The 65,888-nt window shown below is 44.8% G+C and overlaps 2 protein-coding genes across 2 annotated transcripts in view; one reads left to right on the forward strand and one right to left on the reverse strand.

Moving 5' to 3' along the window:
• The window catches only part of LOC310778318 (uncharacterized protein), a gene marked incomplete at its 5' end in the record, with an annotated part of 85,202 nt that extends 79,305 nt beyond the window's left edge, over positions 1-5,897 (reverse strand). Inside the window, one exon of the mRNA XM_083638702.1 lies at positions 5,708-5,897. Coding sequence (XP_083494828.1) covers positions 5,708-5,897 — 190 coding nt within the window. The remainder of the gene's footprint in view (positions 1-5,707) is intronic.
• Positions 5,898-34,307: 28,410 nt separating this feature from the next.
• On the forward strand, positions 34,308-57,338 carry LOC310777707 (5-hydroxytryptamine receptor 4; the record flags this gene model as incomplete). Its single annotated transcript, XM_083638081.1, has 6 exons — positions 34,308-34,476; positions 35,463-35,589; positions 37,149-37,349; positions 41,126-41,279; positions 49,215-49,480; positions 56,948-57,338. 6 exons carry the CDS (start codon positions 34,308-34,310, stop codon positions 57,336-57,338), a joined length of 1,308 nt encoding a protein of 435 aa, XP_083494207.1.
• Positions 57,339-65,888: the final 8,550 nt, after the last annotated feature.

Raw genomic sequence — 65,888 nt, forward strand, 5'->3', positions numbered from 1 at the left:
GACACGCCCACACAGTCTGCGGGAGAAAATACACTCTAAAATCTAATTGATTCTCATAACTTTTGCCATGACTGTCAAACCTAAATTTATATACTTTGCGGCGTTCATCGGTTTCCAGGGACTTTAAGTGTCTAGCCAATCTGCTCCCACAATTGAGCCTTTCTGTCTCTGTTGCGATAGTTTCTCCATATGATTAGTTGCCAGAAAAGGAGCACCCGACCCGACACCAGCGTCTTTCTGAAAAGTTACAATATTTTCAGCTGGGAGCGCTGGGAGTCGGGCGCACAAAAACGCAGGAGCGCTGTGAAAATAGATGCTGGGCGCAGCGCACTTTCAACAACGGAAACAACTGAAAAAAGACATTGGAGCTGATGAAAAGACGCTAGGTCGACACAGGCCCTAAGTCAGGACTCCTTTGCGTCACTTTTTAATGCGCTGGGTATTTTTTTCGTCACCCCTCAATAGACGGGTTTTAACTTGACGACAAAAACATTCTTCTAAATTGAACCCCAGCTCACTTTCCTGTTGCAGTGTTTTACAGAAGAAGAAGAAAGACAGAGACAGAAGAAGAAGAAGAAGACATGGCAGAGCCGATGCTCAAGATTGTAAACTGCACTACACCCTCCCAACCACTGAGCACCGAACCGATACATCCGGCGCTGTGGGGCACCTAAAAACTTCGGCACTGGCATGTGAGAAAGGGCTCGCTATTGGAAAGTACGCACTATTTGGGAGTGCCAGGGCACCCGCACCATGGATAACAACATTGTCTCGGAGGTGGGTACAGTTCTATTGTGATTGATAGCGTGCATATTGCGTGCAGCCACGGCGTTGTCGGCGTTGCAGTGGCTGTAGGGACCGCGCGTCCGAGACCCTGAAGGAAGAATGACTGATGAGTCTCGCGTTGAGGCTAGCTCCGGACCAGACGACAACGCTTCCTGCTACCCAGCGTGTGCACGTCTTTCCGACAGGGGTGGTGGTTATGGCAACTATCAACAACTACTACTACTACTACTAACTACTACAAGACATAAAGACCGAAATAGGCTACGTTGTTACTGTGTCTGTCGGAGACACGGCCTAACGTTAAAGGAACACTCCGCCCATTTTCAACCAGCTTTGTATCATTAGAACATCAGTAGTATATCAGAAAACTGTAAACTGTTTTGAAGTCTGTCATTTAATTTGACAGTTATTGAGTGTTAAAGTGTGGACCAGTGACATCACTGGTCCACACTAACTCAAAATCATAACTCATTAACTCAAATCAACTCTCAATAACTGTCAAACTATTCATCATTCATCTAGTTTGACAGTTATCGAGAGTTGATTTGAGTTAATGAGTTATTAATTTGAGTTAGTGTGGACCAGTGATGTCACTGGTCCACACTTTAACACTCAATAACTGTCAAATTAAATGACAGACTTCAAAACCGTTTACAGTTTTCTGATATACTACTGATGTTCTAAATGATACAAAGCTGGTTAAAAATGGGCGGAGTGTTCCTTTAACATTTAATATGAGCCGAATATCAGCCTGCGATCAGCTACTGTATGTATACAGGAAGTAAACCGGATATTCAGGTGGGTTGTGACGGTTGTTATTGTTGTCAAGTTAAAACCGTCTATACACGCGTGCAGTACTAGGGTCACACTCTCACTCATGCTTCATAAGGCAATAGGAGGGAACGGCTGTTCCAAACGCTCTCCTACCCGTCTCCGACGTCCGATTGCAGATCCTCCTACGGAAGCCAGTAATTTGGCCGGGGCGGTTAGAATGATACTGCTGCGTGAAACAACCGTTTAGAAGCAGTCTTTCCACAGCCTGTGCCGTATATAGGAGAGGAGAAGCTTCCTAGTGCCGACAGGAACCTTGGGGAGTTTGAGTATTTCATGTTTTGCTTCCCAGGTGCGCTGGATTTGATGATTTGATCAGTGTGCCGCCGTCTCCGTGTGACTGCATCATGTGTCGTTTGCTCGCCGCGTGCAAGCGGTGCACCATGATAGTGAGATCAAACACACCCTGCTGTAAATTCAGCGCAGGCTGTGGAAAGACTGCTTCTAAATGGTTGTTTCACGCAGCAGTATCATTTTAACCGCCCCGGCTAAATGACTGGCTTCCATAGGAGGACTATCATATCTTCAGATCTGCAATCGGACGTCGGAGACGGGTAGGAAAGCGTTTTGAACAGCCTATTGCCTTAGGGCCTGTGTCCACCTAGCGTCTTTTCATCAACTCCGGCGGCTTTTTTCAGTTGTTTCCAATGGGGGGAGGGCGTATGCGGGCACACACGGACGTCTAGAGAAAGTGCGCTGCGCCCAGCGTCTATTTTCAAAGCGCTCCGTCGTTTTTGTGCGCCCGACTCCCAGCGCTTCCAGCTGAAAATATTTTAACTTTTCAGAAAGACGCTGGTGTCGGGTGCTGCTTTTCTGGCAACTTATGCCTATTGCCTACCCCACACTACAGGATTTTCAAATCCTTGAAGATTATAAAAATCTTGAGAGCCCACACACTACAGGACAGAGAGAGCCGATTTTTTAACATTTCAATCTTGGGACACACACACAATCGCGTCTGTTCAAATGCAACCCCACACACTAGAAGATTATGCCGAAGATTCACCTTGGAAGCAGGGCTCGACGTTAACTTTTAAAATGCCTATTCAGTGTGCGCACCGGGTGTAGTAGTAGTAATAATGATAATAATAATAATAAAATCCCCCAAATGTACGATAATTTCATCATTTTGTGACACAGTCGAATCCTACGTCTATCACTCTATCTGTTTATACAATCATCTCTTCACACAACGTCTTTGCAGCCAATACGTGCTTGAACGTGAGTTGTTGTTGCAACGCAGGCTGAGATCACAGTGTTGAAACATCATGCCAAGTCCAAAAAGTAGCCTGTGATCAGCCAGCCCCCCCGACATAGGCGCGCCGCGCTGGGGAGGGGGCGTACGATAATTTCACTCCAAAAACGATAATTTTGACCCTCTGGTACGATAATTCAACATTTGCCATCTGGCAACACTGGTTGTAGGCTACATGCTTTGCAGTATAGCGTTATGCTGGAATTATGCTTGAAGTTTGGGCTGTCACACGGAAATGAGAGACACTGAATCTTGACGAGGAAACGTGTGGAGCTTTTATACACTGTGTGGGTTTCTGCTCGCGGAAGTCTTGAAAACTCCACTTTGTCCGCCCAGCCGCGTCCATTCGGGGTGTAGGCCTACTGTGCACGGCCAGGCGAAAACCGTCTGCACAGGTGCCTTGTGGAGGGGCGCGTCTGCTGATTTGACTCACTTTTCCGTGCGGACACTCGCCGATGCGGGAAGCATATGAGACCTAAGCGCTTGTTGTAGGCTACATGCTTTGCAGTATAGCATTAGTTTTCCGTCCCGTTCAAAGACGCACGGGTATTTCACCTCGATGACAATTTCCTCGTTCTTTGTTTCTGTGCGGGGCTGCGGGCGGACGCGGACCAGATTATTTTGCGAAAAACTGTAATGGAAACGCAGCTACTACTGGCTCTCTGCTCAAGATGCAATCGCCTGTCGGGTTGTAAATATCTAACATGTTAGATATGCCCGATTCACAATCGGGAAGAGGCAGTCTTCCCGATTGTGAATCTTTGAACCCCACACACTACAGGATCATTTGGGAAGATTATCTGCCCGACGCGCCTCAAATCGTGAGCCCCCCCGAGAAAATCGGGAGGGGGGAATCTTGGCCATAATCTTGCAAATTATCCTGTAGTGTGGGGTAGGCATTAATCATGGAGAAACTATCGCAATTGTGGGAGCAGATTGGCTATGAAATAGATGAAAACATGCACATCCAAGGACCGAGACTTCGGGTAGGTGCTGAGACGAAAAAAACAGTGAAACAAATGAAAAAATCGCTCGCACACTAAAAGGACTCCTTTTTGATAGCTTTATTGCACCAAGTGCAGTGGTAACGTTTCGAGCCAAACAGCTCTTCGTCAGACAGTTAAACAGAGGTGAGACGCCATCTTAAATACAGTAGTCACCTGATTCACCTGATTGACAGTAGTCACCCAGCAGATTGGCTAGACACTTGATATTTCTGGTGAGTGTTGAGCTAAATCACTGTATGTGTGTTGTTTGCTAATGTTAGCTGTCAGCAATCAAGCTACTACCGCACTGAACTAACGTTAGTTTCAAACTGCTTCCTTGTATATTGTGCGCTGAGATCAGCGCTCCCCAGCGCACTCACAGCGTTTAACGGTCAGAAAAAAATCAAACCTTCCCTTGACCCCCTCCAGTTCGCCTACCAGCCCCGACTGGGAGTGGAGGATGCGGTCATCTACCTTACCAACCGCGCCTACGCCCACCTTGACAACCCGGCCAGCACTGTGAGAGTCATGTTCTTTGACTTCTCCAGTGCTTTCAACACCATCAGGCCGGCTCTACTGGGTGAGAAGCTGACAGCGATGTGAGTGGATGCCCCCCTGGTGGCCTGGATTGTGGACTACCTGTCTGGCAGACCACAGTATGTGCGCCTGAAGAACTGTGTGTCAGACAGAGTGGTCAGCAATACGGGTGCACCACAGGGGACGGTCTTCTCTCCCTTCTTCTTCACCATCTACACCACGGACTTCACCTACCAGACAGAGTCTTGCCACCTTCAGAAGTTCTCTGATGACTCTGCGATAGTGGGATGTATCAAAGATGGTGACGATGATGAGTATCGGGATGTGGTGGCCAACTTTGTCACTTGGTGTGAGCTGAACCACCTGCAGCTCAACGTGTCAAAGACAAAGGAGCTGGTGGTGGACCTGAGGAGGGTCAAGGCTCCGGTGACCCCTGTCTCAATCCACGGGGTCAGTGTCGACATAGTGGAGGATTACAAGTACCTTGGAGTGTACATTGACAATAAACTAGACTGGGCTAAGAACTCTGATGCACTCTACAAGAAGGGGCAAAGCCGTCTCTACTTCCTGAGACGGCTGAGGTCCTTCAACGTCTGCCGGACCATGCTGAGGATGTTCTACGAGTCGGTAGTGGCTAGTGCCTTCCTGTATGCTATTGTGTGCTGGGGCAGCAGGCTGAATTTTTTATTTATTTTTTTATTTTTATTTTTATTTTATTTATGCTATGTGTGTTCTGTGAGCGAGCTACTGTAACTTGTCCCAATTTCCCCCCGGGGATCATTAAAGTCTTTCTGATTCTGATTCTGATTCTGAAGACGCTATAGGTGGACACAGGCCCTTAGGGAGCTGAGTGTAACCCTAGTACTGCACGAGTGCACAATTATATTAACATTTATTATATTGAAAATAATTCCAAACAGCCAATTTAGGTCATCTCATTAGATGTATTTGTTTTAGCTTCCAAAGTAAAATGTGGTTAGGGTTAGGGTTTGTAGACCTCCTGGGCCAGGCAGAACCATCATGAGGGCACTCATGGCCTGCCTGCAATTCTATAGAGTTTAATCTCACAAGTTCTCCTACTACAACGATCTGATCATTGTAGTAGGTACTGTTCCACTCAAACAAAGGTCATTAAGCGGTTGCCTGGCTGTTCACACACACACGTAATTCCTTACCCCCCCCCCCCTTTGCATTGCTTTTGCCCTTTGCATTGCTTTTGCCTTCTTCTTTTTTTACCTGCGCTAGCACACACACACACACACACACGCACGCACGCACGCACACACACGCACGCACACGCACTGTGGCTCACCGTGCAGCAGCTCCGTGGCCCCCTGCACAGAGCAGATGAAGGCGGTGGGGGTGTTGAGCAGACGGGACTCGAACACCCTGCTGCGGTGCTTGTGGATCCTCTGCCGGCAGAAAGCCACCGGGGAGCGGTAAAACTCCACAGACCTGTCCCCCAGCACCGACACGCCCGCGCCGCCCGGTAACCGAGACATGACGAGCGGAGTCTCACTTCACTTCACTTCCCCGTGCGACGGACTGACTCCTACAACTGTATTCCGATTCCGAATGAAAGCAGACACGGGGTTAAATCCTCCTCTTGTCATCGCCTTTTAATCCGTTTGAGTTTTGATCGTGGCTCAGCGGGCGGTATTAAATTACTGCCGACCGTCTCATTGTTAACAATGACAACAGACCCGGTTTTCTACGAGGCAAACCGAAACGAAAGTAGCTCCATGACCAGCAGTGAGGGAGGCGTTCAGGGACCGTCGGTATTCAGACCCACATTTATTTTTATTACCGTATATATATATTTTTTTATTCAGACCCATATTTATTGCTATAATAGGACGAATCAGCGTGACGTCACTTGCCACCCAGAAATGCGGAACATCGCGGCAGATAATAGTGTGAGTTGTGCCAAACAAACCTTAATATCTCAAAAACTATACATGACATTGCTTATATTTTTGACATTCTGAGTGAGAGCAGAAGTAGCTCGAGAGTTTGATGTATAATATTATGCATGTCGTGTTAAAGTTGTGTACTGTGAACTGTCGCAGTTTTTAAAATGGAAACAGAGTTAACTGGCTAGAGTCAGACACTCAAGCCTCGCGCCACTTGGGCGCCATAGGGTTCCATTGCCGTTGCCACCCAGTTTGTTTACCAAAATGCTGCTCGACTGATCCCTATTGTATAGGTATTGTTATAACTGTATTGTGAATTTGAATTGAGGAAATCTTTTTTCAGTCAATCATCCCTTTTTTATATCCTCAAATAACTAATTAAAAACAAACTGATCAGAAAAATTACCACTTCACAGGCATTAACATGATAATAACTATCTAAAATGATACAAAGCACCTTTGGGAAAAAAAATCTGACGTATACTGTGATTGTTTCGGTTGTCCATTTCCCCATACACTAACATGGGAGGCGGGCCTTCTGACCTAGTGGATACAGCCACCAGAGCGGCGATCTAACACTTCACTAAAAGGGGACCAGGCAGATCCTCCGTCCATTTTATTTATGTCGATGAGTTGGACGGCGGTCTGGCATTTCGGCTTTGGAAATAATTTGTGTGGGATAAGGTGCGTAGGCTATATGTGTGCACTTCTCAGTGATTTCTCTTTGCCACTAAACTTCTGGGGGCGCTGGACTTAAAGAGGGGTCAGGGTTTGTGTATATTATTTGCGTAAATTGTCTTGTTTACTTTTAAAACGTTTTGTTTTGTTTTGTTTTTTACATCTAGGCTGTGTGGGATACCTTTGCAAGACGATACTGGGTGATGAAACACGGATTGGATCGATCGAGTTGGAGCTTTCCAGGAGCACTTGAAGGCAGCAAAAGCTCTTCTACTGCAGATGAAGTTCCGCCCCTTTCACAGGTGGCCCACTGGAGCAGTGGTGGAGAGCAAAAGTCGCTCCCCCTTCCGCGGTAGGCATACGAACCAAGAGATTTCATCCGCAATTCTAGACATCTCGTAGAATGCGTATACAAATTGTTTTACTTCGTACGATCTGCTCTCTGGCTCCCTAACTGATCAGCTGCCTTCATCTCTTCTATGGAGAAACAGTGATGTTAGTTTGTTTCACAATCAAAAGCTTGCACTGTCACCAGAGCAAGAAGGCCCTGGGTTCGATTCCGGCCCGGGTCACTGGGGTGTGTCACAACATGGAGGCTCTAAGGTTTTGTAAGGTTCAGCAACTTAACTCATTCACCGCCAGTTTAGGACTGCCAATATTTAGCACAGGCCAAAGATTTTCATAATTGTTGGTCATCTTTCAAGACCCACAGTAAATTATCTATTAGCACCAGAGTGATTTGCAATACCTCAAAATGAAGATGTACGTCTCTGGGTTCACCAGGAAAAAAAAAGTGAGCTTTTAGCATGTTCTGTACTCTACTTATAGCCATTTATATACACCCTGTTTTCCCCCAAAATGTCTCTCTGAGAAAAGAAATTGCAGAAAATGGCATTTATGTATTTATGCACACAATCTCATGCAGAACTCGCTCTCAATTCTTTTATTTTGAACTGTATTGACATCAGACATGTAAATATTATTCGTTAGGACACAAATGACAAAAAAAAAAAAAATATATATATATATATACACATGAAGTGCTTTTTTTTTACATTCAACAATACAGTTTACTCGGTGTGAGTGTGCAGACAGACAGACAGACAGACAGACAGACAGACACACCGACAGACAGACAGACAGACAGACAGACAGACAGACAGACAGACACACACACACACACACACACACACACACACACACACACACACACACACACACACACACACACGATCCCCCTTTTAGATTTCTAACCCCACATATGATAAGCAATAACCACGCCCTGTGGCGCTGGGATTGGCCAGGAGCAACACTGGAGGGCACGCAGCCCAGCGATTACATGAACCAACTGAATAGCTCTTGAGAAAGGACAGCGGGCTGCTCTGACTCCCGCTTCTGCCTTGTGCCTTGCTGTTGTGTGTTTATTTTGCACCCGTCCTCGTCCCCCTGTCATATCCCCTGCTATCTGATCGTTCCCGTTTTCCCCTCGGCTATTCAACACGTCCTCACCGCCCTCGCAAACTGATCGATCATTTCCTCATTCCTCCGATGATCAAACACATCTCTTGATTACTTTCTCCCGGCTGGCACAGAGGAAGGCGACTCCAGCTCGTACAGCGCGCCGAGGCGCGTTTCAATGGCGTTTCTCCTGTCTGCACAAGGAAGCGTTACCAGTTTTCTGCTTTTCCTCCTGCTCAATTTCAAAACAACAGCTGCGGTATGTGTTTGTTCACGTGTTGTCTTAGATGATAGGGACCTGATACCATGTGACAGGCTGGGGAAGTGTTTAAACTACGCCCTGCAGTAATAAAAACAAAAACACGTCAAACACGTCATTGGCGGGGAGGGCTATTTCTGATAACACGTCAAAGACGTCATTGGCGGTGAATGAGTTAATGGAGACTGGAACAAAGGAAAGCTTCAAGCGGTTTGTGTTGCACTTTGGCACCCGGAGTCTCCTGCCTGATGGCAGAGTTTCATATTCAGAGAAGAGGGGATGTCGTCAGTCTGCTTGTTTGATCACTGCTTGCTCATAGAGTTTTTCTATGGGCTCATATTCTTTCTTACCTATTATTTTTGTCATCAGTTATTTATGACAGACACTGATGATGACAATAATAATAACACAACCCAGCGAGGAGGGAACAGAGACACCACCCGTACACACGACTGACTCAGCAGGCTCCCCCTGGTTTCGCCTCTGGTGGAGATAATTAATAAACAAATAAATAAATAAATAAATAAATAAATAAAGCTGGCAGTGAAATGAGGAAATGGTGATCCACTTGAAATTATTCAGGTTAGTCAAAGAATAATGGCTTGCTGGACAATCAAGGGAACTATTGTGCATTATGTTACGTAGCTATACTTAAAATTAAATAAAACAAGAACAAAAAAATACTATCTCTCTCTCTACTCTGTACTACTTTGTCACTCCTCTAGATGGCGGCATCTCTCTTCTTCCCTCCCTCCCTCCTCTCTCTCCCTCCCTCCTCTCTCTCTCTCTCTCTCTCTCTCTCTGTAGTGGCGGGGCAGCTGGTGTGGACTGACGGCCGTTGTGCGTGTGGACCAAGATAGACGGTGTGGACAAGCGACACGGTCCCTGTGCTGGAATATGAGAGGTGCTGGAGCACCAGGGGCGCTGCTGCTGCTGCTGCTGCTGCTGGAGCCAGAGCCACCCGGGGAGCGGAGGCGCACAGCTCAGACAGGTGAGCCCGGCCCCGGCAGAGAGCTGCCTGCATGGAGCCGAGGAAAAGTTTCACTTTCTGCTTTAGATAGATAAAGTAGCAGGAGAGAGAGAGAGAGAGAGAGATAGTTTGTTTTGTCTTTCACCCTTTTCCCGCACCGAGTTGTTTCTGGCAAGCGATAATCCACGGTTTATCACCAGAGACGGGGACTTCAACTTGGATTTGAGACTGGACTTGTGTCACACACTTAACACGCAGTGACTTGAGCCTTGACTGAGACTTGTCCTCAAAGACCTGAGACTAGACTTGGACTTGAGATTTGGGACTTGTGAAAATTCTTTATTTGCCTGTATTAAGGAAAGGTCTCTAGGCTACTAATTCTGGATGGCAGCCAGGCAGCAGATGATAGAAGGCTCATCCGCAAGAGACGAGACTTGACTTGGAGCTCAAAGACTTGAGACTTGACTTGGAGCTCAAAGACTTGAGATTTGACTTGGACTTGCAAAAAATGACTTGTGAGCATCTCTGGTTATCACCATTTCCTATATAATTTAAAACTATATATCAGCTTTATTCGTTCTTTAGGCTCACTCATAGCCACAACTGCAATCTTGTCATCCTGACAGTAGAGCCTAATCTAGTAGAAATATAGCCTAATAAACATATTACGCTAGGCTATATGACTGAAGTAACAGCACAGTGACATTCAGGCATAATATTAATACCAGTCGTGGTTATTTGACTGTTTATCAGTCAGCCTATATGTTTATAGAGCACATATTAATATTTAGAACACGGCTCTCTCGAATACTCGATTCTGATTGGTCAATCAACAATATTCACCGGTCATTATTTCTCGACAACCGACCGCTGCTCTGCCACACCTGGATTAATCAGTTGGTAAGAGCATTTTGTCCGCAGACGCTACTAATTAGGCCAACCAGTTGCAGCTGTCGTGTCTTGTGTGCCAATTACGAATGAAACCGCTTTGTGTTGAAAACGCTATTAAAAAATCTATTTGAATAATTATTTTTGTCAGATTATTGAATGATTTAGTTGTAGGGCCTAGGCCGTGTTCTAAGCAGGATAATGTATACTGAGCCGGTGATTACTGGAAATAATGACCTTCAGGTGAATATTAAGCCCTCCGCTGCGCGTCGGGCTAAATCATTCACCTGTCGGTCATTATTTCCACAGTAATCACCGGCTCAGTATACATTATCCCTTACATAATTGCCTATTCGACTTGTCAAAATCAGGCGCGTAGCCACGGGTGTGCTAGGGTGTGCCAATGCCACCCAGACAGGCCGCTGGCACACCCAAAAAAAATGGGGTAAAAAAGGTTTTTTGTTTTGTCTGCAAAACACATCAACGCTGTCATGCACTGTGTCCAACTGTCCGCCTGCAAGTAAATCCATAGAGAAAATAAGTAGCAAAGAGCGTTCCCATCTGCAACGAAAATCACTTCCTTGTTTGCCTGAGACGCATGTGTACCCATGCGTCTCAGGCAAACAAGGAAGTGATTTTCGTTGCAGAGAGGTAACCCTCTTGGAACCACTCTTGCTGGTTCCTCTCGCTATGGATTTACTTTGAAAATGACAGTTTCGCGTACTTTGGATTATTATTTGATGATCGCATGGTGAGTACACAAGTCACAACATGTATGTGATTGTTTCTAGCGCTGTTGTGTGTGCTTTTGGGGGAATGAACGGCGGTAGCATATTAGAGACTGCCACACTACTGTACTATCGTTAACAGTACTAGCAGCCCCCATGTATCACTGTGAAACGCACTTTCTAATGCACGCCACGCACAGTGAAGATGTTGGCGGCGTGTCCCTTCGCATTTAACGTTAGCCAGGAGACTTTTCAGTCATGCATCTGCATGCGTCTCAGATTTCTAATAATATACGGGTCCACACGAACATGCCAACCAAATTTGCGTTCTTTCCCGACTAGAACACTCATTGGAAAAAGTAGGTGAGACTTTTTTGAGATACTAAACAAAGTGGTTTTACATGTTGCCAAAAAATACAATTTAATTGACTGCTTCTACCTGCTAATAATGAGTGCGAAAAGGAGCAAACAACACACAAATATTCCTCTAAATCTGGTTTGAAAAGACCCAAATTTTTAAATGGTTCGCCCCCTGGCACACCCTGGCTTTCTGTGGCACACCTAATGAGCCGAGTCTGGCTACGCTAGTGGTCAAAATGACACTGATTTAAACAAAAATAAGTAATCTCATGGCGTTTATTTGAGGTTTTTCCTCATCTTAAAACAGCCTCCCTATCTTCATATAAGACTGTTTCACCAGCACACTGACGGAACAAGTCCATTGTGAAATGTTCTGATGATTCTGCCTATCTCTGTTGACCAGTGTTGGGGGTAACTCATTACAAAAGTAACATATTACATGTAATATATTACTTTTAGCAGTAACTCAGTAATATAACTTATTACTTCTAGGATTTCAGTAATATTATACCAGTTACTTTGTCAAGTAACTCAAGTTACAAATTGAGTTACATTTTATTAAATCAAAGCACATATTTAAAAAAGATACAATCATTTCCTAACCAAACTGTGTGTTTTTATGCAAATAACCACTATAGATGACAATAACAAAGGAAAAGAATAATATTTAGAATTTTGCATTGTTTACGCTGACTTCAAGGCGGTTGAAATTATTTTTCGGGATGGTTCCGGGGCGGCGATGTCATTCTGCTGCTGCTGTTGTTTTGTTAAAAGTAATGAAAAAGCAGTGTAATAAGTAACGAGTTACTCTACACAGAAAGTAATATTGTAAAGTAACTTATTACTTTCAAATGAAAGTAACTAGTAATATGTAGTATATTACATTTTGAAAGTAACTTGCCCAACACTGCTGTTGACAGATAAAGACTCTAGATTAGGCTACCAACTTAGTGTTGACAGCTTAGTAGAGTGGTGTGACCAGAATGACATTTGCTCTTTCACTTGATTCTTACCCATCCTCAGTCATTCACAATGAGGAAATCAAGTAAGTTCCATCACCTGTGGGGGTACACGCAGGTCCTGATATCACCTGTGGGGGGTACACGCAGGTCCTGATATCACCTGTGGGGGTACACGCAGGTCCTGATATCACCTGTGGGGGTACACGCAGGTCCTGCTATCATCTGTGGGGGTACACGCAGGTCCTGATATCACCTGTGGGGGTACACGCAGGTCCTGATATCACCTGTGGGGGTACACGCAGGTCCTGATATCACCTGTGGGGGGTACACGCAGGTCCTGATATCACCTGTGGGGGCTACACGCAGGTGCTGATATCACCTGTGGGGGTACACGCAGGTCCTGATATCACCTGTGGGGGTACACGCAGGTGCTGATATCACCTGTGGGGGTACACGCAGGTCCTGATATCACCTGTGGGGGTACACGCAGGTCCTGATATCACCTGTGGGGGTACACGCAGGTGCTGATATCACCTGTGGGGGTACACGCAGGTCCTGATATCACCTGTGGGGGTACACGCAGGTCCTGATATCACCTGTGGGGGTACACGCAGGTCCTGCTATCACCTGTGGGGGTACACGCAGGTCCTGATATCACCTGTGGGGGTACACGCAGGTCCTGATATCACCTGTGGGGGTACACGCAGGTGCTGATATCACCTGTGGGGGGTACACGCAGGTGCTGATATCACCTGTGGGGGTACACGCAGGTCCTGATATCACCTGTGGGGGTACACGCAGGTCCTGCTATCACCTGTGGGGGTACACGCAGGTGCTGATATCACCTGTGGGGGGTACACGCAGGTCCTGATATCACCTGTGGGGGGTACACGCAGGTCCTGATATCACCTGTGGGGGGTACACGCAGGTCCTGATATCACCTGTGGGGGTACACGCAGGTCCTGATATCGCCGTGTTGGTGTCGTTCCTGGACCAACATTTGCTCCTAGTACCGGCCGGGAAAACCCCGCCCCGAACTCATTTGATTGGTCGCCGCAATTGCTTCTTCCTAAAAACGTGTGGCAAGTAAAAAAGATGTGTTTAAGATTAGGGTTAGGGTTTTCTTATCTAACCACGACCAGACCCAAACCCTAACCCCATCTAACCACGACCAGACCCAAACCCTAACCACATTGTTGTACTTGTCTAGACCTAATGTTTTATAAAAAAATTGCGTGATTCGACCCGGAGTCGAACCCCAGTTCTGAGATTGGGTTATCTAAAAGATTAAAGATTATCCATTTAGCCATAGGACCGAGCTCGCTGACGGCTGCACTTCCCTGCCACATGTTTTAAGCAAGAAGCAATTGCGACGACCAATCAAATGAGTTTGGGGGCGGGGTTTTCCCGGGCCGTACTACTGTAGGAACAAATGTTGATCCAGGAACGACACTGACACGATGATATCAGGAGGTGCGGGGGGGCACACATAGAGACTGCCCCCACACATAGACTGCCACCATTGTCTTGTAGTCCAGCAGCGTCTTTCTCTTCTTCGTACGTTGAGTGAGGTCTTTTGGGGTTAGTCAGATTTGACTGATGTTTTTTCTCATCCATAATCCAGAGCATCACAGCGTGGTATACCCGTCCAGCTCCAAGCCAGGCTGTCCAGACAATATTGAGAATTTGTTCCAAGACTGTTGGCTGGTGCAATCAGGGACTCCTGTGTGCAATAATTACACGCAAACATACACCCACATACTGTACACACACGTGTGTGTATGTACACACACACACACACACACACACACACACACACACACCTACACACACACACACACACACACACACACACACAAACACACACGAACACAAACACATACACAACATTTTGTTATTTTGAGATGCATTGAGCTGAGCAGGTTAGGGTGTTGCTGTGTCTATCAGCTGCTTTGGATTTGAACTCATTTATAGGGGTGTCACGATACACTCAGTTCGAGTCGATTTGTAAATTGAGGGGGCATCCTCCACGCTAATTTGAGTAATTTCACCATTTTCATCCTCCGTGTCTGTAACGTCCCTCGTCTGTTCAAGCAAAGCAATGAAAAGGAGAGCGAGCAATCAGATGCAGGTCAGTGCCACCATGTTCAGCTTCTTTTTCTCGCGATATGAGATTTCATCTCAACGATACGTATTGTCAGGTTTTGATATCCCGATATATTGTGGGACGATATATTGTGACATCCATACTCATTTATTATCGTTGTGATAAACTTGTAGCCTAAGCAGCCGGTCATGTGAACTCACAATTCATTTCGGTCTACCAGACTGTCTGGCCTTAAAGGATGGCTTTTCTGTGGTGAATATGAAGATCTATTAAATGTAACGCACCTATGGAGTTGGAATCCGTTGAAATTTTTTGAATCGATGGTTGCTAGCCAGAGAAATCAACGAAAATGCACTCTGTGGGGTGGGGTGGGGGTGGGAGGGGAGGGGCGGGTGCGAAGGGGCAGAAATACTCCACTTCCCACAATGCACTGGGCTCGTGGCCTTCTAATAAGTCCACGCCCAGCCCGCAGGCAGGCCCTTCCGCTATGAACACATCAAACTCCAGTAGGTGGCGGTAATGCGCAAAAAGTTGTTTGCCAACCACCATAAAACAATAGTAGAAGAAGAAGAAGGCAGGCCCTTCCACTATGAACAAAGAGCGTGGAAGGAAAGAGACGACATTCCGGCCATTTTTAGAAACAGAATGCGCCTCGCAGTGGTCAGCTGCGGTAGCGCTGGCCCCTATAATCAGCCTCTCTAAACAGTAACTCAACGGGAGAACACTCTAAACTTTGGGGATTCACATCTTTTCCGGGTGTACTGCAAATCTTGATTGAAGTGGTGTAGTGCAGGGATGTAAAACAACAACCATATTGTGGAAACTAAGCAACATTTTTAGTTAAATTTTAAAAATTTTTAAAAAGATAAATAGCTAATGAAAAGGACCCGAGGTTCAACTCCCGTTGAGTTACTGTTTAGCGAGGCTGATTATAGGGGCCAGCGCTACCGCAGCTGACCACTGCGAGGTTCTTTTGGCGCTGTCACGTTTCCAAAAATCAAAAATGGCGGAGGCTGCTGGGCGCTGATGTTGCAAGGGGGCAATATGGATTCTTTCCATAAAAGTTCTTTGCTATGAAGACATCAAACTCCAGTAGGTGGCGGTAATGCACAAAAAGTTGTTTGCCAACCGCCATAAAACAATAGAAGAAGAAGAAGCAAGCAGGCCCTGCAGGGGCGCTGCCTAAAACAGTATTCACGCAATCTTGCTATTACTCAACTTTACTTTGTTATGCCTCCGCCGGCGAAGCCAGGCCGAAGGCATTATGGATCCGGGTTGTCCGTCCGTACCTTATATTTACAGTCTATGGTCCGTACGTACGTACGGCCGGCCGTCCGTACGGATGTCCGTCCGTACGGATGTTTGTTAACGCCATATCTGAGGAACGCCTTGACAGAATTTCATCAGATTCGCCTTAAACATTCACTTAGGCTCAAGGATGATCTGATTAGATTTTGGTGGTCAAAGGTCAAAGGTCAAGGTCACTGTGACCTCTCCAACGCCATTTTCAAGCTTGTTAACGCGATATCTGAGGAACGCCTGGACGGAATTTCATCAGATTCGCCTTAAACATTCACTTTGGCTCAAGGATGATCTGATTAGATTTTGGTGGTCAAAGGTCAAAGGTCAATGTCACTGTGACCTCTCGAACGCCATTTTCAAGCTTGTTAACGCGATATCTGAGGAACGCCTGGACGGAATTTAATCAGATTCGCCTTAAACATTCACTTAGGCCCAAGGATGATCTGATTAGATTTTGGTGGTCAAAGGTCAAAGGTCAAGGTCACTGTGACCTCTCGAACACCATTTTCAAGCTTGTTAACGCGATATCTGAGGAACGCCTGGACGGAATTTCATCAGATTCGCCTTAAACATTCACTTAGGCTCAAGGATGATCTGATTAGATTTTGGTGGTCAAAGGTCAAAGGTCAAGGTCACTGTGACCTCTCGAACGCCATTTTCAAGCTTGTTAACGCGATATCTGAGGAACGCCTGGACGGAATTTCATCAGATTCGCCTTAAACATTCACTTAGGCTCAAGGATGATCTGATTAGATTTTGGTGGTCAAAGGTCAAGGTCACTGTGACCTCTCGAACACCATTTTCAAGCTTGTTAACGCGATATCTGAGGAACGCCTGGACGGAATTTCATCAGATTCGCCTTAAACATTCACTTAGGCTCAAGGATGATCTGATTAGATTTTGGTGGTCAAAGGTCAAAGGTCAAGGTCACTGTGACCTCTCGAACACCATTTTCAAGCTTGTTAACGCGATATCTGAGGAACGCCTGGACGGAATTTCATCAGATTCGCCTTAAACATTCACTTAGGCTCAAGGATGATCTGATTAGATTTTGGTGGTCAAAGGTCAAAGGTCAAGGTCACTGTGACCTCTCAAACGCCATTTTCAAGCTTGTTAACGCCATATCTGAGGAACGCCTGGACGGAATTTCATCACATTCACCTTAAACATTCAATTAGGCTCAAGGATGATCTGATTAGATTTTGGTGGTCAAAGGTCAAAGGTCAAGGTCACTGTGACCTCTCAAACGCCATTTTCAAGCTTGTTAACGCGATATCTGAGGAACGCCTGGACGGAATTTCATCAGATTCGCCTTAAACATTCACTTAGGCTCAAGGATGAACTGATTCCATTTTGGTTATCAAAGGTCAAAGGTCAAGGTCACAGTGACCTAACAAATGCCATTTTCAAGCTCGGTAACGCCATATCTCAGTAACACCTTGACTAAATTTCTTCACATTTGGCTCAAATATCCAATTCTGCAAAGAAACGCCTTGATGCAATTTCTTCCTATTTGGCTCCAACATCCACTTGGACTCAAGAATGAACTAATGGCGGAGGCATAAGTCCGCGTTGCGGTCGTTCTAGTTTGTTGATCAAACGATAATGGCAAGGGTTAAATGTGTAGTTAGCGCGTGCATGGCGAAGAAGAGGAGAGAAGCAGAGGAAACAGGCAAAGCGCTTATTTCGCATTTTTTCCCAAAACATTGAGCGCCTAACGCTAGGTAGCTAGCATTAGCATAGGCCTCCATTAGCTTGGACCTGTGAGTTTGCAGTAACCTAGTCATTTCAAAGAGGACTATCAACGTTCTTTTCTAGCCACGGAGACAGCTCAGAGTCGGAAAAGACTGAGTTGGCTGGTTGCAATAAAACACAATGACAGAATGTGGCTATTTTGGTCATGGGTTTCATACACTTTCTGTAATAAAACATCTAAAGCAAAAATCGTATCAGATGTGGTGCTCTGGAAAATAATATTATCAAATGAGGGTCAGTGGTCTAATTTGGCACAGTTTAGGGGTCCTTGACATGAAAAGTTTGAGAACCATATACTGTCTTAGAAAATGCAGTAGGATTTCTATGACAAACTGATCTGTGATTTCTACTGGCATAAATGAAGACATTTTATAGGTTGGTGTGAAAATCAACAGCTCTGCATCCCATGTGTTTATACTTTGTTTTTACAACAGTAAAAAGTTCACGTTTCTTTGGTTAACACAGTAGTATTGATGCAGGTGCAGAAATAATAGATGCCAGCACTAACTGCTCAAAGACCTCAAATAATCTACTGCATCTAATGTAAATATCAACCTATTCGCTAGAGCTTTTACAACCCCATACCGGCATGACTGATTAAAGTGGCAAATAACCAAAGCAACATATATTTTAAATTTTAATACAGGTTCTGACAATATATAAATACTATGCAAAATATAATAATAAGATGTAGCCTACAGAAAATGAAAAATCTAGTGTATGTCTAGCTAATTCTAAGATTTCGAAAATGTTCTCTATGTCATGGATTGTTTGCTGGAAGCCACGGTATTGTTTATCAGGTGAAGGGTACATGGATCGCCTGCACAACACGCTGGCAAAACAATACGACGATGCCTCCCTCTCTCGCACTGTAGTCCCCACTGGAGGAAATGTCGATAGGCTATCAGGACATCACGACACTGTCAGAAAACAAACTAAAACAAACAAAGAAAAAACAGTATTAGAACGGCAAGACTATTTTCAGTGTAACGTTTGACTTACATACAAATGTTCTGCTAAATATTATTATGCATTTTCCTTGAATTAAACATAGCTAAAAGGTGTTGTGTGATTGAGAATTGGCGAGAAGAAACATTTGGATCTAGCTGTCAAGAAGTAAGTTGGAGTGTTCATCTTCCATATATACGGTCTTTTTGTGCAACACGCAACCATGCACGCGACATAGGAGAACGCCAGGATTGGAGGGGGGGTTTCTGTTTTCCCCCGTCTTGGGCGTGGCTTCTGAATGATGACGCGTTACGCAGTGTCTCTATATGCGTGTTGCTTTCGTCTTGATTTTGGGGGAATTTGTTCCTTCCACATATTATATAGGCTTGGTTTCCCGACAGAGTGTGAGGAGGAGGAGGAGGAGGAGGAGGAGATGATATTGGTGTAGACAGCGGTGCCATGAGAGAGTGGAACACAGATCAGTCCCAGCTAAACACATGAGCAAGGATCCACCAGGCGATGGCTCGAATAGGCAGTATTTCCACAGTCTGCCTGTCATATGTGGGAGAGACCATCTGTGCATGTGCGACTGTGTGTGTGTGTGTGTGTGTGTGTGTGTGTGTGTGTGTGTGTGGTTTTACTTAAGTCAAAAATTGGGTACACACACAGGTGATTGGGGACAGCTTGTGCAATTGGGAACAAAAGCCGTGAGCTGATTTTGGCGTCAGTGGTTAAGGTTAGGCTTAGGTTCAGGTTCAGGTTCGGGTTAGGTATAGGGTTAGGTTAAGGCAGGCATGTCCAAAGTCAATTGCGGCCCGCGGCCCGATTTTAAGCGGCCCTCGGCTTGTCTCTCAAAATAGACTATATGTGGCCCTGCACACAGTATTGGTTAATCAAGCAAGTTCACTTTGTGTGTTTTTTCTGTTCACCTAACGATGACAGCACTGAATACAGTTTGTAGACAAGCACCAGGAACAACACAGACGGAACTAATGTTTTCAGATGCTAAACAAAATCCTTAGAGGACATTTTGTATTGTATGCATTTTTTTTTTAATATAACCCATATGATGTGAGAAGCAGATGCCCCCTCTATCTGCTCTATTTCACATTATCTAATCTGGCCCCCATTCAAAAAAGTTTGGACACCCCTGGGTTAAGGTTAGGCTTAGGTTCAGGTTAGGGTTAAAGTTAGGGTTACGGTTAGGCTTAGGTTCAGGTTAGGCGTGCGTGTGTGCGTGCGTGCGTGTGTGTGTGCCCTCGCATGTGGGTGTGGGTGTTTTATTTCAGTGTGTTTTATTCCGTCCTCATTCTCCTTTTAAACCCCTCATCCGGTAAGCTGGCACCCTTATTGTGACCAGCCCAGCACGGCCAATTACCCGCTCACAACCCATTACCCTCACCCACACAGCTTGATTCATAAAGCATGCGTCTCTCTCCACACAGACTGGCATCTGGCTGCAGCCATGCGTGCAGTGGGCAGGCGTGGCTGCAGCCATGCGTGCAGTGGGCAGGCGTGCAAAGTCGTGCATCGCTCTGAGCACATGGAAAACTCAACGCCTCTTTACCGACAAAGAAAACGAGGCACATTTCTGAATAATCAGTAATTATATAGGTGGCACCAGAGCCGTGTAGATAGAAGAGTCCCGACATCTCCATTCACTCCAATGGACCAGTTTTTTACTCTCAAGAGTTCCAGGAAGTAAGGTCCTGGGTTAAGCAGCACTGTCGAGTTGCAGCAAAATAGACAGTTTGTGTTGTACTCTGAAAGGGTTTTTCCCCCCTTGAATCAAATTGTACATTATCAGCTTTATTTTAGCATGCAAGGGTAGCGCGAGACCCATTCCTGGCTGTTCATTGGCTAATGAGTCTCGCATTTTGGTCCTCCGCTGACGCCCCTCTCTCTCTAGAGCAGTGGTTCTCAAATGGGGGTCCGCGGACCCCCAGGGGTCCGTGGCACTTTGCCAGGGGGTCCGCGAAAAGTTTTCAGGTATTTTTTTTTTAACTCATTGAGTGCCAATGACGACAATCGTCGTCAATTGCTTTAGTGACGTAGAGTGCCAATGACGACGATTGTCGTCAATTGCGTTTTTTGACGGTGGGACGTGGATCAAAACCTAATATATCTCCTGTAAAATTTTGGGGCATGTTGAATGTGTATAACCTATTTTACCGACCCATTAGGTGGCGACAGTGCTCTCCAGATTAGAGAAAGTTAAGTAAAAACAGCAGAAAAAGCCGTGATGAAACCATTCTCATGTCATGCTTTTCGCTGTCGCGCTGGGAGCCGGCGCACAACGGTGGGGGGCTCCGAAAATAGACTCTGGGTGCAGCACACTTTGAAACGTGCAGCAGAAAGCCCAGAAAGCCCAGAATCGGACGCAGCTTCATCCTAGCTCACAACCGAAACCCCAGAAACGAGCGAGCCTGATCCAGACTGCCCCGACGAGCGGCCGCCATCCAGGCAGCAGAGACTCGCCTGACACAAGCAGCACTCAGAGCGAGCAGAGCCACCAGAGACACACCCACGGAGGAGGAGTTTGCAGTAGAGGGGGGGTGGGGGTGCTGTTATATTGAAGGAAATTACTGTTCAGATGTTTCAGGTCAGAAAATATTAGCTTCAGAGTCAGTGATTTGCTTGAAATGCTATATTTCACAAAAGGCTCAATATCTCAGCTTCTAGATGGAAATGCCTGTATTTGCTGTTTTTGACCTATCTTCTCCGGCTGATAACTAAAGAACGGAAAATGATATCAATAAACTTTTTTTTGCTGCTGATACAATAGAGTCTCATCGTTCTTTGTGCGTGTTCGGTGTTTACATAGTAATATCACACAATATTATGTGGGCCTCGAGAAATCACTGAAAACGCTCTGAAACTCTGGCACTGGGAGCGTCCGTTCTCCAAAAGTGGCTGGCACTCAATGAGTTAATAATAATAATTAAAAAAAATAATAATAATAATAATAATAATAATAATAATAATAATAATAATAATAATAATAATAATAATAATAATAATAATAATAATAATAAATAAATAAAAATGCTACATGTTACTTATTCCTTCTCAAACTACTTCCTACATGGTGCTAGTCTATCAAAATATCTTGGCTGTCATTGATTGTGTTGCATAGTGGTTTTCTGTACTGTTGACAAATTGTGCTATTGTAAGTCGCTTTGGACAAAACAAAAGCGTCTGCTAAATGACGTAATGTAAATGTAATGTAATAAAAAAATATATATATATATATTTTTTGCAAAATCTTCATAGTTCAACGAAAATTGTTTATGCTTTAAATCTAAAATGGTTCATGGATTACATTCTAATAACAAACCTATCAAATTAAAAGTCAAGCACGTTACCGTGGAAACAATTAAGCTTAGCCCAAAATCACAAATCAGAATGAGGGGGTCCCCGGTATATTTTCTATCTTGTAAGGGGTCCTTGGCTGAAAAACATTTGAGAACCTCTGCTTTAGAGGACACTAGGTACGTTGGCAGTGCACGTACCTTCCAACGTTAGGCTGTGAAAAAGAGGGAGCTTTTCTAGGGCATTGGTTCCCAAATGGTAGTCCGTGGGGGTCCGCCTGGTGGCCCGCCAGAGAATTGTATATATATTTTTTTTTACAGACAACAGTTTTTACATACACATTAACCCTGAGCAGTTGCCGTGTTGGGCCGATTTTCAGAAATATATATTTGGGAAACATCACAATTTTGAACATTTACTTTCAGAGGCTGCAGCAGGCTCAGTTTTAAAGCCAGAGTGAAGTTTCAGGTATCGTATGAAACTAGAAGATTTAAGGAACCCCTGTTCTAGGGTATCGGTAAATGATCCCCCCCACCCCCCACCCTCCTCCTCGATTTATGCTGCCTTGTCGGAAAAATGCTCATGCTACCTTATCTGTAATGGGGAGACTCGTGGGTATTCATAGAACCCATTTTTATTCAGATATCTTGAGGTGAGAGGTCAGAGGTCAAGAGACCCCTTGAAAATTGTTTTTACCTGGACAAAATCTAGCCTATATTTGGAGCATTATTTAGCCCCCTCCCCTTCAGCTAGCATGACATGGTTGGTACGCATGGATGCTGTAGGACGTTTCATGTGATACCACTAGAGATACTTCACTCTGGCTTTAAAACTCAGCCCGCTACAGCCATTTGATTGAAATCGTGAGATTAACGGGTGAAATTACCAATCGGGAGCGCAGTAGGAGAAATGGTTAAAAATAGGAAGACTCCCGCAAAAATCGGTAGTGTGGGCAGGTATGGTGATGGTATATTGATTTACATTATTCAAATCAATACTGTCACCATACCTGCCAACACTGAGAAATGCAGAACTGTGTCATTGCACTGAATCTGTAAAATTCAGGACAATTTTGTTCCAGTGTTGACAATTGTAAAAAAAAAAAAGTATTTATTTTTTGAAAACCTTGTTATCAACAACAGTAACTTTAAAATATACAATTTACTATATTTAATTAACTTTTTTATTTTCCAAACGGACTATGAATGGCTCTGGAACAGATCTGTCTGTGGAAGCGAAGGACATTCACTCTCTTCCTCCTTTACTCTCTTCCTAGTCCTGTAGTTGCTATCCTAAGCCAAGCACCTGGGACAAAAACCTCCGGCTGTACGAGTGCCTCTGCTGAAGAGAAGGAGCCTAAAATGTCACGATACTTTATTGTGACATTTGTCTTAGGTCCTAACAGTTCCGCTCCACATATCATACATGACACTTACACATACAAAAGGAAAATAACTGTTCTATTCACCAGACACTCTGGCTTTTGGATTCATTCACTCTCTCTAGCCACTAAATATGATTGTTAGAATGGAATAATATCTCCAAACACTAGCTTTATTTTCCAAAGTGGCTGATAGATAGAAGTTGCTTGGTCGCAGGTAGTTGTCATGTTTCTTACTAATTTTAGACCCCAGTTGCCGTTAATTGGTTAATTCACTTTAGATCCCAGTTGCCCTTAATTGGTTAATTATCCTCAGACTTTATCCAACAGGACCAACAGAAACTATTCCAGGCTGATGGCCCATTTGTCCACAGAAGGTCATGAGTTCAAGGTGCAGAGTGCAGAATTCTCCCCTGCAGCTATCTTGCATTAGTTCTGCACTAAGTTATACTGCAGCAATTAATCTTGACATACATAGACATAGAAACATAGACATTAAGCATAAAGCATAAAGAAAAGAACTGTTATATAACTGCCACAATGTCACAAAAAATCTATGAATTTGGCATATTCCTGTGACATAGTTCAGTACAAAGCACTAGTTGTTTATATGCACAACACTCTCTTAATGCCAAAGGACATGAAACTCAAAGCTGTATTTTTCTAACTGCTTGGGCTTTATTCAATTATAGTGTTATTCGTTCTGCACACTTTTGAACCAGAGACACACGCGGAAAATACAGCTTGGAGCTCACAGCCAAGTCATTTGCTGTGATGTCTTTATTCATGTCAGGTCAAGTCAAATGTATGTATCGAGTGGTTTGTCACAAGGGTTTTTCAAAATAACAAACCAACAGTTGCTTTATTTGTACATTACAGCTTGAATCACAGATTATAATGTCAGGTTGTACTTTATTGTGTCACTCAGTGTTGTGCTATAGACTCTAACCCAACAGTGAACCAACCTATATCTAGTTGATGAGGCTTGTCTGTTAGTGTCTGGTAGCACTTTCCCCATTCCCAGTTTGGAATCCACTAATAAGAATGCAACGTCTCTGAGGCCCCTATCTTTGCATCGGCGTAGTTTCTAGGCCGAGCGCCTGGCGCAGTGGGCGTGGACCAGCGCACTTGATATCTTGGTGTTGGCGCTCCACGCAGCCTAAAGCATTACAACCACACCTTTTAAGCGTAAAAATTATGCACCGTCATGCTCATTGGATAAGTGCAATAAACGAATCGCACGCTTGCCTTTTAAGCTCCAATTCCAGTGGTCCAGCAAAACCAGACAAAAGCCAAGCGCTCTGCCCCCCCCCCTCCCTTCATCCAGTCTGTCTGTCTCCATATATAGGCTATTATTCCATATTATTATGCTTCTCAAACCAATCTAACTGCAGTTTAAATACTGCAAGCATGTAAATACCCTACACTATAGCAATATCAAAGTGAAAAGAATGTTCTAAATGCATCAGCTATAGCCTATTAGATTGGTGAAAGTTTGTCCAGAAAGATATCATTTTCTCTCGCCTGCTGCAGGAAGGATGATGCACATAAATATACCCTACATTATCTAAAGTCATTGCATAAATGTGTTTTTATTGTAAAACTAAATGTGAAGTAGGGCCAAGTTATTGGAGCGGACATCACAGTATAGCAGATGACAGTAGAAGCGCGTTCCGCTGTCACTTATCTAAATCACGTTAAATCGACAAAAGAGATATACATGTATATAGGCCCAGGAGGACATATATGTTTCACATAGGGTGGTGTTTTCATTTCGATGTTTTATTTGGTCCAATATTGAAATGTTCTACAATTGCAGGTTGTGTTACCATTACACATTATTTAGATCCTCCCTTAATATAGGTTTTCGGCTCATTTGGTTGCTATTTAGTAGCGAAATGGAGAAGCACAATGCATGCTGGGACATTCACATTGCAGTGAACTTACAACTTATTTTTTCTATGGGACGTGTTGTGTCTGTCTGAGCGAGGGAGTCAGAGAGAGAGAGAGTCGTATTGTGCCTGTCAGACTGATATGAGCAAGAGAGAGGGAGTGACACAGAGAAGGGTGACAGAGGAGAGCCAGAGGAGTGCTCCGCGCAACCAGCGCACTGAATAGGCCTGCTTTTCAAAAGCGCAAAGCGCTAAATTTACGCCAGGTGGGAAGATATCATTACGCCGATATTTAACGCCGAAACGCCCATTCTCGCCCATTCAGGGAGTGCGCCACGCCCAGGCCCTGGAGAGGGTGTTTACTGTTTAATTGATCTTTTATATGCTTATGCTTTTTTCAGCCTTTATAATGGGAAGAAGAAGAAGAAGAAGAAGCCTACTGCAGGTTTAAAAGCAGGATGGTGGACTGGCCATCTGCTATTGGCTATTCTGCTATTGCCGGGTGGTGATGATGATGATGATGATGATGATGACGATGATGGTGTCATGACGCTGTGTGTGGGAAGCGTGATAATCAGATGTGTTTGGGTCAGATCAAGGAAACCATAAAGAAGGAAAATACATCATGTCATAGCGTTTGGGAGAGGAGCTGGAGATTTTGGTTCTGCAGTGAGCAGACTCTCACCAATCACGACACATGTAAACATAAACGAGGCAGGTGATTGGGGAAATGAGCGGATGTCCCGCCTTGCGTTTGACCAGCTTTCCCCTCCAGGAAGTACAGGAGCCAACGCGTCTGTTTTAAGAGACTACAGGAAGTACAGGAGCCAACGCGTCTGTTTTAAGAGACTGTCATTTTAGGAGCAAGGCCATTTGCAAATTTTTTTTGCAATTCGCAATTTCTTTTAGGGCGCAAGGCCACTTGCCAGGGCACAAAGGCCATTGCTGACATCATGAAGAGTGATATTTCTGAAATGCATGTTAAAATGAGACAATCCTTTGCATAGGCTACATTAAACTGAGAACACTGACGCTTAAAGCAGCTACGAGCAAGATTTTCGATTGTTATTAAAGGATGGCTTTCCCGTGGGGAATATGAATATATATTAAATCTCACGCCCCTAAGGTTGTCGAATCCGTTGAAATTTTTGAAATTGCTTCTTCACAGCCAAAGATATCAACAGATATCCACTCTGTGTGTGTGTGGGGGGGGGGGGGGGGGGGGGCTGGTGGGGGGGAGGTGCGGGTGCGGGGACTCGAAATCCTACATTTCCCACAATGCACTGGGCTCGCGTGGCCTTCGTTTCCATGCCCACCACCCCTCAGGCATTTGGCTGATATCAAACTCCAGTAGGTGGCGCTAATGCACATATATGTTTGCCAACCGCCATAAAACTCAAAGAAGAAGAAGAAGAAGGCTTCGACAATAATACACTATGAGAAGAAGAAAAAATAGAAAATAAAATTGCCTCCAAATTGCACCAAATTTAAACCGAAGTATATATGTCGGGAGATGTCTTCATAAAAAAAAGTTCATGCATTTTAAGGCATTTTTGTAGGAGTTACGCGCATCTGATGTTGTAACTATTTTCTGTAATAATGTGTAAAAACGGGCACATTGCTCAGCGTTGATTTCGTTACTTCAACGCACCTACTACTAGATGTAAAATTTGACGAGCTTTCCAATGCCGCCAGTCCCGTGTCTGTTAGTGCTTCCGTTCCCGAGATATGGTCTCTTTGCAAGGAGCTATGGAAAGCTAACCTAGCTACAGCAGGCTAGGTGGTGGAAAAAGATGGCTGCCTTTTGCTTTTGTTCAAGACATCTGAAGGGGCGTGGAGGACCTCTAGAGGCGGGACCATGGCTCACAACAATTGTAGTTCATAGGTCCTCGACTTCCGCAAGGCTGGCCCTGTCGCTCTGATGCGTTTTGCGTCAGAGCGACATGGAAATAATGTGAGAGATGCTTGATATCTCTGGCTGTAAACAACCAATTTCAAAAATTTCAACGGATTCGAAAACCTTAGGGGCGTGAGATTTAATATATATTCATATTCCCCACGGAAAAGCCATCCTTTAAACAGTATAATTACAATATTGATGCATCACATCTTGCCTATAATAGTAGCTGAGACCAAAGCCGTGTGAATCGGAGATTGCTCTCTTGATGATTATAGAGTCTGTGTCTGTCTACTAACCTCGCGTCACCAGGGGGCTCTCTCTCTCTATCTGTCTACCAGCGGGCCGGATAAACCCGGAAGTGAAACGAAACGGTTTACGGCAGCTGCCTGCCTTCCGCCGTTTCGCTCTGCCTAGCAACAGACCATAAACACGGAGAACGCCATGCAGGGGCTTGTTACTCTCGCGAACATCTCTCATTATATTCTAACAGTTTTTTTGGAAGTATGATAAACACTACATATAGTTCAATATATGATAAAACACTACATATATAGTTCACTATATGATAAACACTATATATAGTTCACTATTATGATAAAACACTACATATAGTTCACTATATGATAAACACTATATATAGTTCACTATATGCTAAACACTATATATAGTTCACTATATGATAAACACTACATATAGTTGATAAACACTACATATAGTTCACTATATGATAAACACTACATATAGTTCACTATATGATAAACACTACATATACAGTAGTTCACTATATGATCAACACTACATATAGTTCACTATATGATCAACACTACATATAGTTCACTATATGATAAACACTACATATAGTTCACTATATGATAAACACTACATAGTTCACTGTGATAAACACTACATATAGTTCACTATATGATAAACACTACATATAGTTCACTGTGATAAACACTACATATAGTTCACTATATGATAAACACTATATATAGTTCACTATTATGATAAAACACTACATATAGTTCACTATATGATAAACACTATATATAGTTCACTATATGCTAAACACTATATATAGTTCACTATATGATAAACACTACATATAGTTGATAAACACTACATATAGTTCACTATATGATAAACACTACATATAGTTCACTATATGATAAACACTACATATACAGTAGTTCACTATATGATCAACACTACATATAGTTCACTATATGATCAACACTGCATATAGTTCACTATATGATAAACACTACATATAGTTCACTATATGATAAACACTACATAGTTCACTGTGATAAACACTACATATAGTTCACTATATGATAAACACTACATATAGTTCACTGTGATAAACACTACATAGTTCACTGTGATAAACACTACATATAGTTCACTATTATGATAAACACTACATATAGTTCACTATATGATAAACACTACATATAGTTCACTGTGATAAACACTACATATAGTTCACTATATGATAAACACTACATATAGTTCAATATATGATAAACACTACATATAGTTCACTATATGATAAACACTACATATAGTTCACTGTGATAAACACTACATATAGTTCACTATATGATAAACACTACATATAGTTCACTGTGATAAACACTACATATAGTTCACTATATGATAAACACTACATATAGTTCAATATATGATAAACACTACATATAGTTCACTGTGATAAACACTACATATAGTTCACTATATGATAAACACTACATATAGTTCAATATATGATAAACACTACATATAGTTCAATATATGATAAACACTACATATAGTTCACTATATGATAAACACTACATATAGTTCACTGTGATAAACACTACATATAGTTCACTATATGATAAACACTACATATAGTTCACTATATGATAAACACTACATATAGTTCACTATATGATAAACACTACATATAGTTCACTGTGATAAACACTACATATAGTTCACTATATGATAAACACTACATATAGTTCAATATATGATAAACACTACATATAGTTCAATATATGATAAACACTACATATAGTTCAATATATGATAAAACACTACATATATAGTTCACTATATGATAAACACTATAGTTCAATATATGATCAACACTACACATAGTTCACTATATGATAAACACTATATATAGTTCACTATATGATAAACACTACATAGTTCACTATTATGATGAAACACTACATATAGTTCACTATATGATAAAACACTATGGGGAATAGTGAGCCTCTCCTACGCCATGTTTGTGGATCTATTTATTCCCACCTCTTCCTGCTCTTCTCCTAAAGTTGAACTGTTTTCTACCCCTAGAGTGTTCTGCCCAAAAACACTAGCGTTTCCTCAGGATTCCATTGCTAAGCAACACATGAACTGTTTATAATCGAGCAGCTGTAAAGTATAGACCTACAGTAAAACGCCCCAGTGTGCTGTTCAACTGTATATCAGCACTCACGCCTCCTGACGGTTTGATAGTTATAGCTGTAGTGTGAACACAGACACTCTGTTTACGGAGAGCGTTTTTACGACGGAGATCTTTTTATAGTGAGATTTATCTTTTTATGGTGATATTTATATTTGTATAGTTCTTCTGAATGTGAACGGGCCTTTAACCTCCTGCTGCTGTGTGTAACCTCAGTGTCCTCTGAGTCACCTCAGGCTGTTTTTAACCTCCTGCTGCTGTGTGTAACCTCACTGTCCTCTGGGTCACCTCAGGCTGTGTTTAACCTCCTGCTGCTGTGTGTAACCTCACTGTCCTCTGGGTCACCTCAGGCTGTTTTTAACCTCCTGCTGCTGTGTGTAACCTCACTGTCCTCTGGGTCACCTCAGGCTGTTTTTAACCTCCTGCTGCTGTGTGTAACCTCACTGTCCTCTGGGTCACCTCAGGCTGTTTTTAACCTCCTGCTGCTGTGTGTAACCTCACTGTCCTCTGGGTCACCTCAGGCTGTGTTTAACCTCCTGCTGCTGTGTGTAACCTCACTGTCCTCTGGGTCACCTCAGGCTGTGTTTAACCTCCTGCTGCTGTGTGTAACCTCACTGTCCTCTGGGTCACCTCAGGCTGTTTTTAACCTCCTGCTGCTGTGTGTAACCTCACTGTCCTCTGAGTCACCTCAGGCTGTGTTTAACCTCCTGCTGCTGTGTGTAACCTCACTGTCCTCTGGGTCACCTCAGGCTGTTTTTAACCTCCTGCTGCTGTGTGTAACCTCACTGTCCTCTGGGTCACCTCAGGCTGTTTTTAACCTCCTGCTGCTGTGTGTAACCTCACTGTCCTCTGGGTCACCTCAGGCTGTTTTTAACCTCCTGCTGCTGTGTGTGACCTCACTGTCCTCTGGGTCACCTCAGGCTGTTTTTAACCTCCTGCTGCTGTGTGTAACCTCACTGTCCTCTGGGTCACCTCAGGCTGTGTTTAACCTCCTGCTGCTGTGTGTAACCTCACTGTCCTCTGGGTCACCTCAGGCTGTTTTTAACCTCCTGCTGCTGTGTGTGACCTCACTGTCCTCTGGGTCACCTCAGGCTGTGTTTAACCTCCTGCTGCTGTGTGTAACCTCACTGTCCTCTGGGTCACCTCAGGCTGTTTTTAACCTCCTGCTGCTGTGTGTAACCTCACTGTCCTCTGGGTCACCTCAGGCTGTTTTTAACCTCCTGCTGCTGTGTGTAACCTCACTGTCCTCTGGGTCACCTCAGGCTGTTTTTAACCTCCTGCTGCTGTGTGTAACCTCACTGTCCTCTGGGTCACCTCAGGCTGTTTTTAACCTCCTGCTGCTGTGTGTAACCTCACTGTCCTCTGGGTCACCTCAGGCTGTGTTTAACCTCCTGCTGCTGTGTGTAACCTCACTGTCCTCTGGGTCACCTCAGGCTGTTTTTAACCTCCTGCTGCTGTGTGTAACCTCACTGTCCTCTGGGTCACCTCAGGCTGTTTTTAACCTCCTGCTGCTGTGTGTAACCTCACTGTCCTCTGGGTCACCTCAGGCTGTTTTTAACCTCCTGCTGCTGTGTGTAACCTCACTGTCCTCTGGGTCACCTCAGGCTGTTTTTAACCTCCTGCTGCTGTGTGTGACCTCACTGTCCTCTGGGTCACCTCAGGCTGTTTTTAACCTCCTGCTGCTGTGTGTAACCTCACTGTCCTCTGGGTCACCTCAGGCTGTTTTTAACCTCCTGCTGCTGTGTGTGACCTCACTGTCCTCTGGGTCACCTCAGGCTGTTTTTAACCTCCTGCTGCTGTGTGTGACCTCACTGTCCTCTGAGTCACCTCAGGCTGTTTTTAACCTCCTGCTGCTGTGTGTAACCTCACTGTCCTCTGGGTCACCTCAGGCTGTTTTTAACCTCCTGCTGCTGTGTGTGACCTCACTGTCCTCTGGGTCACCTCAGGCTGTGTTTAACCTCCTGCTGCTGTGTGTAACCTCACTGTCCTCTGGGTCACCTCAGGCTGTTTTTAACCTCCTGCTGCTGTGTGTGACCTCACTGTCCTCTGAGTCACCTCAGGCTGTTTTTAACCTCCTGCTGCTGTGTGTAACCTCACTGTCCTCTGGGTCACCTCAGGCTGTTTTTAACCTCCTGCTGCTGTGTGTGACCTCACTGTCCTCTGAGTCACCTCAGGCTGTTTTTAACCTCCTGCTGCTGTGTGTAACCTCACTGTCCTCTGGGTCACCTCAGGCTGTTTTTAACCTCCTGCTGCTGTGTGTGACCTCACTGTCCTCTGGGTCACCTCAGGCTGTTTTTAACCTCCTGCTGCTGTGTGTAACCTCACTGTCCTCTGGGTCACCTCAGGCTGTGTTTAACCTCCTGCTGCTGTGTGTAACCTCACTGTCCTCTGGGTCACCTCAGGCTGTTTTTAACCTCCTGCTGCTGTGTGTAACCTCACTGTCCTCTGGGTCACCTCAGGCTGTTTTTAACCTCCTGCTGCTGTGTGTAACCTCACTGTCCTCTGGGTCACCTCAGGCTGTGTTTAACCTCCTGCTGCTGTGTGTAACCTCAGTGTCCTCTGGGTCACCTCAGGCTGTGTTTAACCTCCTGCTGCTGTGTGTAACCTCACTGTCCTCTGGGTCACCTCAGGCTGTGTTTAACCTCCTGCTGCTGTGTGTAACCTCACTGTCCTCTGGGTCACCTCAGGCTGTGTTTAACCTCCTGCTGCTGTGTGTAACCTCACTGTCCTCTGGGTCACCTCAGGCTGTGTTTAACCTCCTGCTGCTGTGTGTAACCTCACTGTCCTCTGAGTCACCTCAGGCTGTTTTTAACCTCCTGCTGCTGTGTGTAACCTCACTGTCCTCTGGGTCACCTCAGGCTGTTTTTAACCTCCTGCTGCTGTGTGTAACCTCACTGTCCTCTGGGTCACCTCAGGCTGTGTTTAACCTCCTGCTGCTGTGTGTGACCTCACTGTCCTCTGGGTCACCTCAGGCTGTGTTTAACCTCCTGCTGCTGTGTGTGACCTCACTGTCCTCTGAGTCACCTCAGGCTGTTTTTAACCTCCTGCTGCTGTGTGTAACCTCACTGTCCTCTGGGTCACCTCAGGCTGTTTTTAACCTCCTGCTGCTGTGTGTGACCTCACTGTCCTCTGGGTCACCTCAGGCTGTTTTTAACCTCCTGCTGCTGTGTGTGACCTCACTGTCCTCTGGGTCACCTCAGGCTGTTTTTAACCTCCTGCTGCTGTGTGTAACCTCACTGTCCTCTGGGTCACCTCAGGCTGTGTTTAACCTCCTGCTGCTGTGTGTAACCTCACTGTCCTCTGGGTCACCTCAGGCTGTTTTTAACCTCCTGCTGCTGTGTGTAACCTCACTGTCCTCTGAGTCACCTCAGGCTGTTTTTAACCTCCTGCTGCTGTGTGTAACCTCACTGTCCTCTGGGTCACCTCAGGCTGTTTTTAACCTCCTGCTGCTGTGTGTAACCTCACTGTCCTCTGGGTCACCTCAGGCTGTTTTTAACCTCCTGCTGCTGTGTGTAACCTCACTGTCCTCTGGGTCACCTCAGGCTGTTTTTAACCTCCTGCTGCTGTGTGTAACCTCACTGTCCTCTGGGTCACCTCAGGCTGTTTCTGGCAAGGGGCAGCTTCCGCGGCTGAAAAATTAAGCCAATGCGGAAGTGCCTTAAACATGCATTCTTTCTAATGACCACCAGGGGCTGAAACCACTGGCTGCAAAAAGAAGTCTGATTGTATTTGTTATTTTGGGACAGGCTGACCATAACAGTTACTATCATGATTCTGAGTTTCTCTCTCTGTGTGTGTGTGTGTGTGTGTGTGTGTGTGTGTGTGTGTGTGTGTGTGTGTGTGTGTGTGTGTGTGTGTGTGTGTGTGTGTGTGTGTGTGTGCGTGCGTGCGTGCGTGCGTGCGTGCGCGCGCGTGTGTGTGCGTGTGTGTGTGTGTGTGTGTGTGTGTGCGTGCACTCGTGTGTGTGATCAGGGCCAGAGTGTGGGGTGATGCGAGGCCTCTCCTCTGCTGACCTCCATGCAGATGACCAGTGATGGCCACAGCATCCCCTCTGCAGTGAGTGTCGTTCAGCCTCAGACTGAACACCCTTCATAAGGGGTTAACTAACATGATTCCTCAGTCTGAACACTCATCATAATCCACCACTATCGCCAGGTATCTGTCCAGCTCGACGCGGCGCTCGGGGTACACTGAACATATTACGTCGCGGAAAATTCCGAACGCGGCCGTGAACTCGATCATCGAGAGGTCCTTGGGGAGGCGGGGGTCGGACGAGCTTAGAACGGCGGTGTCCGCGCCCGTAATTTTCTTGCTGCATTCCGTGGAAGGCAGGAGAATGCTGACTAAGTTAACGTCCCTGCCCTGCAGGATTTGGGACCTTAGCCTAGTAGAGATGCCAGCAGAGAGGGGAATATACTGTAACACCTACCAAAAGGAATAGCGGGCAAGGCTGATGCCAGGGAATACATCTGGGCGGGAGGAGCAGGTAGCGCGCTAGGCTGTGCTGCGGCCACGGCCGGTTGGATGGGAAGGAATGGATAAGGCATGGCGGGTAGAGCGGGGAGCATGCTGGGCTGCGCTGCGGCCACCGCTGGTTGCATGGGCACTGCCTGCTGGGCCGGCGGCTGCACTGGGACCATGGTCTTCAGGCAAGCCTGGACCTCACTGAGGGTCCCTGCTATGGGGGATGAGGGTCACTGCGCGGGGCCGGGGGACCTGCTGCAGAGGATGGAAATCCTGTGGAAATTTTCGGCCCTATTGACATCTCAAACCATCTCAAAAACGGCACCGCGACGTCAAGGACACAGTACTGAAAAAAGTGTGTCACGACGGGAGGGACTGCATCTGCAGCTAGTCCGGCCGATCACACAGCCAGCCCTCCTCACGGTGAAAATTTCCAAATAGGCATTATTCTGATAAACTGGTCACAGATTTGGAATGTATGTTACGTTCTCATCCGAGAAAATATTAAAACGTTATAACAGACAACTTTTTGGTCTAGAAGTCTAAAAATGAAGAGGTCGAAGAAGAGTCTACTTCCGGGTCAAAAACGGAAAACCGATTCCAAAATGACGTTATGTGGAAGCGTCCTGGTATGGGTAAATGATAAGGTGAATAACCAACTATATATCACATCAACTAAGCCTTAATAGGAATGGGTAGCATTTGTTGAATTATGTCCTTCTTGGCCTCCTGTAGTTATACGTCAGTGTGTTCAGTATTTACATGCATGAACATACACAGGATATTAAATCATTACAGCATGTAAGGTGCAGTAGGTACTAGTAAACTGCAAAAATATTGATGGAGCTGTAGCTACTAATCTTCTCATCACATGATGCTAAGTTGATCGTTGGGATAATTGGCTAAAGTTATGGCATAATCCTTTAAAGATGCTCTATACACTTTTCTCATTCTGTTATCACTAGATGGAATTAGTGACTGTGACTACTCATTCGTTTCGCTCATATCGTAGTCTCAGACGACCCCCTGCGAATTCCACTGCGGGCTCCATCTTAAAAGCTCCTACATTAATTTTCATACATGTAGCATTCACAGTGCTTGCCTTAAAACCCAAGGTTGGTCGAAATGGGCTATTTGTGTTAAATATTGCAGTTGGTTTTCAATACCGAGCTGTTTTTGTCACATGAAAGTGTGTGTGTGTGTGTGTGTGTGTGTGTGAGTGTGTGTGTGTGTGTGTGTGTGTGCGCGCGTGCGTGCGTGCGTGCGTGCGTGCGTGCGTGCGTGCGTGCGTGCGTGCGTGCAGTTTGTTGGAGAACGTCTTGACCACAGAGCAGCAGCAGGTTCTGAGCTCCCTGGAGAAGATCGTGCTCACCATCTTCCTCTCCATCATCATCATCATGACGGTGTTGGGCAACCTGCTGGTCATGGTGGCCCTCTGCAGGGACAGACATCTGAGGTGAGTGAGTCACTGTGGAAGGTGGAAGGATTAATGCAATGTGGTGGTCTCCAAGCGTCTTGCTTCCTCAATGTCAGGAGGAGAAAAGCAATCTCCTTTGTTGCGAGGGGCGGAGCCAGGAGATGTAACGATCTGTGATGTTGTAATGGGTTAAAAAATAAAAATAAAACAGTGCAATAGCCTAGCCCAGGGGTTCTCAACCTTTTGTAACTTAAGGCCCACTTCTGATTGTTAAAACATTTCCGAGGACCACCTTCCCAGATAAATGAGAGAGAAAAAAGTAATTGAAATTGTGCTTTTTAATTGGGAACTTTTTGATTTATATAAATTCTTGAGCATATTTAGAAATAAAAAATAAATAAATAACTAGCTTTAATCATGATTTTTTTTGGGGGGGATTAATCTATTGGCAATACCACTGCCTCTGTTGCCCACTACACGGTGCTCTGGGGCCCACCAGTGGGCCACGGCCCAGTGGTTGAGAATAGCTGGCTAGCCTATGTATTTCTTTTCTACCAAACATCACAGATCGTTAAACAAAAGCAATCTACATGTGCCAGTTCAAAGATAAACATTCTTGCTATTACTAAGACGCAAGATACATGTAAACATACCTGTGCATTGATGTCTTGGAAACTTATTTCTCCATGGAAACTTATTTCACTTACAACAAATTTGATTACGTGTCAGTAGTTTTGTTCTCAAGTCTTCCTTGATTTCATTGTGGAACATTTTGCTCTCAAACATATTCTGTTTGATTGCATGATAAAGACGCAAAAGTAACCCCATATATTTACAATAAAACACAAACCACTTTTTACAAAGCATTTACAAAATACTTTAATACTTTAATACTTAAATATGTTGACACCAGACTAAAGCTTAATTTATACTTATTAGAAAGTGTCGCTCAGCACATGGTCGCAGACGAAAAAGAAAGTGTCGCTCATGGTGTTGCATTTATACTTCAGTGAATGTTCGCCTCGGTTCAACGGTCACGTGACACTCGAACGCTATAAGCAGACAGCCAAGAGAAGAGAGGGAACGCACAGTGAAACCACCTCGGAGGCAAGATGTAACGTACTTGGCTGCAGCCGCATATAAACGACACACAACCACACAACTCACCTCCTCTCTCTCTGGGAAATTGGTCACGATGTTCTTTGTGATTTTCATGAAGTCATACATCAAGGACAGGCTGATAAAAACTGCGGAGACACGTTCATTCATTTCAATCGAGTGAAAACCAAAACAAGGAAGTCAAGCGCATCACCAGGTAGCAGACTAGTGACAGATTAGCTGGTGCCACAAGCATCAGCTAATGGGGATCCTTTTTAAATAAATAAATAAATAGACACTGCTCGCCGACACTTGAAAGTGTCGACTCAAGTCCTCATTTCTGTTGGCGACTGTTTCAAAAGTGTCGGCAGACAAAGCATAAATTGGGCTTTAGTATGTACTCATTACGTTCTCTTGTCTCCTCTTTTCTTTCATTTTCTTCTCTCCTCTCCTCTGTCCTGTCCTCTCCTCTCATCCATTCTCTTCTCTCCTTCCTGCAGGAAGAAGAAGACAAACTACTTCATTGTGTCCCTGGCGTTCGCTGACCTGTTGGTGGCGCTAGTTGTGATGCCGTTGGCGGCGATCGAGCTGACGACGGGTCAGTGGCGTTACGGAGAGATCTTCTGCCTCGTCCGCACTTCTCTGGACGTCCTGCTCACCACCGCCTCCATCCTGCACCTCTGCTGCATCGCACTGGACAGGTGTGTGTGTGTGTGTGTGTGTGTGTGTGTGTGCGTGTGTGTGTGTGTGTGTGGTAACAGTCACAAATATGCTAGTCTCGCTTGCCAGACTCTCTCCCTACAACGGGGAAGAGTCTGGCTGTACTGGCTGGCACGCTGGCATAGCGGGGGGGAAAGGCTTTGTTTACCTTTACAAACATCCACCGAAAGTAGCAAGCAGGCACAATCCAGATCCAATCGTTTTCAGCGTGTAGCAAGGAGCTAGCATTGTTATAGCATATTATTGTTTCACAGCGGCACAGGCATTTGAGATCGACAGATTCGGCACGCACAGTGGCAGAGGCATTTGAGATCGACAGATTCGACATGCACAGCGGCAGAGGCATTTGAGATCGACAGATTTGACACGGAGGGAGCGGAAAGGAAATCCATATATGGCCGCAGCCGGTCAGTCAGAGCGGGTCGCAGCCAATGGCAGAGCTCGCAGGGAGCGGAAAGGGGTTTTCTTCCACTGCCGTATGAAATGGACGGCACCAATGGCAGAGCTGATACCAGCAGCCTGTTTCCATGCAGCCAGACTACAAATATGCTACTAAATTGCTTTTGGAACATTGTTTGGTTGCAGCGACAGATTAATCCAGTGGGTGGCGTTTCTTGTTTATATTGAGTTATAGCAGTGGGTTGATTAAGTGCCATTGATTGTCTCCAGACAGGTGGCTGTCAAGTAGTTGACAAGTAGGTGTGTGTGTGTGTGTGTGTGTGTGTGTGTGTGTGTGTGTGTGTGTGTGTGTGTGTGTGTGTGTGTGTGTGTGCGTGTGTGCGTGTGTGCGTGTGTGTGCGTGTGTGTGTGTGTGTGTGTGTGTGTGTGACGTGTGTGTGTGTGTGCAGGGGCATAGCCAGGGATTTCGGGCCCCATGAAAGGATATCACATCGGGCCCACGGATGCCGCCGTCCGAACGCCATTTGAAGCCCAATTTAGAGGAATATCTCAGAGTTCCCCAAACTTTTGAGTAGCCAGTCAGATTTAAAAAGTAGCCGGCTCATGTTCGCGGCGTTTGTTCCAGTGGTCCTTTTCCCAATTAATAAACAAACCTCAAATATGTATCGATGAGTGTGACAATTGAAATAATACAAATAAACATTCTTATAAAGGCCCAATGCTCAATTTAATTGTAAATAAAACAATATCCATATTGCAAAACACAAACAGGCAATGTATATAAGAAAATACTAATAACTGTATGTTTCCCACAGGATTTGGAGAGATTGTGGTGGGTAGAACTTGCTTGGACCCTCTTGGGGGGTTCGGGGGGCCATCCCCCCTGTAAGAAAAATTTGTAAATTTTAAACTAAAATGCATGAATCTGGTTCACTTGTCGATGATGTCACACACCAGCCCAAAGCCCGCCTGTAGCTGCCGCTGATTGGTCGACAGCTGGGTGTTCGGCGGCTTCAGCCACTCGCGTAAAGCCGAGCTTGATGACAAGATGGATTCTCTCGCAAATCTCGCGAGAGAATCCAGCTTGCTTGCAAGGTTGCAGAGGTCTGCCATTGGCTCTGAAATTTGCCCGACCCACAAAAGTTCACCCTATCCAAATGTGGAGTGGGCAGATTCGAAAGCCTCAAAACTGCCCGCCCTTTTTTGAAAAACTGATATGACCCACGGCTGAGATCCGATCCGGGTCAATTCAACGGAGTCGTTTGGGGCCGTAGCAAAAAGGGGCCGTAGCTCCAGGAAGGTTGTAGAGCAGGGGTGGGCAACTATTTTTCATGGGGGGCCACATGAGAAACCCAGATTGTTGCCGGGGGCCGAACAAATATTGTCATGCCGTAACCCATGGATGGGCAACTTTGATGATAGAGAGGGCCACAAAAAAAATTCCTCGCTACCAGATTTTGCTGAGGGCTGAACGGCGCCAGCACGAAAAATTTGGGGCATTTGAAGCCAGGTTTAGAGGAATAACTCATTTTAAATTAACAGTTGTGATGTCATTATTCAGTCTTAACCACCAATATTTGATCCTTTTCCTCACTCACTCCTATGTCACCACCTGCTCTCCCTGCAGGGCTTGAAATTAACTTTTTTCACCACCTGCCAATATGGCTGCTAGATTTTAAAGTTACCAGCCAATTAGAATTTCCACTAGCCGAAATGTTTTTCTTGAAATAAACCAGAATATGAGTGTGTTAATTTAAGCATAAGTATCAGTAAGTGGCCCGGGATTCTCAAAGCCTGTGTTGAGGGTCACACAAGAACAAAAATGCACTCTTGAAGCTAAATAAATCCAAAACCAACAAGTTAATTATTTAAATTTCTACTTCAATGTAGAACAGCCATTTCTTACACATGAGATTACTTTTAGCCTTTTAGTCATAAAGATTATTGAAAGATATTCCATATTTCAGACTGAAATGCTATAACAGAAGAGTATTGCCCAGAATGACATGAACATTTGGACACTTATTCAGCGGGTATATTGCATGTTGCGTTCAAGTGCACTGTAAAAAAAAAAAAAAAAATTTTTTTTTTTTTTTTTTTTTGCAATTCCATCGCGGGCCACACAGGGGGCGCCCGCGGGCCGCATACGGCCCGCGGGCCGTATGTTGCCCATGTATGTTGTAGAGAGTTGCGGTTCGAGGGGTGGGTAGGGGGGTGACTAGGTGGGTTATCTCGTCGTAAGGCCCTTTCTCTCTGTGTGGAGTTTGCATGTTCTCCCCGTGCTCCCCCAGGGGGTTCCTCCGTATATAACCCCCCCCACTAAAAACATGCAGAAGATCAGATCGTCATCGTCATCCGACCAGTGACGACAACATCCGAAGTTGGTCCCCGGGCGCTGTACGAGAAAGCGACCACTGCTCCTGGCCTGCCCCCCGGAGGAAAGGACATGCCTGGATGGGTTAAATGCAGAGGACACTTTTCACCGGCCACCGTCAGCATGAGTGTGTTGTGGCCGCATGCATGTGTTGTAGTGTGTCGTGTGACAATAAAAGACGGGCTTGTCCGTTACGAGAGGTGTATAGAGCTCAATAGTCATGTGACGATCCCTTCACCCCAGAAGTGAATTCCCCGTTCATTCGGTCATAGTGACCTCATAGTGACCTCATAGTGACCTCATAGTGACCAGTCATAGTGACCTCCATAGACATTTAGAAAAGTCCTATAACGAGTCTTAAGGCTTGAACCAAGCCAACCAGTCTTCCAGAGAATTGTGAGTGACCATAAAACATTTCACTTTCAGCAAAAAACAGCGGGGGTGGGGGGGAATCAAATTTTCGATTCGTCTATTACAGTACCATTCCTGTTGTGTTAGGACGGTGGCCTCCGTTATACATGGCTGTAGTGATGACGGCAATAAAGACCCCGTGGTTTGTTTCTATCTCTACCGTCCACAGACGTGAAGGGAGCGAGACTGAGGATACGTCAGCACACAGGAGATGTGTGGATAGTTAGGAGAGACAGGTGAAACTTTCTGCCAGCTCCTCACAGCAAAGTCTGTTCACCTCGTTTTTTCTTTTGTTTATTATTACAGACATTAACGGCAGCATACAAACAACAACTCTGGGGTTTTTATTGATGTCATCACCATCGCTATTTTGTAATAGACCATAACGCAACAGAAACGACAATAAGGCCGTTGCTAGTTGTCAGCTGAAGCGGTGTGCGTGCAGGACGGTATATATGTCAACAATTATGATGACTGTGATGATGCTGATTGAATACTATCTATTGTGATATGATGACTGTGATGATGCTGATTGAATACTATCTATTGTGATATGTTCCATTTTGATTGCAGGTACTATGCAATCTGCTGCCAGCCTCTGGTCTACAGACACAAGATGACCCCGGTCAGAGTGGCGCTGATGCTGGGAGGCTGCTGGCTCATCCCCGCCTTCATCTCCTTCCTACCCATCATGCAAAACTGGAACGCCATCGGCATCGAGGACATAGTGAGTCTCCAGCAGGCCCGGATTAACACTAGCCTGGGTAAACCCAGCCTCCACGTGACCTGCTCTCAGGCTGACCCTGCTCTGTAGTGACTGAGAGCAGGGTAAGCCTGAGAGCAGGTCACGTGGAGGCTGGGTTTACCCAGGCTAGATTAACACAGCGTGGTGCTGTGAGTGAAAATTGATTGATTGATTGGTTGCTAATCGTTATTTACTCTGTTCAATTGTGGTCACCCTGGGTGCCCCCAATTGAATCCTTCCACTGTACATGTAAAAAAGTAAAAAAAAAAAAAAAAAAAAAAAAAGTTATACGTCGTTTATAAGTCATTTATAAGTTCAAATGATAGTTTTTTGTTTCTTTTAATCAGACAAATGTAATAGATGTTTTTTTAACCTTGACAGTTTCGACTGACAACTGCAGTCTGTCTTCCTCAGTACCACCCTGCAGTCTGTCTTCCTCAGTACCACCCTGCAGTCTGTCTTCCTCAGTACCACCCTGCAGTCTGTCTTCCTCAGTACCACCCTGCAGTCTGTCTTCCTCAGTACCACCCTGCAGTCTGTCTTCCTCAGTACCACCCTGCAGTCTGTCTTCCTCAGTACCACCCTGCAGTCTGTCTTCCTCAGTACCACCCTGCAGTCTGTCTTCCTCAGTACCACCTTGCAGTTGTCAGTCGAAACTGTCAAGGTAAAAAAAACATCTACTACACATTTGTCTGATTAAAGGAAACAAAAAAAAACATCATTTGAACTAAGAAGACATAATGAACCTGATTGAGTCATTTATAAGTTGTTTTTATGAGGTGAAGTTGAGAAAAATGGTCTCACTACATTGAAATGGCTACTATGGGGACTAACATCATCACATAATTGGGCTCATTGAATCTGCAAGCAACTCAGCTTTCCAGTGATCCGCAATTTATGCAATTCCAAGATGTTTAGGGAGGATGCCAGTACACGGCCTGGTTGAATGCTCCATCCCGATGAGTCAATCACAGCATTCAGCAGTGTGTTATTTCTGTAGAACACACCACTTCTACTGTAGCAATATCAGACCGGTGCCATGCACAGAGCCCACGTCAGTCATATTAATCAGTACAACAAGGGAGTCCCGTCAATATGTCAAGATTTTGATTGCAAAACGCATGAAAATATAAATGAATGGTCTTGTTTTGTTTCTTTGGCAAGTGACCACGGTATAAGCGGGTTAATGCACTTCGGAGGTGTCCATTATCAGAAATGAATGGACTTCGCAGAGGCAACCGGTTCACGCCTGAGCGTCGTCCATTCATTTCTGATAATGGACACCTCGTAGTGCATTAACCCTTACATAATGACCAGATCGCTGTACATTAACCCTTACATAATGACCAGATCGCTGTACATTAACCCTTACATAATGACCAGATCGCTGTACATTAACCCTTACATAATGACCAGATCGCTGTACATTAACCCTTACATAATGACCAGATCGCTGTACATTAACCCTTACATAATGACCAGATTGCTGTACATTAACCCTTACATAATGACCAGATCGCTGTACATTAACCCTTACATAATGACCAGATCGCTGTACATTAACCCTTACATAATGACCAGATCGCTGTACATTAACCTTACATAATGACCAGATCGCTGTACATTAACCTTACATAATGACCAGATCGCTGTACATTAACCCTTACATAATGACCAGATCGCTGTACATTAACCCTTACATAATGACCAGATCGCTGTACATTAACCCTTACATAATGACCAGATCGCTGTACATTAACCCTTACATAATGACCAGATCGCTGTACATTAACCCTTACATAATCAATCAATCAATCAAGTTTATTGAGCAGACTCAGGGTCCATAAAAAGTACATACAACATTTAAAAAAACACACAGGGACATAAAAGACAAAAACACAGAAAACTCATTGCACAAGGCACCGATACCAATATGTCCAAAGCTGGGAACCATATCTGACAGTGCTAAACTTGGGGTTAGTCAGCACCTGGATTACACAGTTCATAGACCCATTTAGACGGCATATAAATGTATACATCAATTTCCTCAGGAGAGCCTCAAAGGTGTGAATTCTGGCCGTACAGAATAGTTCACTGGCACTACTCCACCTGGGCTTGTTCAAGAGTATCCTAGAACAGTCATTGTACGCAACCCGTTACCCGTAGTTTGTGATGGCTCTCTTTCCTAAACTTCACCCACAAGGCTTCACCCATAATGACCAGATCGCTGTACATTATGCCTTATACATTCAAATAGAATCGGCAAAAATAACCCATTCATACAACATGCAAAAAAAAACGGCATGGGATTAGTGGCCACGTCTGTAATGGTATGGTAATGCATAGTACGGCTCGTCTCAACTCGGGCTTTACTCGTCCCGACCTGATAACAGTGTCTGCTTCCACCGCAAGTTTACTCGCCTCCACCCACCTCCGCCCACAACTGGTCGTCATAGTGACCGTTTAACTGCCCTCCGCCCCTCCGTTGTTAACGTTCAAATTAAATCCCTACACGGAACTTTGAAACTGGTTATGAAATGCCGGTGCCTCCATGTGACCTGTGCTGTGTGTGCCCCGCTCAGTACAGCCGAGGACGGGGAGGAGGCAACAGGGAGGAGAGCAGCCGGGCTCAGTGAAGCTCTGCCCGGGCCAGTCGCCACAAAGAAGTGCCGCGGCTCGGCTGCCGGCCTAGCGGGAGACTTGCATCTTTTATTTCTTTCAAAACAACTGAAAACGGCCGTCTTGTTACGGCTGATCAAGGAGATGGATTTTATTTCACCAGAGGCTGAAGCATAGATAGTATAATGGCTGAAGGCAGCAAAAGACTGCTGGAAATAACAGGAGAGTTTAGGAAATAATGTTAGACACAAGAGAGACTGGTATCCAGAGACACAGTAAACATAGCCGTGACACACGGCTCAACCTGGGTTGTCCTGGTTTTTGACCGGTGGGGGGAAAAAAGCCAGTTTTTCCCTAGCCAAAATGTTGCCTACTAGGGGTGTCACAATATATCGTCCCACGAAATTTCGCGATAGTAAAACGTCACGATATGTATCGTTGAGATGAAATCTCATATCGCGATTTTTTTTTTTTTTTTTTTTTTTTTTTTTTTTTTTTTTTAGACTAAGAAACGTCTTTGTTTGTTGAAGTTCAATGTGTGGAAAGTAGTTCAGTTGAACAAGTCTCTGAAGAGACACATGAGAAGTTATACAGGAGAGAAAGCATTCAATTGAGTTTCTGGCAAAACTGTTTACTTGACAGGAAAAACTGAAGATGCATAAAAAATAGACTAAGAAAAGTCTTGTTGTTTGAGTTTGAAGAAAAACTGAAGATGCATAATGAGAATTTATACTGCTGAGAAACCTTTTAGTTCAAAGTAAATCTAAGTGACGGTGTAACTCATTCTATTTCAAGATAAGCCTTATCTCCAATCTCATGTTTTTAGGGGTCCAAGCACGAAGTGCGTGGATCCCTATTGTATCTGTTCCGATTATTTTTTTTTTTCTTCTTCTCCGGTAAAACTGTATGTACAGCAGAAACTGTAAGGCTCAGCGTAGCCAGACTGGGCACATAGATTGTAAATGTGCCTCACTACTCAGAAACAAAAAATTACCCATATCGGCCAGATGGTGGCGCTATAACAGACCATTTCGCGTTATGGTCCATATCTTCTGAACAGTGAGGCGTAGAATCAAAATTCCACTTCGGCTGTATTCCCTGGATCAATACGCATCTATCCATATAGGCCACGCCCATTTGCGTGTGCCTAGATTTTCCGCCATTTTGAATTTTATCAAAAACCTACTTTTGCGAACTCCTCCTAGACCGTTTGGCCAAATCACATAGGAATTATTCTGGGTCATCTATGGACTACCCCGACCCAAAGTTATTAAAGGATTTTGGATACGTGAAACCGTTTTGAAATTATAAATGTTTAAACTTTTGTGTATTTACTTTTGTTCTTTTCCTGCCCTAAAAGTGTGTGGATCTCAGAAACCATACACCCCCCATCACCCAAACTTTCCACACAGGTTCACGACATCACCCACTACTCAGAGTAAAAAAATTACACCAATCCACCAGATGGTGGCGCTATAACAGCCAATTTCACGTTTGTCGGTCCATAACTTCTGAACTGCGAGCTGTAGAATCAAAATTCCACATCTACTGGTTTCCCTGGAGCATCATGTATCTAACCCACTAGGCCACGCCCATTTCTGTGTGGTAGATTTTCCGCCATTTTGAATTTTATCAAAAACCTACTTTTGCGAGCTCCTCCTAGACTGTTTGGCCAAATCACACAAAACTTTTTCTGGGTCATCTATGGACTACCCCGACCTAAGGTTAGTAAAGGATTTTGGATACGTGAAACCGTTTTGAAATGATAAATCTCGAAACTTTTAATGAAACACACGCCAACACTAAATTGCCCACAACTCATTAACCGGTCAATTACAACTACTGCTGCTACTACTGCTACCACTCCCACTACTACCAACACTACTACTACTACTATTACTACTTCTGCTACTATTACTACTACTACTACTACTACTACTGGAAGTTGGAATGTAGCATTTTGGGTGGGGTTAATGTGTTTTGGGGTTCTGCATCTGCTGTAGCATAATACATAGTTGGTTTAGATGTCACACAGTAATGCCCGATCCACAAAGACTTGACACCCACGTTTGAATAAAAACAAGTTTATGCCATAATAAGGTTATATCCGTGCCTTGTCATTGCTGTGGAAGGATGGTGTAGGGGTAAAGTAGCAGACACCAAAGCTGGAGGTCCTGGGTTCAAACCACAGCCAGGTAACTGTTTTATTTTTTGAAAATGTAGAATAAAGGTTAATCTGGATATAATTATGTATAACGCTGCTGAATACACACTGTGTACATAGCAGAATAACTGAATATGCCTATTTATGGTAACGTCATATTTCGACGTCCTCTTGACATTCCTGTGTAGATGTCTAAATGATCCCCAAATCGGCTGTGATTTGGCCTAGTCCTGGACGTCACTGAAAGATGATATCAGAACATCATCATGATGTAATTGTGTTTGCTGGGAGCCTTCTTTCAGATATATGAAAGGAAAAACATTCCAATACATTATTGTGTCTTCAGATGTGAAAGGTCCAAAAAGAGAATTAAATCTGAATTATCCTTGTCACTCATGTGTCCAGCTCAGTGGCCTTGTGGTCTGAATGTCCGCCCTGAGACTGGGAGGTTGTGAGTTCGATCCCCGGCCGAGTCATACCAAAGACTATAAAAATGAGACCCATTTGCCTCCCTGCTTAGCACTCAGCATCAAAGGGTTGGAATTGGGGGGTTAGATCACCATATGATTCCCGAGCGTGGCGCACGCTGCCGCTCACCGCTCCCCCAGGGGATGGGTCAAATGCGGAGAACAAATTTCACACATTGTGTGACAATCAGTGGGACTTTACCTTTACTTTACTTCCATTGTAACAGCACAACCCACACCAATTAGTTCAAACACCTCCATTCAGGGCAGACTTTTAATGTAAAGTGGTGGATTATGTGTGTAATACAGACATGTCCTTAATGGTAAATGGACTGCATGACAAGCTGCAATGCAGGGTGCTGGCTATAGTCATCAAAAGCAATTTCAGGGATAAACCCCATCAACCTTCTGTAGTGGACGCCACTACGCCCTATGGTTTGATGTGTGTGTGGGAAAGACACAATGACAACTGAAAATTCTGATTTTAGAACACAAAAGCTCCATCATGAGACAAGAACTAACCTCTCCTGTTGCAAAACACGTTCTTGAACACAGCCACGCAATCTCCAGCTAACATTTCCAAGATATTGAAAAAGTTCATGAAACACCGCAAAATAAGGAGGCAGCATGTGGGGTTTTAATTACTGTTACTGACTTACCTGTCTGAAGTTGAAAGTTTTTCATCCCACGTGGGGTTTGAACTTTGAGCGGCAATGGTCTTTAGTTAGCATAAGTCACGTGCTTTACCAAGTGAGCTATCCAGACTGTTGTATTTAACTTTGTAGACCATATTATATGTATCTGCAGAGCCAGAGAAGTACTTGTCGTATTGACAGTATGTTCTACCCAAATACCACTTTCTGTCCAGATACTTAAAGGGATATTGTACACAAAAACTGCTTTCTATCCAAGTATTACTTCAAGTTTCAAGACATCACCCACTACTCAGAGGAAAAAATTACACCAATCTACCAGATGGTGGCGCTATAACAGCCAACCACCACTACTACTGCTGCTGCTGCTACTACTACTACTACTATTGGCTACTAGTGGCGGCTGTGGCTCAGGAGGTAGAGTGGGTTGTCCACTAATTAGAAGGTTGGTGGTTCGATCCCCGGCTCCTCCAGTCCGCACGTCGAAGTGTCCTTGGGCAAGACACTGAACCCCAAATTGCTCCCGATGGCTGTGCCAGCACCCTGCATGGCAGCTGGCCGCCTTCGGTGTGTGAATGGGTGAATGTAGGCACATTGTAAAGCGCTTTGGATAAAAGCGCTATATAAATGCAGTCCATTTACCATTTACCATTTACTATTCTTAGTACTTCTGCTGCTACTACTGCTACCACTCCCACTACTACCAACACTATTACTACTACTGCTACTACTACTACTACTACTAGTACTGCTTGGAAACCGTCAGGTCACCGGATCTCAACCAAACTTTGTTTACTTGTGCATATACCAAGTCTGAATAAATGTGCACTATCTGACATATACCCTCCAAGTCACCGGAAGCTTGGACCCCGCATCGCCGCTTGCGGCTATATTTTCTAGTTGTTATTGTAATAACAATTTCCCACAACAGCATGTTTTGTATTTGTGCATTTCAAATAAAATACTACTTTTCCAGTCATATATTGTCATTATTCAAGTTTAAAAAAATATTGGTAAAATCGTATCGTATCGTATCGTTATCGTGAACCCAGTATCGTGATACGTATCGTATCGTGAACTGAGTGTATCGTGACACCCCTATTGCCTACCTTTGGAGCGTTATTTAGCCGCATTCCCGACAAGCTAACATGACAAGGTTGATGTCAATGGATGCATTGGGTCTGCTAGTTTCCCATGATCTTCACTCTACTATACCTTTAAAATTCACACCCAGGTATTGAAGTAAGTGGCAGGTCAGAGCCGTGCGTGCGTCCATGTGTGTGTCTCTGCATCCGTGCGTGTGTGCTTTTGTTGAGAAGTGAACATGTCGAGAAAGGTTGACGACGAGCACAGACAGTTTCAGGAGAAGTGGGAGAGTGATTATGTTTTCGTCTAGTTCAAAGGGAATGCCGCCTGCCTCATTTGCAAAGAGAAAACCGCCGTACTAAAAGAATATAACCTGAAGAGAATAAGAATAAGAGAATAAGCAGGGATGCAAACTAGTCACCTTTAGGTAACAGCGAGTCACCTTTTCCTCCCAAAATAGGGCACTTAAGTGAATGATTTTGTGTCTGCCCTGGTATCTGTCACCTTTTTAACTATCCATGACTTTGCATCCCTGAATAAGAGTCTAATAATTACTATGTATTTTATCATTGTGTTTTATTTGGAGACTAAGCAGCCATAGGCTTTCGGTTGTATTAAAGCCTTTATTTTTTGTATTGAGTGATACACGTTACTAAAACACTCATATCATATTATAATACCCCAAGGTGTGCATAAACTACAGGTTAAGTAAAGACAAAAATGTGAAATTATTATTGGGTATCGTATCTGTTATCGGACAGGAGAAGCATATATTTACCGGTTATCGTATCAGCTGAAAAAATCCCCCCCAAAGTCTATAAATTTCCCTTATCTGAAGAACATAAGGGAAGAGTTCCCCCCCAGTTTGCAAAGTGAATTTTAAGCCCTGATATAATAAACTATCCCTTTAATCCTGTTTCTGTCCCAGATTGCAGAGCGGCGCGCTGCGGCCGGCGGCTCTAACGACACCAGCTGTGTGTTCCTGGTGAACCGTCCATATGCCCTCATCTGCTCGGCCGTGGCCTTCTACGCCCCGCTCGCCCTCATGCTGCTCGCCTACCAGAGGATCTACGTCACTGCCACCACCCACGCCAGGCAGATCGACACGCTGCAGCGCGCCGGCTCCGCCCCCGTCTCCGGCTCCGCCCCTGTCTCCGGCCCCGCCTCTGACCAGTCGGACGACTACCACCTCAGGTCAGTTTTGGGAGGGTTACTTTTAAAATGTATAGAGTGCCGCAGGAACGAGTCCAGAAGACCTGGGGTCTCATCTATCAAACCCTGCGTAGAATCCCTGCTAAAGCTTCCCACTACTGTGTTGAAAAGGATGACTAACCTATCAGTGACCGCGCACACTGATAGGAGTCTGTGGAGTCTGTCAGTGAAGTCTCACAACCTCGAGAAATTGTGGTTTGCACTCACCGACTTTACGCATACGAGCGGGGAACATAGGACCCGGGGAACATAGGACCCTTTTTCTGGAGTGGGGAACATAGGACCCGGGGAACATAGAACCCTTTTTAGCAGGAGCGGGGAACATAGAACCCGGGGAACATAGGTACGCTCCCCCTGGATGTTAGCACTTCCGGTTCCCTTGTCTCAAAGTCAGCATTTCTGTGGGGTCCCACCGCTATGCCGATGTTAGGTTTAGGCATGGGGGGTGGGAGAGGTTAGGTTTAGGGTTAGGGTCTGGGGGAGGTTAGGTTTAGGCGTGGGGGGTGGGAGAGGTTAGGTTTAGGGTTAGGGTCTGGGGGAGGTTAGGTTTAGGCGTGAGGGGTGGGAGAGGTTAGGTTTAGGGTTAGGGTCTGGGGGAGGTTAGGTTTAGGTGTGGGGGGTGGGAGAGGTTAGGTTTAGGGTCTGGGAGAGGTTAGGTTTAGGCATGGGGGGTGGTAGAGGTTAGGGTTAGGGTCTGGGGGAGGTTAGGTTTAGGCGTGGGGGGTGGGGTGGGAGAGGTTAGGTTTAGGGTCTGGGAGAGGTTTAGGCATGGGGGGTGGTAGAGGTTAGGGTTAGGGTCTGGGGGAGGTTGGGTTTAGGCGTGGGGGGTGGGAGAGGTTAGGTTTAGGCGTGGGGGCTGGGAGAGGTTAGCTCCAGCCGGTCCCCCGACACGCCGCCTCGCTCAGCTGGTTCTGCTTGTGGGCTATCGGCACTGCGGACTGTCGTCACTTCGGGCTGTCGGCACATAGACGGGGCACCATTTCTGTATGGGGATTTTGGTTAAAAGCTTGATATGTCGGTGGTTAACAAAAGTTTATTTAACTTTGTTCTCCACATGTTTGCGTGGGTTTCCTCCAGGTGCTCGATCCAGTTTCCTCCCCAGTCCAAAGATATAGCTCTGTTTGTATCCTAATGTATATAATCTAGGGATGCACCGATTGCGATTTTGTTGGCCGATTCCGATTTCCGATTTTTTAAGTCTGACTTGCCGATACCGATTTTTGCCGATTCAGATTTTTTTTCTAAGAACAATAATTGGCGGGTTATTTTTTTTACTTTTTTACTTTGCTTTAATAGAAAATTAACATTCATGTCACATTTCTTATCATTTGCATGAGGTAGGACGATCTCACTCAAAAACATCTCAAAATAAAAGTGTTCCAGGTTACTGGACAGAGCTTCTCTTTTTTGTGTAAATACAATGAATATAAAACAATTAATTCCAGTATATCCCACAGCTATCATGCATTTACTTTTCCAAAAGAAAAAAGGTGCAACAGAACAGAGGCTTCAGATGGAAAGTAGCCTATGGCTAAATCTGTTACAAAGCATATCTTCCCCTATGGGGTTTAATGTTTTTTTGTATATGTCCCTACCAAATAAACTAATAAAATAAAATAAATAAACGTCAAAATGTTATCCATGGACAAGGAGTTTATAGCCTATAGCTCTGGAGCCCAGAGACCTTCGAAGCCATGCCCACTCTACAGTTGTGGATTTGGCTGTTATTGAGTAGCCTAGATGAGGAAATGAGTTTGAGTTGACTCCGTTTGAATATCGTAGTTTACACACAGAGCGCGTTTTTTTAATCCGCCATTCGGAAAAAAATCATCTCGCACACTGGTCCGATGCGTTTTATTATTATGTTCGTCGTTCTATTCGCAATACGAAACACAAGTCCTCTCCTGGCTGTATCCACGTTACAAGGTGAGTCGTGACTGACAGATAGCAGCAGCAGCAGGCAGCGGTGAAGTGGACGCTGGTCGGGGAAGAGCTGGTGAGGTGAAGCGAGCCGACTGGAGTGGACTCCAACCTACCCGGCCCCTCCGCGGCTCCACACCGACGAAGACATGCGTGTAGTGGCAGCTTTTGTTTTGGCTGCAACAACTCATCCGTCTCTGTCTCGCTGCTTTTGGGTGCGCGCACGTCACTTGAAAATCGGCTCACAGAATCGGCATTTTAGAGTGACCGGCGCAGATCACCGATCGAGGCCGATCACGTGAAAATCGGCCATTTCCGGTCACGTGCCGATCGATCGGTGCATCCCTAATATAATCTAGTCCATGTTGTGTAAATATATGATTTAGTATACGACTCTTGTTACGAACCGGCTTAGGGGAACCGGAACGCAACACAAAAGTGCCCCCAGTCTTCCCACTCCCAAGAATGGCCAGTTGAAACATGATCAAAAGTTCATAAGTAGCAGTTTATGTTAGCTTCAGAGCAGAGCTGCCAACACAACAAAATAACCTAAACACCAACCCTAAACTTACCTAGCAAAAGAAAATGATGGGTAAAAGAAAACAAACAACTCTAACCTAAACTCAACAACCTAAACCTAACCTAAACAAACACAAAAAGGGCTTCTCTCTCCTATAGCCTACTGCTACTTGGATTCAATCAATAGTTTACAGTGCACAGTTTACCATTTACAATTACAGAAGGTTAAAAGTTACTTGGTTGTTAAACACAAAGCCATTACATTTTATGTAAGCACTAAATTACAGGTCTACGCAGGAAGAACATGAAAAGCAAAGGTTCCATTACAGACAGCAAAGGTTCAGGATGGTGGCTGCCATAGAGAGCCCCAGGAACGAGTCCGGAAAACATCGATGCTAACACTTGCTTCACTGTTTTTGCCTATGGGATTTTTAAATGGGTTTTTGCCGCGATGCTTCTATTAAGGTCTCTGGGCAACGCAAGCTTAATCAAATGCGAACCAGTGTTCAGTAGGATAATCTTCACACATGAGGACCACTTTTATGAGTTTTTACGCTTTTACGTGCCGTTAAAAGGGCGGCTAGCTAGCAAACGGCTAAATGAAACTATACTGTTGAGTCGACGGGGATATTATATGTCAATAACGTCATCACTTCAAAGGACGAACATGGAAATTCTCTTTCCCTCACCTGGTTCAGCCCGGGGTAATCAGTGCACAGCAGCGCACACATCAACAACAGTCCAGGTTGAGTGGTGACGTGACGGGGAAGCCTATGCGACACTGTGTGTAGTTCTGGATTAGCTTAGCACGAGCTTTTTACTTCTAGGGCTCGCATTTACGCTTCAAAACTCATGAAAGTGGTCCTCATGCGTGAAGATTATCCGGCTGAACACTGGTTCGCGTTTGATTAAGCTTGCGTTGCCCAGAGACCTTATTTGAAGCATTGCGGCAAAAACCCATTAAAAAATCCCATAGGCAGAAACAGTGAAGAACCAGGAAGTCCGGGACTTCCGCGTTCCGACTACAAAAATACGTCATCCCTGCGGCTCTCTATTGTTGAGAATGGGAAGAGCAAGGGGGTGGAAGGATGGCCCAGGGCCGGCCCTATCCATCTGGGGGCCCTAAGCAGGATATAGATTAGGGGCCCCCTCCCAGGGGCGAGGGTTTGGGGGCATCCGCGCGGGAAGTACTTTTAAGTAGGGGGTGCTGTAAGGAGGGGACTCTCGGTGCTGACGGCCAGGGCAGCAGCGAAGAAAAATTGACGTTTTTTTGGACTTTTAGCCATATTTAGAGGAATATTTAAAACAAACAGCAGCAGCAGGCAGCGGTGAAGTGGACGCTGGTCGGGGAAGAGCTGGTGAGGTGAAGCGAGCCGACTGGAGTGGACTCCAACCTACCCGGCCCCTCCGCGGCTCCACACCGACGAAGACATGCGTGTAGTGGCAGCTTTTGTTTTGGCTGCAACAACTCATCCGTCTCTGTCCCGCTGCTTTTGGGTGCGCGCACGTCACTTGAAAATCGGCTCACAGAATCGGCATTTTAGAGTGACCGGCGCAGATCACCGATCGAGGCCGACCACGTGAAAATCGGCCATTTCCGGTCACGTGCCGATCGATCGGTGCATCCCTAATATAATCTAGTCCATGTTGTGTAAATATATGATTTAGTATACGACTCTTGTTACGAACCGGCTTAGGGGAACCGGAACGCAACACAAAAGTGCCCCCAGTCTTCCCACTCCCAAGAATGGCCAGTTGAAACATGATCAAAAGTTCATAAGTAGCAGTTTATGTTAGCTTCAGAGCAGAGCTGCCAACACAACAAAATAACCTAAACACCAACCCTAAACTTACCTAGCAAAAGAAAATGATGGGTAAAAGAAAACAAACAACTCTAACCTAAACTCAACAACCTAAACCTAACCTAAACAAACACAAAAAGGGCTTCTCTCTCCTATAGCCTACTGCTACTTGGATTCAATCAATAGTTTACAGTGCACAGTTTACCATTTACAATTACAGAAGGTTAAAAGTTACTTGGTTGTTAAACACAAAGCCATTACATTTTATGTAAGCACTAAATTACAGGTCTACGCAGGAAGAACATGAAAAGCAAAGGTTCCATTACAGACAGCAAAGGTTCAGGATGGTGGCTGCCATAGAGAGCCCCAGGAACGAGTCCGGAAAACATCGATGCTAACACTTGCGGGTTCTTCACTGTTTTTGCCTATGGGATTTTTAAATGGGTTTTTGCCGCGATGCTTCTATTAAGGTCTCTGGGCAACGCAAGCTTAATCAAATGCGAACCAGTGTTCAGTAGGATAATCTTCACACATGAGGACCACTTTTATGAGTTTTTACGCTTTTACGTGCCGTTAAAAGGGCGGCTAGCTAGCAAACGGCTAAATGAAACTATACTGTTGAGTCGACGGGGATATTATATGTCAATAACGTCATCACTTCAAAGGACGAACATGGAAATTCTCTTTCCCTCACCTGGTTCAGCCCGGGGTAATCAGTGCACAGCAGCGCACACATCAACAACAGTCCAGGTTGAGTGGTGACGTGACGGGGAAGCCTATGCGACACTGTGTGTAGTTCTGGATTAGCTTAGCACGAGCTTTTTACTTCTAGGGCTCGCATTTACGCTTCAAAACTCATGAAAGTGGTCCTCATGCGTGAAGATTATCCGGCTGAACACTGGTTCGCGTTTGATTAAGCTTGCGTTGCCCAGAGACCTTATTTGAAGCATTGCGGCAAAAACCCATTAAAAAATCCCATAGGCAGAAACAGTGAAGAACCAGGAAGTCCGGGACTTCCGCGTTCCGACTACAAAAATACGTCATCCCTGCGGCTCTCTATTGTTGAGAATGGGAAGAGCAAGGGGGTGGAAGGATGGCCCAGGGCCGGCCCTATCCATCTGGGGGCCCTAAGCAGGATATAGATTAGGGGCCCCCTCCCAGGGGCGAGGGTTTGGGGGCATCCGCGCGGGAAGTACTTTTAAGTAGGGGGTGCTGTAAGGAGGGGACTCTCGGTGCTGACGGCCAGGGCAGCAGCGAAGAAAAATTGACGTTTTTTTGGACTTTTAGCCATATTTAGAGGAATATTTAAAACAAACAAACATGACGATGATGACGCTCGTTTGTAGCCCTATCAGTGTCAAGCAAGCGTGTAGAACCCAGCAGCCATAGGGGTTGCCAGGTCAGTTAAACCAGGGGTTCCCAACCTTTTTTGTGCCAAGGACCGGTAGATACATGCAGGACCGGTTGTCAATTTTTAAGGTTTTAGTTACATATATATTTACTCACCAGGTGGCGACAAAGGGTAAATAACAGCCTTTTGTGTTGTACTGTATGTAGCCTACAGTATTTATGTTTTTGTTTAAACTACAAACATAAATAAACGTCAACCTATGTTTTAACTACCACACACAGCCTATAATATTATAGCCTATGTTTATTTAAAAAAAAAAAAAAAAATTTAAAAAATTTGGGGGGGCCCCTGGCAACTCCCGGGGCTCTAGGCAGCCGCTTAGTTCGCATATAGGGCGGGCCGGCCCTGGGATGGCCTCCAGGGGCCAGTTGCACCAAGTGGTCTTAACTATTCCTGGTTGTAACTCCTACGGCGGTCTTAGTTAAGACCAGTCTTTAGAGTGAATTTACGCCTGTTGCACCAACAGGGCTTACGTCTGGTCTTAACTACGCTGGTCGTAGCAATGCGCGTCCATGTGAATTGCCGGAGAATGCCCCCTGATTGGCCCACAAATGTGCCTCGCGCCGTCACTGTGCCACTCGTTCTTTTAATACATCCATGGTGCCACTATGCTCACAGTCCACTACCGTCACTACACCCTCCCTCCTCCCACCTCCTGTGGAAGCTCCGGGGGAAAATGGCGGCGATTGAGTGGCAGGCAGTCTGAATGAAATTGAATGTAACGTTCCCAATTCTATGTATGAAATTCTAAAAAACGAACCTCAACATTTGGGAAGGCTAAGCCACACAACTAGTTTGTTATAATCTAACGTCATGCTTCGAAGGCGACTTTACGACGATGAGGACGGTGAGGACTCAATCACAGCAGGTCTCCGCTGATAGACGACCACGGAGATCTCTACAGGCACCTTACGCCTCCTCCTGACCAGTCGTAATATTTACGACCGGTCTTAGTGAGAAAAAGGCTTACGCCCTGTCGGTGCAACCGGCGTAGCTGTTAGGTCGTAAAGTTACGACCAACTTAGCTTAAGACCAGTCGTAAGACCACTTGGTGCAACTGGCCCCAGGTGGTTTAACACTAGAAAGACCACAGTGGTCATTTTTACCTTTTTGAAATTTATATGTGCAATAACTTTGTTGAATAAAAAAATACAATGCTGCTGGTACCTAACTTTTCCTGAAAGATTGTCATTTAAAATAGTTTGTATATGAATTACACAAAAGGCCAAAAATATATATTATTTTTACCTAGAAAGACCAATAAACAGATAGACCATAGACCTCACTGAATTTCCCAGAATTCTAGAGTTATTTTTTTGTCCATTTTCACATTTTGGTGTTGTTTTGTCTTTTTAAAATATATCTTAACACAATGAATGCATTAGTCTCTCAATTGGGTATTTGTCATGAGAGATTATAGAGTTTGGAATCTAGTGCTCTCAAAATGACCACTTATGGTCTTTAGTAGTTATGGAATTCTGGTCCTTCTCATGATAAATCAGCTGCAGCAGCCAATCAGCCGTCAGCAAACAAGTCACCTGCCCAGGCCAATCAGCAAGACACCACCTGAATCTCATCTCTCAATCACACACTGACGCACACTCTGCAATACACACACCCACACTGAGGAGGAAAGGAAACATGTTACTTGACAAAACATACATATGACCCAGGGTCATAACACTCTGATGATGCTATGAAGTCCTTTGAGACATGCTTGTGTGATAAGGGGCTATAAACAACTGAAATACTGTATTCTAAATACATGTATTCCATTACTCCCCAACCCTGCCTCAGGCCGGCGACAGGCTCCTCCTACTCGGACCCGGCTCCCATGGCGACCAGCCGCATGCGTGTGGAGACCAAGGCGGCGAAGACGCTGGCAGTCATTATGGGATGTTTCTGCCTGTGCTGGGCACCGTTCTTCATCACCAACGTGGTGGACCCCTTCATCCACTACTCCGTGCCCTGGCAGCTGTGGACGGCCTGGCTGTGGCTGGGCTACATTAACTCAGGACTCAACCCCTTCCTGTACGCCTTCCTGAACCGGGCGTTCCGCAGGGCGTTTCTGGTCATACTGTGCTGTGGGGACGAGAGGTACATACGGCACGGGAGCTACTCTCACGGACACACCCACAGAGCGTGCTCAGCCGCCTCGCTCAACGGGACCTCCATGGCGCTGAGGTAAACGGGCCACGGGTCTGGTGCGTGTGCGCGTGTACTGTAGTACGGTGGCCACTTTAGGACATCCTCAGCGGCCTTTGTCATTCGTAGATGTACTTTGTCAGATTTAGATGGACTGGCGTCACCTTTAGCTGTACTTTGTCAAACTTAAGGTCCTTACACATCAAGAGCGTTGCGAATACACAGCACGAAATTACGATGCGAGTTTTGACCCACCTGTCAATCACAGCAACAGATGTGTACACGTCGGAAGCCAATTTCTGAAAAATCGACCGTGGTTCGAAAAAATAAACACCGCAATAACGCTCAGCGAAACTTCGCCGTTGGTATGCACGGTTGCATAGACTGAAATATGTCCGGAAAATATTGTTTTGAGGGGCGAATTAATCACACACAAAAAAACGCTCCCGATGTGTAAGGACCTTCTAGCTGTGAGGTGACAGCTCTACCACTGAGCCACCGTGCCCCCAGAGGTACTGGCATCAGGTTTACTTACAAAAGACAACCTGGAGCCCTCTGCTCACATTAATTATTATCTGACGACTCACCCAGTGTTCTCCGCAGCAATTTGGACCGTCGTAGGCGTTGTTGTCATCGAAATAGTACTCCAAGCCAGTCCTTGAATGCGCTCCGTCGGGGCCACATGGCAGCGTGCTCTTCCTCCATGTAAATAGACAGTTTTCTTCCCGTTTTCGACCCATATCGTCATTATATGAGCCCTAAAGAAACATCAGACTGCCAATCTCCCCCGGGCTATTTCCAGCGGTATTTACAGGGATCCCATTTCCTCCTGTCGGGTCAGTTTCACCAACTCTCGTCAAGTCAGTCCACAGGCCAGCGGCAGGAAAGTCTTGCGGGACTTGACGAGAGTTTGTGGAGGACATGTAACTGTTTAGTTAAACTTGCATGCCAGGAATATTGTGCTCTAAAGATGACGTTAGTGGATTCGAGACTGTTTCGTCCTGAAACCCACATAGGTTGCGCCAGGCGTAACCTATGTGGGATTCGAAATAACGCATCCGAGATAGAAACGTTATGAATATAGCCACGTTATAAACAACAAACTAACGCTGGTGATCCGTATGGAAACAGTGTTACTCGAAATGGTTAAAAGTTATATCAATTTGGTCATTCAGTGGCATTTTACTGCCATATAACGTAACTAACTAGCGGCTAATATTAGCCACGGTAGGTAACTAGCGCTGAACCGGAAGAACAAATACGTTTGCGTTGAACGCGGAAGAGAGAAAAAGTGGGCGTGGTGAATAAGGTGAATAGTGATGTCACATATCACAGATGGTGTCAGACAGCAATCAGGTCATATAACCCCACACACACTATCTATATGTATATATAAATGTGCATGTGTATGTTATATATATATATATATACACACACACACACATATATATATATATATATATATATATACAGTATACACGTGTACACACTATATTTGTCAGAAACACGAATATATTTGTCAGAAACCCTAAAAATGTGGTTTAGCAGACATGCTCAAGTTTCTGCTATACTACTCGTTATCCTGCGCTGTGTAATTTGGTCTATTGAGAACCTGGTAGAAGTTATATTGTTTGTTTTTTATTTGTTTGTTTTCTTAAGATTTTTAGACATGGGCTGGGGATTCCGTCGATATGTGCCCATATCCATGCCTTGGATTGGTGGAAGCCCTTTTGTTTCACATCACTGAATTTGAGGGATAAAAACAAGCTCAAGTCATGAATTTGCCAATCAGAGTACAGCAATCACAGAATAGTAAATTCAGGAATTGAACCAATGTACCTGTTGAACACCAATTGGAATCCACCTGCCGGAATCCTGTGTTGGAGGGTTCAGTGTAGTTCCACCTTGCGGCCACACAGGGTCGGTAGATGTTCAGTTTCTGCCTCTTCCTGTGCAGTCCGGCCGTCTCAAGCCATTCTCAACTAGCCTTGAGTAAATGTGAACATATTAAACATAAACAAAAAAAAAGAACTGAAATGCTGCTGGACCACATATTATTTTATAATGTTTTCAATAAAATCCAACTGAAAACATGCAGATTTGTTACAGTCCATGGCTTTGAAATGTTGAAATGTTTTGTGTGATACTGAGATGCATAGTAGGGGGGGATTGTGGTTGTCTACAAAGTGTCACTGTGCCTTGTGCTCTTTCATCCTCATTCTGGTCATTTGATTGGGGAGTTTTGAGATGTGGACACTGTTCAAATAATTACCAGACAAAAATAGCCTCCTTTTCAAAAAAAAAGTGCACAAACTGGTGGGAGTAAGAGTTCCATTCCCTCATGCAGCAAATACAGCCCTGCACTGCCCTTCCATAGGCACAACATTTACAGACAGAACACCAAGAGCTTTTGATGACAGGCTGGTTTTTCAGCAGTATAATCAGACACAATCTGCAGCCATGTCAGTTGGCAGCCTCTCCACCACAAACACCAGTTGTTTCTATCATATCTTCATTGGGTTGCAGTGTGAGTTGACCTTTTTAACTGCATAGTGATCTCTGATTCAGTATTTTTGTCTTTTACCAAGTGACTCTGCTGGCTTGAATAATAGAACATAAGGGATGTGTAATATATGCAATACATGATACATTTCAATGTACCATTGATTTCAGTTGCACAATTCACACACAGGGGAGTTGCATAGACTGCAGTGCCGTTGTCTGTCAGGCAGACAGAAGGCCTGTACTGCAACAGTGTTGGCCAATCACTGGAACTGTACCAGGACAATTTGATCATATGCCACCATGCCTAGCTTAGATTGGGCGCAAAAAAACAGGCCCGACCCGAGCCCAAACCTGTTCTGTCTGAGCCCGGCCCGGCCCGTCCCATTGGCTGCATTTATGGGCCCGAGCCCGAAATTTTCTTAGTTGGCTGTTTATCTAAACTATAACCCTGTTTTCTGTTCAGTCTATATACGGTTATAACTGGATTACAATGTTGTAACATTCTGATTATCACACCAAATATTACCCCGATTATATCAATATCTGACCACGAGCCCGGCCCGACCCGGGCCCGAGGAATAGATAGGAAATTCTGACAATGTAACAAGCGATCACAGAGGGATTAGGCCTACTGTGAATTTCTGTAATCTGATTACAATAACTGATTCCTTTAGGCAGTAATGAGTGGAGGATTACAGAAAAAAACATTAATAAATTGCATCTTTGCCATATAGCCCTTCTTCCTCATTTAAACTGAGGAAGTTGTGTAAACTGGATGCCACAGCTGTTATCGTCTGGAGTCTCTCAGCTGGGCCTTGTGCATCACGGTTTGACTCATATCTTTTTTGAATGCCCATACTAATAGCCTACAGATATTTTTAGACTGGAAGTGACAGTGAGCCAATGTTTTATGTCCATGTTTGATCAAATAAATCAATAAAATGTGAACATTTTCATGGAAAACTGTGCAAGTATTCCGTTTTCCCCAGAGTTTTCTTCTAAACCAGAAAAGCTAGCGATCAGCAATTTTAGGCCATCATCAGACACAAAACTGAAACTGAAACCTAGACTAATTCAATTATTTTCAGGTTAGCAGCAATTGACACCTAGCGGCAGGTTTGGGGAACTGCGTGAGATTTTCTTGAGTCAAAACAAACCAGGAAGAGTTTTTCCACTTCCTTCTGCCAAACCATGAAGGAATAGCGTAGTTTAACCCAGTTGACCACAACAACATTCAAAATGTGGACAATGTGGGAAGGATCGAAGTGATTTCTCTCTGAAGCTTTTATGTTCCCACGCCGGCCGGCAGCCAATTGTTACAGTCTGACGTCATGGCTGCTTTGCAAGTCCCAACGTATCATTCCAATTTAGTAGGCTATACTAAAATTGGAACGTCGCACGCCAGTCTTCTCTGTATCGTTCCAATTTAGTAGGCTATACTAAAATTGGAACGATACACGACCGCACGCCAGTCTTCACTGTTTCGTTCCTGCATACATATGCACGCCACGGTCTGTCGCCACCCGCACGGTCTCGCCGGTCCGAGCGCGGCTCCCCCGCTGCACGGGAAGCGTTCGATCTGCCGATCTGCCTTGACTCTTGGAACGATACGGCCCCCTCTCTCCCTCCCTGGAGCCCCTTCCCTCCTTGACTCTTGGAACGATACGGCCCCCTCTCTCCCTGAGCCCCTTCCCTCCCTCCCTGGAGCGGGGCTGTCACGATTGAGCTATTTATTCTTTAAAATAATCGCTGGAGTTGTGACAAATCAATGAATGAGGATAGGTGAAAGACAGCTTAAAACAGCCATAAAACAGCACTGAGCTCTTTTCCATCTATGATGACTAACTATTTAGAAGGATCCAAATTATTTCTAACATGTTATTATTGTTATTGCTCAATTCAATATAGTGGAGACATTATGCTTGTGAAGTGATGCTCTGTGATAATTGATTGTGAATACTAATTCCTGTCTCTTGGTAGGAGCCAGCTCCTATATAATGGTGGAGGCTGGAGCTCCAAGGGGAGATTCATACCTGGCTGTCAGAAGGACAGGCCACATGCAGTCTGGGCTGCTTGTCTTCTGCCGAGGGCTCATTCACTCTTGAGCACTGCCTTTAGTGCAGACTTGACCTATATTTTGCCTTATCCTTTTTCATTAATTTTGTCTTGACTTTTGCAATTATCTTTTTGTTTTGTTTGTCTTTTTGGCCAAATATCTGCTAGTGCTTCAGAATATTTACAGGGAGTGCAAGTGGACACAGATAGAGCTCCAGAGCAGTTAAAGGTTTGCCACATCTCAAACATCAATTCCAAGAACCTCCCAGGCCCAATCCCTTCAAATTCCAGGAGCAAACATTGCCTAGTTTGAGAGATGAAGGACTCACAACACAGTAGTTATAATGGTTAGCTGGCAGGTTTTACAGAGGCCACAGACGATCAATTCAAAATAGGGAGGCTTGACTGTGTGAACGATTATCAACTCTGCTGTTGCACATCAAATCAAAACAAACTCAATCTCACCCCGTTGTAAAATAAAGAAATCAAATCTAACCAGGGCTCCAGGGCCCTGTTGAAGGAGAGCCAACAGCCTGACCAGCTTCTTCGATACAACCAGAGCAGGAGGCTAATATCCAACAACCAGCGAGTGTAAAAAAGGCCAGATACTAGGACCAAAAGTGCAGCAAGTGCAAGCAGCTGCTTCCATCATGAACACTTTTGCTCAACAGCTGCAGGCGGCCGGTCAGTTGAGGACTGGTTCAGTGAAAGTGATTTCATTTCTTTATTTAGCAACGGGCTGAGGTTGAGTTTGTTTTGATTTGATGTGCAACAGCAGAGTTGATTAGTGTTCACACAGTCAATTCTGAAGCACCTTGAATTTCTAAATGCACTCCCTGTAAATATTGTACAGTTTGTAAATATTTGATATGGCTTCAATGATGCAAACTGCTGCACTCAATGTAAATATTGTATATAGTTTCAATTTGGTGTTTATAATAAACGGGAACCTCACCCAAAGATAATTCTCTGTGTGGACATTCACTCACTTACACAACTATTTTGAACAGTTAGTCATCATAGATGGAAAGAGCTCAGTGCTGTTTTATGCTGTCTTTTGCCTATCCTCATTCATTGGTTTGTTTGTGTGTGAAGGGCTAGGTAATGTGGCCTAAATGTTTCCCTATTGAACCGCTTAAAAATCGATGCAATTTGAAATGCAAAAATGAATTTGAGTCGCCGGCAAGCCGTCAGAAGTGGTCACTGCACGGAATTGAACCGCGTCCCGGAACCAGGAGTCCAACACCAGTGACGGTTTTTCAGGCTATACAGGCGACCCATTAAATCTAGTGTTTGTACGGTATATTGTTTAAAGTGACCTACATTTGATTGACATATAGATTGGAATATAATCTGACTTTGGATCCATTTAAATGGCAGATAAAGCTCTTTGAAAAGAGGTTTGGTTGAGTATTAAAGATAATTGCAGTCTAATCCAGATAGAGGATAATCTTAATAGTCCAATATAACTTTTTAGCTTGTTCTCTCTCTCACACACATATACACACACACAGAAGAAGAAACAGAATTACAGGAGAACCCCTCACAAGCTGTTGGTTGTGTGTAACCCAGGTCATGAAAGGTTACCATGTAAAGAACAGGACGCTTACTGGAGGGTGGAGGGGCCCGGGCTTTCCGGGGGGGGGGGGGGGGGGGGGGGGGAGCGGCCGCCCTCTTCTCCTGGTCCCGGCCGTGCACGTAGCACTGGAGCATGTGCATGGCTGACCCTGGCGCACACACACGCTCTCTCCTCACCCGGCTCACATAGCTATGAGCACAAAACATCAGAGCAGTGATTCACACAGCATCACAGACACACAATCCATTACAACACTTACCCTGGGAGCCCAGGGCTGGTGGACTCATAGAGCCCGGCGTAGGTCTCCTGGCTGTGTGGACCAAAACCCACCAGCCCTCACCGACACGGTAATCCATTCTGCAAAATGACAGCACAGATTTTGAGCATCAAGTTTACCACTGGGTGGCAGTGTAGACATGTGGGGTCAGAAGTGGTAGGTGAAATCTATATCACACTTTACAGGTCTCCAATCATGTATGGGTGACGAGGAGGTGTCAGTTTGTAGCGCTGGCAGCATGCCAGAAAGCCATCACATCATCTATCATTTCAGCTGTTGCATAGATTCAGTTGGTCAAGTAGAGTCTAGTTCAGAGGTGCTCATACCGTTTACATTGTAAATCTAAAATATTTTTTCAAACAACACTACTACTTTTGCATCTGTTAGTAATTAAAAACGGTAAGTAAAAGCCCTCATCATCATCAGTGATGATGTCATCACAGATGTTGCTCGAGCAATTGTGACATCAGTCATCAGACTACTGTTCTGTGAAATATTGTTTTCTTGGATTATTTCTACAGAAAGTTGTTTTTGCTTTGGACCTTAATGCTTGCTGTAAAAAAAGGATTGTTCACACAAGTTATTTTTCTGACTCCGTGTGGTGTGTGAGTAACCTCTACAACTTCAAGTGGATACAATGAAATGCAAGGGATAAGAGATGCGTCAAAACCACAGAAACTAGCCATGCAACCAGATGGCTCACAGCACAGTTCCTCACATTCCTCCACTATTGTTCCTCTCCTGAACTCTCTTGGTTCACTGACCAGTTGTTGCCATCTGACAAGGCCATCCTGGACAGGTGGTGTCTGTACAGCTGAAATTATGTACAGCAAGATCGCTAAAGCAGCTGCATGACTGCATTTTTATGCTCTAGTGGACAATCGCAGTTTGTGGAGATAATCCCCTCTTCACCTGTAGAGACCTGTGTAATGGTGGGTTTCATGTTAGTTTGTTAGTTTCATGCCAACTTAGTTTATCATTAATGTTAATAGTTGGCAGTCGGTTTATAGTTATGTTTAATCAACTTCTTTATTTTATTTGTGTGTGTGTGTGTGTCTCTAAGTGATTGCTAACTGATTGGGTGCATGTCCCCCCCTCCATCCCACACACTGCTCTGTCAGCTCACAGTCAGTAACACACTTATTTTGATAAAAGTCGGCTTTGTATTAACATGACATTGGACAGATTAGGTGAGTGAGGACTAGCTGCCGAGACGCCCCCGATCTCTCCCTGCAGCCGTGCCGAAACACACTTGGAGTAGAGACTGACAGACAGTTCCAGTTCACGTTCAGGCAGCTGTCCAGGGTGCTGAACCGGCCGGGTGTCAGATAAAGTAGGCTATACTCGGGCGGAGCCGCGGCCTGCAGCTTGCACTAGATCTGTGATTTCTTGTGTCTATAGGCCTATAATATATCTGGTGTCTAAATATTAACCAAACCTGAACTGTGAACTCTCTCTCTCTCTCTCTCTCTCTCTCTCTCTCTCTCTCTCTCTCTCTCTCTCTCTCTCTCTCTCTCTCTCTCTCTCTCGATTTCTTGTGTCTATATAATATATCTGGTGTCTAAATATTAACCAAACCAAACCGTGAAAGCGGTACATCTCTCTCTCTCTCTGTCTCTCTCTCTCTCTCTCTCTCTCTCTCTCTGTCTCTGTCTCTCTCTCTCTCTCTCTCTCTCTCTCTCTCTCTCTCTCTCTCTCTCTCTCTCTCTGGAGTGCAAGGATTGATGCCATCAAACCTGTAGCAAAACACCTAGCTTCTGTCATCGAGGCCCTTGATACCATACTCGGGACATGCAATCTCACCGGTGAGGCCAGATCAGAAGCTAGGACAGTGCAGAAACAGTGTTTCGCAACAAAGTGTTTTTTTACTGCTATGGACAAAATCATAAGTGACACCATGCAGGTTCCACACCATTGCAGAAATTGTAAAATAATTTTCTGCTGTTCTGAAAGTTGGACAGATCAATGACGATAACTTTGTGCCTTCTGTGTGCCAACCACTGCTCACAAAGTATTCCAGAGATCTTACACCTGAGTTTCTAAATGAAGTAAGACACCTGAACACTGTAGGCTACTGGCTAGTGGGAAGAAGGGGGGGCCGCTGGGCTTACTGGGAGTTGACATCTGGGTGGGGACTTTTGCTGGGGTGTTTTAATGAATTAGTGTCTTAATAAAAT

This window comes from Poromitra crassiceps, assembly GCF_964638095.1.
Source record: "Poromitra crassiceps genome assembly, chromosome: 6".
NCBI classification, from domain to species: Eukaryota; Metazoa; Chordata; class Actinopteri; order Beryciformes; family Melamphaidae; genus Poromitra; species Poromitra crassiceps.